General features: G+C 30.8%; 1 long non-coding RNA gene across 1 annotated transcript; it reads left to right on the forward strand.

The window, feature by feature from the left end:
• The first annotated feature begins 25,624 nt into the window (after window positions 1–25,624).
• Window positions 25,625–60,627, forward strand: LOC142327070 (uncharacterized). Its single transcript, XR_012756901.1, has 2 exons — window positions 25,625–25,752; window positions 55,222–60,627. It is a non-coding gene; the product is annotated as an uncharacterized LOC142327070 (long non-coding RNA).
• The last annotated feature ends 321 nt before the right edge of the window (window positions 60,628–60,948 follow it).

The raw sequence follows: 60,948 nt of genomic DNA on the forward strand, positions 1-60,948 counted from the left end.
TTTCTGTTAATAAACATAATCGATAATATCTGAATAGTAAAAAGCTTTTTAAGGTTATAATTCGAGGAAAAATAAGTCAATCCAACTGAATAAGAAAACCAGAGACTTTAAAATAAGTCCATATTAAAAGAAAAAACAGTTTATATTTAATTATATGAGTATGTAAAGTATAAAGTAACTAGCCGTTTAGCCAGAACCTGGAACCTTGAGGCTCAGGTCAGCCCAGACAAATCCCGGAGCCAATTCAGGGGCTCCTCAGGCTTCCTGGGGCTATGAGGCCTACCCTATAGCCACAAAGCTTGCTTTGGTCACCATTCCCATCTACCTAGAGAGCTCCACCCCCTGAACCGTGCGGTGTATGTTATCTTCATGGTTGTGAGAATAATACCGATAAATAATAATTATAGTATTCAGACAGTATAGAAACCTGAAAAAGAAACTAAATTACAAAAGATAGAATAATAGTAACTATGGTAACTAATGTGGTACAAATACCCAGTTACAATTTTGGAAATCATAAAATTGTGTGGAGAGATATTATAATAGCATCCCATTGCGCCTCCCAAAACAGTGCCCCAGGGGCATTCCATTTGTTACCAGTTGATGGTGAAGATTGGTCTAGTCTCTCACGAGGTGTTTGCATACCTCATCACTCTAGCCTCACATGCAGTTCCCACAGGAAGCCCATTATTGTTAAACAGAAATTATTTAAATTTATTTAATATTATTTTATTTTATTTAACGTAAATTTAATTCTATTATTTTTATAAAAATATAATTAGATTGATTTGAATCATTCAGTTCAAACCCAGCTTACACAGTGATAGTAACACACAGTTCACAGTTCATTAATTCAATTCATTAAAGTTGTGCTTCAACCGGCAAATCTCCACTGCTACATATATTTTATTTTTGAGATCTTTCGAGATGAAATATATCTAAAAACCTTCTCATTTATGCCAAGAAACATGGCTAAAAATTTGGTTGCGATTGATCAAGTAGTTTTTTTGTTTCTCCCAAACAAACAAAAATCCTCTTTCTTTTATATAATAGTATAGATTTATAGATACCCATTAACTTGGATTTTACATTTTAGATCACTTCACACAAGCAATAGTAGAGTTGAAGAACAGGGTGTTTGCAGTCATTCGCATACTATTTCTTATTAACTATACAAATATAATACTCATAATATAAATATTCGTGTTGAAAGAAATTAATCAATTGAGAATAAATAAACAAAATCTAATTATTTACCAAGAAAAATCCTATTTTGCTATATTTCAACTCGTCACTGTTAGAAAACCTTGTGAAATATAAACTGTAATTTAGTCTAGGACATTTGTGATCACTATCTTTGGATCATTTCTGGAAATGTCTTTCATTTCAATTTTTCTGATGTATTTTGGCTATCATATCGGTAGATATATGAGGTCTGTATTTAAAGTAATGAGACTGGTTCAGAAAAACGTTTTATTTACAATCCAATTATACATGGACTCTATCACGTTTGAAATAGTTCTCTTGGGAAGCCATGCAACACTTCAAATGGTTTTCCCACTCTTCATAGCGGTGTTGAAACTCAGAAACCAGAATATCCTTCAGATGGTAGGTTACATTTTTTAAAAATGTTTTCTACTGTTCCAAAATGCTGTCCTTTGAGATGCTTTTTAAAGTCTGGGATAGGAAAACGTTGCAGGGAACAAGTTAGGTGAATAAGGTGGTTGAGGAACTACAGGAATGTTTTTTTTTTTTGCCAAAAACTCATTAATTTAGTGTGACAAGGTGTATTGTCATGATGCAGCATCCAGTTGTTTTTGATAGCTGGTTTCAATAATTATTCCATTAACGGATTAATGGTTACTTCCCTCCGTCATGATATATATATATCGTGATATACTCTGCGTGAGTATGTACACATACACACACACACACACACACACACACACACACACACACACACACACACACACATACACAGAGGGAGAGAGAGAGAGTGTGTGTGAGTACATCTCGAAATTCATGCGAGACTTTCATAACCTATTCTACTAGTAAAAATAATGGAAAAAGTTCATATAAACATATGTTCTAAAATACCTCGTTTGCAAGTTACGTCTAGTGTAAAATTTCGCTTGGATTTCAGCTACATCTGCAAAATGAGGTCCTACTGAAGTTTTTTTAAGAAAGCAGAAGTAAGAATTTTTTATGGTTATTGATTTGAAAAATCGATTAAAATAGATCCCAGAACCGTACCTCCAGTAGTTTTTGAGAAGTCTGGGAAACCAATAAATTATGGTAATAAACCCTGTTTTTTTTTATGTTTGATGTTCAGTAACTTTATTAAACGGATAATAAACAAGTAAAAATTTTAAACAAAACTACAGAATTTAATTTTGAACAAAATTCTGTAAGATAAATTGAATACAACAAAGTAAAATTAGAAAAATTTGAATTTTATTTAGAAACTGTACATTACTACATTTGTCAGAAAATTACTTATTTAATGTAAACAAAAACAAAATTCTTTTTTTGTGATGTTAAAAATTTGTTAAAGCAAAATTGAATGTTAATAATTGCTGTTATGAAACCTGATTGTTTACAAAACATCAATATACTCTTTCTTCCCTGAATTTTTTTTTTTTTTTAAATCTATAAATTTTCTGTACAAAATGGCATTGTATTTTTAATTCTGTGTAATTATAATTAAAAAAAAAGTATTGCGCAGTTCTGCGTAAGAAGGCCGACTTTTCGTTTCTGATGCCCAAATTATTTCATAGCCAAAAATGCACTGATTTTCAGAGTAGAATGCATTTTATATGTTCAACTAATGAGTAGACCACATATACAAGTATAAAGTTCCAACTAGCTCACACTGTGACTTGTTGTTGCATAAGTCTGTTTGAAAAATACAGTACTACACAATATTTAAATTATATTGTCTGTTTCAACCTTAAATTCAGTGTAACTCAAGAGTGACTCAACCAGTCCATCAAACTTTCATATACACAACTTCATGATAATACACGATAATACATGATAATACATTTAGATATTACATAATATCTAAATTTCAATGAAATTGATCTTGTAGTTTTGGAGATTTTTGTGTCTCACAATTATCAATTTTTGGAACAATTGAATGTAGCTCAAGAACGACAACCAGTCTTCACTAAATTCTCACATAAATTTCACAGCTTACATAAATTTTAATAAACTTGATTTAGTAGTTTAGTAGTGTTGTGACTTTCAAGCCACAAATTTTATACATAGGTCTATACATACATAAATATATATTTAAGGAAATTACATTTTAAGTAAATGGTATTTTGTACTCATATTTCAAAACATAAAGGACAATTTCACCCCACAATGCCACTGTACAACCAAAAGTAGTACCAAAAAGTAATTTTTCTTTGAGAAGTCTGTAAATGGGCGAGCCATAAATTTGGTCCTTACATGATATCAGTGAGTGAGTGACAAACTGGTGCCATAAAAAAAGATCAATCTAACAAATATATCAATCAAAGGAGTTCTGATTAAGCATCAGCGAAACGATTTTTCAATTCTTTAATTACTGATTTATCTAATTATGATTTTAACTATCTACTCAAGGTTTATTTTATATATATATATATATTTTTTTTTTTTTAATTGGCTCTAAAAAAGGAAAGCTAACAATTTTTGGTCTTACTAGTTAGTTGTAGTGGATATTTATAAGATAACAGTTTCAGAAATAATTAAGATTGTTAAATACACGAGAAGATGTACTGTGTACCGTGTACCCTTTACAGTACCCTTGACTACACAGTACAGTACTGTGAGGCGGCTATACAGTACCCTTTTTGAATCCACTTTAACAATTTGAGGCTCTCAGCTTTTTATCAACCAGTTCATAATAAAAGACTCAATATTTTATCTAACAAAAACACTATTTCATAAAAGTAATAATCATTCAAAGATTTTAATGTCTACAATTTTGAAATTTTAAGAACTAAAATTTTCAAATATTTATCTTGTACAAGATATTGTGGTACACATTATATTTCATTTAAATATCGCCCTCTATTCTAAATAAATTAATTTATTGAAAAAACACATAATGCTGGACAGAGGGAAAATGAGGTGAGATAAGGGATTTGCCCACATGAACCTTTTTGTTTATTTTGATGTCCTAAATCAGTCCATTAAATTTGGCCAACACTTCCCCAAACACCTGTACTGTTTTATATATTAAAACTAAAGATGAGTGGAAAAACAAATTTGCTGATGAAATTAAAATTGAAGCTGGATGTATTATATTAATTTCCAGTAAGCAAGTATAACCAACAAATAGTTATTGTTCATAGCAAAACACCATGAAGATGTTTTATTGCCATCAAGCTGGTATAATTGCATAATAAATGCATCTAATTGCATAAGTCTATTTTCTATTATCTTTCCTTGACTTTACTTTAAAATTTTCATTCTTATTCGTGTCCTTAAGAAATGATTTTCAGTATGGTTTAAGGAAAAGTTTGTTTACTGATACAGATATTTCCATTTTTACATCCTTGTACAAAGCTAAGGAAGTATTGTGAACGCGAAAAATTTCAGTTTTCAGATTTCAATGGAAATATCCATTTTGACCACCCCTGAATCGATTTTGACTAGTTTTGGCATGACTTCTGTTTGTATATACGTATGCATCTCGCATAATTCAAAAACGTATTAGTCGTAGTACGTTGAAATTTTTGAATTCAGACTGTTGTAACATCTAGTTGTGCACCTGCGCTTTTGATTTCAATCAACTGGACCAAAAGTGTCCAAAAAAAACAAAAATAAAAAAAAATTGATTTTTGACTATTTCTTAACTGCAATAATAAGCCATCATTGAAAGCTATTCAATACTATGTCATAAGTGGTACTTATTTTCATTTGTTCCAGAGTTATAGTAAAAAATATTTTAATTGATGAAAAATATTTGGATCTTACAAGGAGAAGGCACATCGGTTCGAATCAGACTTCATCTCCTTTGTTTAAACTTTTTTTTTTTTTTTTATTTAAATTTATTGATTTAATAATTAATTAATAATTATTAACCTTTGATTGCAAAAAAAAAAAAAATTACGTTAAATAATGATTTGTAAAATAAAAAAAATAAAAAAATTTCAGAAGTTATTAATAAAATAAAATTTTATTATGTACTTTTCATTTAAAAAAAAATGTGTACATGTAATTTAATAGGCATAAAGGAAGTCATGTAGTGTCCACATCAGATTATTTAATAATGTAAACAGCAAAAAGATCTTATTTTCATTTTTTTTGTGATTTCTGTAAAACATTCAATTTAGTTTCATATTTTTTTTTTGCTGTTTAAAAATTTGGTGTCTGTGCTCTTAGAGAAGCATCTTGAACCTTCTGACCACACACAGGCTGTTGAAATTTATAAGCCTACAGATCTGTCTTTTAAACTGATATACACTTTCTTACACTGTGTTAGATAGATATTAATGCTTTAAAGACATCTAAATCTTTTATTCATGTGTTCTCATGCCTATGGTCATAGGAAACATTGGTATATCACCATGGTGATGATTTTCACACCTATCAACAGGTGGAAGGTATCATTCCAATTCCACTACAATCACCTTTTTAGAATAAACAGAATTTAAGAGAGCAGACATTTATAAACACAGCAACCAAAACTTTATAAATAGAAAAACAGTAAAAACTACATCACAATTTTTTTTCTGAAACACAGATTAATATACTAAACTTTTGCAAATCAATTCATAAAAATAGACCATGTATAAATACTTCATAATATAAAAGTAAAAGTTTACACAAATCACTATGAATCAAGTTCAGAATACGTTTGAACAATTGTGAAATTTATAACCTTACTATACATAACAAAAACAAGATATTTAATTAACAAAGATAATATAGATAAAATGTATTGTTTAACTACGTATTTATGATAGCTGATGTCAATGTAATACCACCACTAACTGGGCTGAAGGAAAAACTGATAAGTATTACAGGAAGTGTTTGGAAGAATAATTACCTTAAAGTTTGAAAGTGAATTGTCAACTATTTTTCTTATCTTTAAGCTACAAATCGTTAGAAGGTATTTGATGATATAAGTTTATATTTATTTATATTAATAATTTTTAGAAAAAATGTGTTAAAACATTAGGGGACAGGAATAATTTACAATAAGAAAATGTTGTTCTAGATTCAGGTCTCTAGAATAAAATAGTTATCTGGTTACATGGATTGAAATAAAATGTTGGCAGATTAATTTGTTGTTTATTAATTAATTAATAAACGGATGGAAAATTAATTTGTTAATGGCCGATTTCAAAAAACTACAAAAAGTAAAAATTCCTTTTTTAATTTTCCTTAAATTCTAACTTTTTAAAATTACACCAAATTAAAAACATCTTACCATTAATTTGGGACAACCAATAAAAATTAAAAATTTAAGAATATTTTATATATATATATATTATATGATTGACGATGAAAAGTTAATAATTATTAAAAAATCAATATATTTAAATTAAAAAAAAAAAAGATTTAGTCTAATTAGAACCGATGTGCCTTCTTCTCCTTGTAAGATCCAAATATTTCATTATTTAAAATTTTATTTGGCTAAAACAATATGTGTATTAAAAAAAGATTATGAATTCGTTTGAATTAATAATATATTATAAATATAGATAGTATTTTTTTAAATTTTTTATTAGGTTTTTTTTTTACAATTTCCAAAATAATATTGGTTTTAATGGATTTAGTTAAAGTTACATTCATAAGATTTACAATTGGCTTGTTTCCCGCGTAGACTTTAAAAATCAAAATTTCGGCAGTAAAGGATTTTACTGTTTAATGTTGATGTGATTGTTGCAAAATATAGCGTCCTACAAACGCTATGTTAGTAGCTGTTATTCAATTAATTTAATGGCTTGGGTTTGTGTGTTGATTTAGTTCTCCACTGCTTACTACGAAAAATTATTTTATAGATCTACTGATTGGTGAAATGGGAGAAACAATACTGAGATCTGAATTTAAGAGAGCATTAAAAGATTTAAATGGCAGAAAGGCTCCTGGAATAGACGGAATACCTGTAGAATTACTGCGCAGTGCAGGTGAGGAAGCGATTGATAGATTATACAAACTGGTGTGTAATATTTATGAAAATGGGGAATTTCCATCAGACTTCAAAAAAAGTGTTATAGTTATGATACCAAAGAAAGCAGGGGCAGATAAATGTGAAGAATACAGAACAATTAGTTTAACTAGTCATGCATCAAAAATCTTAACTAGAATTTTATACAGAAGAATTGAGAGGAGAGTGGAAGAAGTGTTAGGAGAAGACCAATTTGGTTTCAGGAAAAGTATAGGGACAAGGGAAGCAATTTTAGGCCTCAGATTAATAGTAGAAGGAAGATTAAAGAAAAACAAACCAACATACTTGGCGTTTATAGACCTAGAAAAGGCTTTCGATAACGTAGACTGGAATAAAATGTTCAGCATTTTAAAAAAATTAGGGTTCAAATACAGAGATAGAAGAACAATTGCTAACATGTACAGGAACCAAACGGCAACAATAACAATTGAAGAACATAAGAAAGAAGCCCTAATAAGAAAGGGAGTCCGACAAGGATGTTCCCTATCGCCGTTACTTTTTAATCTTTACATGGAACTAGCAGTTAATGATGTTAAAGAACAATTTAGATTCGGAGTAACAGTACAAGGTGAAAAGATAAAGATGCTACGATTTGCTGATGATATAGTAATTCTAGCCGAGAGTAAAAAGGATTTAGAAGAAACAATGAACGGCATAGATGAAGTCCTACGCAAAAACTATCGCATGAAAATAAACAAGAACAAAACAAAAGTAATGAAATGTAGTAGAAATAACAAAGATGGACCACTGAATGTGAAAATAGGAGGAGAAAAGATTTTGGAGGTAGAAGAATTTTGTTATTTGGGAAGTAAAATTACTAAAGATGGACGAAGCAGGAGCGATATAAAGTGCCGAATAGCACAAGCTAAACGAGCCTTCAGTAAGAAATATAATTTGTTTACATCAAAAATGAATTTAAATGTCAGGAAAAGATTTTTGAAAGTGTATGTTTGGAGTGTCGCTTTATATGGAAGTGAAACTTGGACAATCGGAGTATCTGAGAAGAAAAGATTAGAAGCTTTTGAAATGTGGTGCTATAGGAGAATGTTAAAAATCAGATGGGTGGATAAAGTGACAAATGAAGAGGTATTGCGGCAAATAGATGAAGAAAGTAGCATTTGGAAAAATATAGTTAAAAGAAGAAACAGACTTATAGGCCACATACTAAGGCATCCTGGAATAGTCGCTTTAATATTGGAAGGACAGGTAGAAGGGAAAAATTGTGTAGGCAGGCCACGTTTGGAGTATGTAAAACAAATTGTTGGGGATGTAGGATGTAGAGGGTATACTGAAATGAAACGACTAGCACTAGATAGGGAATCTTGGAGAGCTGCATCAAACCAGTCAAATGACTGAAGACAAAAAAAAAAAAGATTGGTTTCCGTGAATAGCGAAATAACATTTTTTGCCCATGCTCCTCTTAGTGATATATAAATAATGATATATATAATGTGATATATATAATGATATATAAATATTTAATCTGCTCCAAATAAGTGGATGAAAAAAGTAAGTAATGGCAATTAGTTAATTTTGTGGAATTGCCGTACATAATATTAAAGTGAGTTTTTGAAGGCGGCTTTACACATTAAATATTTATAGAGGTATACTTGATAAATTGTGATAAATAAACAGGTGTACTAGGTAAATTAAAAATATAAGTTATTAAGACGTTAACATTTGTAGTTTGAACCAAACGGTAATTTAGATCTAAATTTTTGGAAACTTTTTTTACTGTTTTAATATTATTTTTTTGTGTTCATCGACTAAGTTACTTTGCATTATTTTCTTATCAGTTTTAATCACCATGTTAAAGATTTTTTTCAAAATTAGTTCCATATTTGTTATTCCTACTGAATATTAATTAGCACTAATGATTTCCCCATTCTAGCTGTCTATTTTAATGGGTTGCTTAGAGTGTTTAACATTTGTACATAAAGAAACGCCTAAACCTTTACGACCTGAGACAAATGATTTAAATAAAAGCTTCAAAAGTTTTTATTCATAAACTCAAATTTGTTATACGAATGTGAAAAGCATAGTACAGTATATTTATTAATTTAACAGCATAACAAAATAAAAAATAAATAATACTTATGTTATTAAATTATTTTCAAATTGATAGAATTTTTCTTGCAAAACTCTTTTGAAGCTCCTTTTTAAATCAGCTTCTTGGAGTAAATAGGAATGAGGTAAAATGTGAATTTGTATTTTTTTGAATTGTGTATGCTGTTAATAAATTAATTAGCTGCATAAAACATTTGGAAGAATAAGTTTTATTAATCTGAAACAGACTAGTTTAAAAACTTTAAATATAATTATTTAGGTTTTCCTTTTATAAAAAAAAATTGTTAATTGTTTATTATTGTTAATTATTAAAATTGTTATCATCCATTCAAGTGACTATAAAATTTGAGTTTCTAAATTATAACATTTCAAAATTTTGGTAAATTTCTTCTAATTTGTTTAATTTTTAAGAATTATCCTGGAGTTTTGACTGTAGAGTTTTCTTAAAATTATTTTTTTAACAGTTACTAGATATTTCCTTAGAAATTCTGTAGACCTTACATATTATACAACACTTCTGTAAAACTATGCTTTCCTAGTGTCTTTATTATGGGTTTTTGAATAAGAATTTTTTATTTTGTTGAAAGCCACTTTCATTTTTTGTGTTCTGGCTTTCACTTCTTTTTAAAAACATTCATAGTAATTATTTCACCTAAATGTTTAAACTTTTCGACTTGTTTGATTGATTCTTATTCTGAAATTTTCATGGTTTGGATTCTACTTTTATTATTGGAATCCATTATATGAAATTTGCAGCTTGATTTTGTCGGCACATTTTTTAATTCTTGAATTCTCTAATGTCTATTCCTAAAGTTATCAAATCCTCAGCAAATGCTAAAACATTTTCATTTAAACATTTAGCTGTTGTGCCCCATTTTTATTTTTATTAAGTATTTGTATTAGCCTAGTCTATTTCTCAGTAAATTTGTGCAATTGAACAATATTGGTGAGAGACCATCACCTTGTCTCATTATAGTTTTTGTTTCTAAGGGTTTGGAAATTCTTCCCAAAAATTAAACTTTTGAGTATGTTATTTTATTATGTTTAGTGTCTTATTATTGACATTTAGGAAGTTTTATTGCCTTTAGGAAAGTTAACAAAAATAAACTATAAATTCCAGATTTTTAATTTTTTTGTACTTTTACAATTATTATGCAGTTGTTTTTTTTACCAATACCCATTGTTTGTGATTTTTATGTTATCATTATTTTCAAACCATCTGTGGAAATATGTGAATCTTTTCTAAGCTCAGCTCTCTCAAACAAGCTGATATTTTAAAATTAATTGAACTTGTATAACAAGTGCTTTTACTTCTTTTTTTTAAAAAAAGGTAAGGAAAAAATTAAGTTTTTGTAATTTTTACAATTTGATATAATCAATCATTTTTGTAAATGATGTAATTTTCAAGAATTTTTTTAGACCTTTTTTAAAGCAAATACATTCTGGTTAAGTATATTGCAATTAGTATTTCAATTATAATAAAAAAAATATAATAAAATTCAATATTTTTTAAAATTTTTGTAACCATTATGATCAGGGGCAATGTAAACATCAATTTTAGCTTTGTATCATATTGGGTGCCTATAAATAAATAGTGGATGGAGAACACACCAATAGGGCAGATTATTATTGTTTATAAAACATATACTTTAGTCATAAATTCTAATTTTATTGAAAATTGTTTAGATTAAAATATAATTAACATGTCAGGCTTTAACATTTTTCTATTGTGTTTTAATTATAGTAAATTTTTATTTGTATATTTTCCAGACAGAAGTGATGCACCAACAGAGATTAAAATAACATGCCCAGGTACATAAAGAATTTAAGTAATTAGTAAATGATCATAAAAAAGAGTCAACATTTGGAAAAAACGTTAAAGGTAAGAACTCTTATTATCTATTTAATAGCATTTCATTAAAACAGATTTGAAAAATCAATTCCATATTTATGATAGAAGGTCGATTTTAGTGTCAAATTTCATAATTTTGTGTTCTATTAGAAATGGTGAAAACCAGAAAAATGATTTTTCCTACTTAAGGCATGGTTTCATAGACTGCATCACATATATATATATATATAGTTGGCTAAAAAAATTTTTAAGTTAGCAGTGGAATGAATCCACCACTGATACACTTTAAACACATATTAGTCATTTGTTATAATTGTTTGGTTTTTCTTTTCAATTTTACTTATCCTTGAGATTTTGTTAAATTAATTTTGCTTTTGTAATTGCTAATTTTTTACTTGATTTAATGATGACATACTGATAAGGTTTTAAGATTTATACTAATAGAGTATATGCATAAATATTGTTGGAAATGCATTCATTTGATTTTAGAAATAATCATCAGGATAAATCATTGCCAATATTTCCTGTTTCATTATAATTGTCACCATCATTATATTAGTTTTAGGAAGAATAAAATTACGAGTTGTGTGAGACTATGAATTTGTGGGGGGTCCATTTGTATGTAAATTTAATTTTGGGTTGTAGTGATCACAACAAAGCCCTCCTGAGAATAATTCAAGGTACTTTCTCTCCCTTGGGAAAGTCAGCTTTTTTTTTATTTATAGATAGACCAGTCATTATTACTGATGTGGAATGATTTTTTATTGGTGTATAAATAAACATACTATATTTTATATTATTAATAAATATATCTATGCAATAAATTAATATTTAATTTATTGCATCAAAATTGTCTTAACTTGAGCTGCTTTACTCTACTACTGTGACTGAAGATTCCCGAGGAAAGTTTTGATTGTGAATATTTTAGGTGCAATACTTCATTGAGACTCTTCTCCCACTTTTATTTCTACCTGGTGAGTGTGGGTATTACCCACTGAAATATAGAAATACTGAATGAACACTAGCGTTAGAAATCCGTGCCAAACAAATATCGCTGATTTAGAGGTATACCTCTCTTTGTCTACAGTCCGTTCAAAAAGTTTGTGACGATCTCTCTCATCACAAATCACAAGTTATCTTTCATAATTCAAGTTAGTGTAGAAAGTTTTTATAAAAACATTTATATGATACAATGATTAACTCAACATTTATTTAATATTCATAAGCATTGAAATTTTTCTATTAATTAAATAGAATTATGAGATTTTATCACTTAATATTAACTACAATTAAGTATTATGGAATCACTTTCTGAAGGGACGGTACGTTAGGTACAATGCGCATGCGCTGCACTGTGCGACAATGAAAACTGTACCTCTAAATCTATCTGTCTCACGTTCATTTTCTACTCACATTGGACATAGGCAGTGCCCATTCCAGATTTCTATATTTCACTGATATAACCTTGACATTTAAAGGTTATTATAGTTTCACTAGTCATAAGAAAAATTTTCAACCAGTGTAATTTATATGAACGTGTTTTTTTTAAACATTTTCATAATGTTATAATACAATCATATTATTATAATACAATTATTATTATAATAAATAACCATAAATTAATTTTGAATAATTCTGACTAATTTGTAAGAGTTTTGGAAAAACTTATACTGCTGTTTTCCTATTGAAAAAACTTGTTATTTTTGTAACCATTATGGCCAGGGGCAATGTAAACATCAATTTTAGCTTTGTATCATATTGGGTGCCTATTAATAGTGGATGGAGAACACACCAATCGGCAGATTATTATTGTTTATAAAATATATGTTTTAGTGATAAATTCTAATTTTATTGAAATTGTTAAGATTAAAATATAATTAACATCATAATTTTCTGTCAGGCTTTAACATCGTTGTATTGCTTTTTAATTATAGTAAGTTTTTATTTGTATTTTTTCCAGACAGAAGTGATGCACCAACAAGGATTAAAAATAACATGTCCAGGTAAATAAAGAATTTAATTAATTAGTAAATGTTCATAAAAATGAACATCTGGAAAAAGGGTTAAAGGTAAGAACAGTTATTATTTATTAATTGCATAGGTGAAATTCCCTAAGGTTTTTTAAAATTTCCCAGATAATTCATAGTTTTTCTCAATAAAATTCTTTGATTATTTTTGGTTTTCTGAGAGTCAAGGTGGGAAAGTTGGGCACAAAATCATATTGTATAGTAGATGTTTGAAAGTCCTCCCTTAAAGTTTAAAGAAATTCTATAAAAACAGAATATTATTTTTACTACTACTACAGTGTTAGTCATACATCTCGCACACTCTTAGCATCTCCACTCCCAATTGTATGTGTATTAGAACAGTTAGTTGTTTGAAGTAAATTTATTCTTGGAATTGATTTACATTATCAAATAAAATATAATGGTACTTAAGTTACGTATTAACGCCACCGCAGCTACTGCTTTATTTAAAAACAAAGTAGTCAATCAGATTTCGGTGGAAAATGGGTCGAATAGAGCTTAACATAGATTCAAAACAGTCTCTTTATTAATTTTAATAAATGGTTGTAATATAAATTTATTTTATAAATATAATTTAACCAAACTTAACCTTGGCTCGCTTCGCTCGCTAACCTTGACTAATTAACAGGAGTGTTAAAAATAATAAATAATTGCAATAATTACTGAATATATTAAATACTCAAAAAATTACGGTGTTAATTAGTCAAGGTTAGCGAGTGTAGGTTAAGTTTAGTTAAATTATATTTATAAAATAAATAAATATAAAAACCATTTATTAAAATTAATAAAGAGACTGTTCATTTTCCACCGAAATCCGATTGACTACTTTGTTTTTAAATAAAGCTGTAGCTGCGATGGCGTTAATACGTAAGTACTAATATAATATACTGCTTGCTTAATTAAACATTTTTACAAATTAAATTGGCAATGTCTAGCGACGATTTAACCATTACTATAATTTCAAATTCACAACAAATATTAGGGTAGATTATTTAATACATTAACATAACACTGACAATAAATAATCACCACCATCACTAATCAGCTGTCATAGAACAATGATCAGATCACGATCACCATTATTCATTGAGCACCGATCAGGTCATAAATCACCGTTCATTGAATGCTTGATCCGGATTCAATGGGCACCGATTAGATCACAGGTCAAGTTTCAATGAGTACAGATTGGGTCAGGTCAGAGTTCATTGTTCAGCGATCACGCTCATCATCATCAATAATGTAACGGTTATCAAAATGGGTAACAAATCTTTTTAAAATAATTACGGACACCTTATCAAAATGGGTAATAAATCTTATTTAAATAATTAGGTACACCTTATCAAAAAGGGTAACAAATCTTGTTAAAATAATTAGGTACACCTCATGTAATATAACAATACGACCAATGTTGTAGTCAATTTGTCAATTATTATATCAAATGGGTTTTAGGAAAGACTTGCCATAAGATTAAATTTAATATTTGATGACAAAATTTGATATGCGGATCTAAAAAGCGGCGAGAGCACATAAAATAATTTTACATTATCAAATAATATATAATACAATGCTTGCTAAGTCAAAAATTTTTACAAATATTATTACCAATGTCTAGCGACGATTTAACCATTACTATAATTTCAAATTCACAACAAATATTAGGGTAGATTATTTAATACATTAACATAACACTGACAATAAATAATCACCACCATCACTAATCAGCTGTCATAGAACAATGATCAGATCACGATCACCATTATTCATTGAGCACCGATCAGGTCATAAATCACCGTTCATTGAATGCTTGATCCCCATTCAATGGGCACCGATTAGATCACAGGTCACGTTTCAATGAGTACCGATTGGGTCAGGTCAGAGTTCATTGCTCAGCGATCATGCTCATCATCATCAATAATATATCTGTTATCAAAATGGGTAACAAATCTTGTTAAAATAATTAGGGACACCTTATCAAAAAGGGTAACGAATCTTGTTTAAATAATTAGGTACACCTTAACAAAAAGGGTAACAAATCTTGTTAAAATAATTAGGTACACCTCATGTAATATAACAATACGACCAATGTTGTAGTCAATTTGTCAATTATTATATCAAATGGGTTTTAGGAAAGACTTGCCATAAGATTAAATTTAATATTTGATGACAAAATTTGATATGCGGATCTAAAAAGCGGCGAGAGCACATAAAATAATTTTACATTATCAAATAATATATAATACAATGCTTGCTAAGTCAAAAATTTTTACAAATATTATTACCAATGTCTAGCGACGATTTAACCATTACTATAATTTCAAATTCACAACAAATATTAGGGTAGATTATTTAATACATTAACATAACACTGACAATAAATAATCACCACCATCACTAATCAGCTGTCATAGAACAATGATCAGATCACGATCACCATTATTCATTGAGCACCGATCAGGTCATAAATCACCGTTCATTGAATGCTTGATCCCCATTCAATGGGCACCGATTAGATCACAGGTCACGTTTCAATGAGTACCGATTGGGTCAGGTCAGAGTTCATTGCTCAGCGATCATGCTCATCATCATCAATAATATAACTGTTATCAAAATGGGTAACAAATCTTGTTAAAATAATTAGGGACACCTTATCAAAAAGGGTAACGAATCTTGTTTAAATAATTAGGGACACCTTATCAAAAAGGGTAACAAATCTTGTTAAAATAATTAGGTACACCTCATGTAATATAACAATACGACCAATGTTGTAGTCAATTTGTCAATTATTATATCAAATGGGTTTTAGGAAAGACTTGCCATAAGATTAAATTTAATATTTGATGACAAAATTTGATATGCGGATCTAAAAAGCGGCGAGAGCACATAAAATAATTTTACATTATCAAATAATATATAATACAATGCTTGCTAAGTCAAAAATTTTTACAAATATTATTACCAATGTCTAGCGACGATTTAACCATTACTATAATTTCAAATTCACAACAAATATTAGGGTAGATTATTTAATACATTAACATAACACTGACAATAAATAATCACCACCATCACTAATCAGCTGTCATAGAACAATGATCAGATCACGATCACCATTATTCATTGAGCACCGATCAGGTCATAAATCACCGTTCATTGAATGCTTGATCCCCATTCAATGGGCACCGATTAGATCACAGGTCACGTTTCAATGAGTACCGATTGGGTCAGGTCAGAGTTCATTGCTCAGCGATCATGCTCATCATCATCAATAATATATCTGTTATCAAAATGGGTAACAAATCTTGTTAAAATAATTAGGGACACCTTATCAAAAAGGGTAACGAATCTTGTTTAAATAATTAGGTACACCTTATCAAAAAGGGTAACAAATCTTGTTAAAATAATTAGGTACACCTCATGTAATATAACAATACGACCAATGTTGTAGTCAATTTGTCAATTATTATATCAAATGGGTTTTAGGAAAGACTTGCCATAAGATTAAATTTAATATTTGATGACAAAATTTGATATGCGGATCTAAAAAGCGGCGAGAGCACATAAAATAATTTTACATTATCAAATAATATATAATACAATGCTTGCTAAGTCAAAAATTTTTACAAATATTATTACCAATGTCTAGCGACGATTTAACCATTACTATAATTTCAAATTCACAACAAATATTAGGGTAGATTATTTAATACATTAACATAACACTGACAATAAATAATCACCACCATCACTAATCAGCTGTCATAGAACAATGATCAGATCACGATCACCATTATTCATTGAGCACCGATCAGGTCATAAATCACCGTTCATTGAATGCTTGATCCCCATTCAATGGGCACCGATTAGATCACAGGTCACGTTTCAATGAGTACCGATTGGGTCAGGTCAGAGTTCATTGCTCAGCGATCATGCTCATCATCATCAATAATATAACTGTTATCAAAATGGGTAACAAATCTTGTTAAAATAATTAGGGACACCTTATCAAAAAGGGTAACGAATCTTGTTTAAATAATTAGGGACACCTTATCAAAAAGGGTAACAAATTTTGTTTAAATAATTAGGTTCACCGCATGTAATATAACATTATGACCAATGTAGTTCACACATAAATAAATTTATGGTCAATTTGTCCATTATTATATCAAATGGGTTTTAGGAAAGACTTGCCATAAGATTGCATTTAATATTTGTTGACAGAATTTGATATGCGGATGAAAAAAGCAGCGAGAGCACATAAAAATAATTTTACATTATCAAATAATATTGTAATACACTGCTTGCTAAGTCAAAAATTTTTACAAATTTTATTGCCAATGTTTATAGACGATTTAACCATTATACACAACAAATATTAGGGTAGATTATTTTAATACATTAACATAACACTGACAGTAAATAATCACCACCATCACTAATCAGCTGTCATAGAACAACGATCAGATCACAATCACCATTATTCATTGAGCACCGATCAGGTCATAAATCACTGTTCATTGAATGCTTGATCCTCATTCAATGGGCACCGATTAGATCTCAGGTCACGTTTCAATGAGTACCGATTGGGTCAGGTCAGAGTTCATTGTTCAGCGATCATGCTCATCATCATCATCAATAATATAACTGTTATCAAAATGGGTAACAAAACTTGTTAAAATAATTAGGTACACCTCATGTAATATAACAGTATGACCAATGTAGTCCACACAAATAAATTCATGGTCAATTTGTCCATTATTATTAATGGGTTTTAGGAAAGACTTACTATAAGATTACATTTAATATTTTTTGACAAAATTTGAATTCGACCCCTGGCGATCTTGTTTTTTTCGCCAGTTCTTTTTATTTTCAAAATAATTTTTTCCTATGCAATAAACCCTTGACTCTCAGTATTTTCAGGTGTCACCTAACTGGAATGCTAACTCGTCATTATGGACCTAACATCTTATAAGGTAAGAACAGAACATATAAAAATTAAACAAAAAAATAATAGAACCTACAGCTAGAACATATTTACGTAATAAAGATCCCTGAGCAACAAATGCTCACATATGAAAGAATCGACTTACGTCATTGACATACTAAATGAAAAACAGACAGAAAGGCCAAGTCCCTTATAAACAGTTTATATACTAAATCGTTTATATTTAATTTGTAGGTATTAAAAACACGGCCCGTGTACAGTCCCTCAATATACATTTCTAACTTAACATATGGAACAAAATAAAATACACATACAAAAATAATTTACATCATGTATAAGAAAATCAAAAACCTATCCCTACTTAATTGCAAACCCAAAAAGGACTCTTAGGTAATCTATTGTTCATAGAAAGACCGACCTCGAGTGGAGGACACGATAACGAAAAATATATAGAAAGACAACACTAACTGTGTTTGCATCTACAAGATCCAGGTAGAAAACATTACATTATACACCTTACCGAAATACATAGGTACAAAGAAAAATTGATTGATAAGGAAACGCCTGAAAAAATTAAAGACACAATTACAGCATTGTAATTCGTAATGAAACATAATAAAAAAAAACTATCGGCGGTGTTTTGCCCAGCACCAAGTTTAGACGTGGGCTTAGTTAACTGTACAAAACAACAGTCATAACCACAACTTTACAAATCTTAAAACCACACGTAGTAAATATAACTATTATATGAAACTAACATAAACATTAAACAACAAGAAATGGTAGTAACTGTAACAATGGCTGCGACAGTCCTGATTGCGTCACCAAAGCCAGTGAGCCTCGCCGCTAATATTGTCCGCTTGTTCTTTCAGTCAGGACCCCATTCCATCATCTCCCAGCTTGGTCTGTAGGATGCACGTGACCAGTCTAGACACCTCTTCCCATGGTTTTTCCCAAAGCCAAAAATTGGTCGACCGTGTTCTGTGGCATCAGCCAATCCAGTCCTTATAGTCGGCGACTAATCGCCCACTTTTCATAACGGTAAATCTGTGCTCTGGGGTGTCCAGCTGTCCAAAGTAAACGCAATATGGACAGTTTCGCCGCTTGAACTTGAAAAGATAGGTCCCATACTTCCCTTGCCACGAAAGAAACTGAATCAGTAAGTTGGAAACCTCCCCCATGCTTCCTCTGAATCCAGGGGGCTATATGAGAGATCGAGTCCAAGCGCCTTTTTGCTACGCATGCCATTGTGCAGTAGTAGCTGCCGTGCCGCCGTCTTCCACCTTGCTGCGTTCTTAGCTCCCTGGCTCGGCTCGAGATCGGAGGGATGCCCGCAATCACTTACACCGCATCCCCCGATATGTAGTCGTCACCTTAATCGCAGCGAGGCCAGCCTGTCCACATTTTGTTTCCAATCTAGTGCGTCCACTCAGACCGGAGCCGCATACATAAGTGATAACAGCACAGCTCTCATAATCAGTCTTGTTTGGCTGGCTTTCGGGCCTGCCATCAGTTGACCTAATATGGCAATAACTGCTTCACATTTAGTTGTATTTCTCGGAGATGGGTGGTGAAGAGCTCCGATCTATCTATCCAGAAACCTAGGTACCTTGCATTACGCTGCTCCATCAACCTAGATTGCTATAGTTCACTTGTTCCAACACAGCTACCATCTTTCTTGCGGCAAGTTGCATTCCTTTCCTTCGTAGCCAGTCACTGATTCGTGTTACTGCAATATTGGCGGTTTTTTCCACCTGCCCTTTGCGCGGCTAGCAACTAGTAGTGCCAGGTCGTTGGCATACGTGACCACCTCTGCCCTGTCTTGAAGCTCCATGTTCAGGAGGTCGTCGTATACCATTTACAAGAGTGGACGCAGCACCACCGACCCTTGTGTTACCCCCACACGTAATGTCGAAACGCATCACCTCCTCTTCTGTATAGGCGATGATACTACGATCGTGGAGGTAGTTTTTAACTATTGCCACAAGATATTCATTCAGGGCCCTGTTCCTGATCTCCTCAAGGGGACACTATTAAATGCGTTTCGCCAGGTACCTGCCGCAGAAGTCTTGACCCAGTCCACAACGTAACGAATAGCGTCAACGGTCGACTGTCCTTTGACGAACCCAAATTGAGTCAGAGAGTCCTCCCCTTCGCCAATTTCTTCCCATATTCGGTTCACAGTTAGCCTCTCTTAAAGCTTCGCCAGCTCGTTTAGAAGACAAGACTGGTCTATACTTCTTTTCCTGCTGATCTTCAGTAGCCGGTTTCGGGAGCAGAACCAGTCTAGCCTCCTTCCAATTCTGAGGGAAAGTTCGATTTGTCAACACCTTGTTCATGGGCTACTGAACGCTATTTGTCAACGCCCGGGGCCGGACGAAGTTCGGCCCCGGGCTCTTTTGTCCTGTAATTCTTAGGGCCGCAGTCCGAAGCTCCTCTTCCGTGAAAGGCCTGGGAATCGCGCTCTCGACCTCCACCTAGTCCATTTCCATGACTGGGAAGAGGGTTGATACCGCTCTCGTCGTTTGATCCTTGTTGGAGGGGGAGTCGGGAGTCTCTTACCAAATCTTTTCATTACGATTTGATAAGCCCTCCCCCACGGATTGTCATTCAGATCTTCTATCAAGCGATCCCAAGCCTTCCGTATTTCCTCCCTGAGGCTTCTCTTGGTCCGGCGATATTTTTTCCCTGCCTCAGCCAAACCACCCCGTATATGATCACTACTGTAGACCACACGCACTGACCTCTATATAACTGGATAGGGGATCCCGTGTATTGGAATTTGTAAAATATGAAGAATGATCTAGCGTCACTAAATGAGTGGTAGAACTAACTAAAATGAATCGTTGCTTGCGCAGATGTAAGAATAAGGATAAAACCACGTTTTAAACCGATGGAGTAGAAGTGTTCTGATTTTGTATTTTGAACACTGATCTCTATATAAATTTTTTATAACTGTCCATAAATTTCGGCTTGTGTTGCGAAAACGACCGTTCTTTTGGTTATCTGACGTAAGTAAAATAAGCATCCCTCCCATCACTATTATAGTCGCGCATGCGTACAATGATTTTATTTATTTCCCAGCTGCTCATTCCGCGGCGCTGGAGTATGCTTCAATATTAAACACTTTTTTCCTGTTTATAAACCGGCAATCACCGTCAGGTATTACTTCAGAGGTTGATATGTATAAGTTTTAAGTGAAGTAGTCTTGTACAGTCTCAGGTCGACCATTTCTGAGATGTGTGATTGGACAGTGAGACAAAAAGAATTAGCCACGGACCACCACGCAATCATCTTTACCGTTGGGCACGTCCGGCCTGGACTAATTAGTTTCACGTTGGAAACCTACAGACAGTGACAAGAGATGTCGTAGACGAAGTATTGGGTATGTTCTGATCACGCCAAAAAGATTGTCGGAATACGTAGAAAATGTATGCAGACGTGATTGGTTAAGGGAAGGTCCGAGTAAGCGTAGAGTCTATTGGTAGTCCACTGTCATAGCCGAAAACAGCTGTCTGTTAAACACGATCAGTAAATTATTTGTCTTATCTGAACAGGAGTAATGAGGAAATCACTAAAGTCTTGACGTTACACACCAATGTAGCTTCAACACAGGTTAGACCAGGACAGCCGCGCATTATGAAGGCTACCCCACCTGTGGAGAATAGTAGAACCATAGTGGTAAAATCAGAGGGTAAGACCTATGCTGAACTTTTGGGGGCAATGAAAACGGCAGTAAATAGAGATGACGCTAAAGATGTTATATCAGTAAAAAAAGAGAGAAATGAAAAAGTCTTAGTAAGGATACAAGGACCAGAATGGGCAAGAGAATTCACAAATATCCTTAAAGATAAGGTAGAGGATTTAAAAGTCGATCTCAGAACAAGAGATGGAAGAAAAACGATAGTACATATAAGAGATGTAGAAAGGGATACTACGGAAGAAGAGATCCTAGCTGCATTAAAGATGAGGATTGGCAAAGCGGAGGATGTGAAAATCTCCTCAATTAGACCAGGATTTGCTGAAACTAAAAATGTGACTATTGTCACATCATACAGGGCGGCGAGCAAAATAGTAGAGCAGCAAATAAGAATAGGCTGGGTTAACTATAGAGCATTCATAAGGGAAGACACTGAGAAATAGTTCATAGGTAATTTTTAAGTTTTTATGTCAGTAACACCTGTATTTAAATAGTTTACTTTTTAATATTCGCATGAAAAGTTGTGAAAAACAATTGTAAAATTAATATTAGGTTTGTAACGTTTAATTTTTCCTCACCTGTTATTCATCAACTCAATTTCCTTTATAATACGTTTTTTATGTTTGGATCTACCAATTTTATCAAATTACATTCAAACAGAATTTGCAGCTCTGCGGAAATTTTTCAAGTTAAAAAACTTACAATAGGCTTTAACTAAAGTAGCCTTGAAAAACAATATTAATTTGCATTCTCTCAAGAATCTGTTGTGCTGTTAGGGAAGACGCCGAAGGAAACAGTTGACTATATGCTTGATAGTGAGGTAAAATGGAAAAAGATTACTGATTACATAAGAACAGTTTTAAAGCAAAAGAACATAGATGAAAGAAATATGGGGTACTAGTTTGTTAGGTGGGGTGGACAGCCTCAGCAGTGAGAGCCAGCATGCTGAGGTGTGCTGGTTTCAATGATCTGCTGAGGACTCGTTGGGTGTGTTTGGTAGGAATAAAAAATATCGAAAGATCCATGGGCCACACCACGGCATTGAGGTATGGTGTGGTGCCATAAAGGACAAAAATGAAAGAAACCTCAAAAGAGCCACCGGTTAGCCCGACCTGCCATGCCGGTAGGTGGGGAGGGCTAATTAGAGTAACGGACACTCCCCCTTGGGTGGCGTAATACCATCAAGTCGGTCCGGCCCAGGGGAATAGAGGGAAAAAAAAGGCTATATACGGAAACCCACCGAGTTGGTCTAGTGGTTAACGCGTCTCCCCAAATCAGCTGATTTGGAAGTCGAGAGTTACAGCGTTCAATTCCTAGTAAAGCCAGTTATTTTTACACTAATTTGAATACTAGATCGTGGATACCAGTTTTCTTTGGTGGATGGGTTTCAATTAACCACACATCTCAGGAATGGTCAACCTGAGACTGTACAAGAACAGACTTCATTTACACTCATACATATCATCCTCTGAATAATTATCAAAACGGTAGTTACCGGAGGCTAAACAGGAAAAAGAAAGGCTATATACGAAGCACTTGAACAAGGTAACGCAGCGTCCCGAGGCTGTGATTGGTAAGCTAAATAGGCTCATGATCAGATACTGGGGTCCATGTTCATCGAAAAGAAGACTGATTTTGTCAGTTGGAATGACAATTATTTATGCGTGGGCCGAGGTCTTTGATAAGAAGAAGATCTTAAATAAGATATGTGCTCTGCATAGGAGAGCTGCAATACGATTGTGTCTGCATATATGACTGTATCGATATATACAGATGTAATAGATGAGACGAGATTAGGCTCTCATTTGGAATAAGTCAATTGCATCTGGAAAACACGCTGAAGGACATGCTAAAAGGAAAACATGAATGGGATAACGTAGCCTCTATGGTAACCAGAATAATACAAATCAAGCGGAGAGACGCTAGGGAGTGGGATGGAGACAGATACTGGAGGTAGGGAAATACAAGGCAGCCCTGCTTATGAAACCCACCCAGTTGGTCTAGTGGTGAACGCGTCTCCCCAAATCAGCTGATTTGGAAGCCGAGAGTTCCAGCGTTCAAGTCCTAGTAAATCCAGTTATTTTTGCATGGATTTGAATGCTAGATCGTGGATACCGGTGTTCTTTGGTGGTTGGGTTTCAATTAACCACACATCTCAGGATTGGTCGAACTGAGAATGTACAAGACCACACTTCATTTACACTCATACATATCATCCTCATTCATCCTCTGAAGTATTATCTAAAAACGGTAGTTACCGGAGGCTAAACAGGAAAAAGAAAAGAAATGCCCTGCTTATGAGAGGGCGGTTCGCTGAGGTGGGCCCCTCTCGATCATTGACCGTTGACCGTTGAGTTCGGAGAAAATTGAAAAGATCGGAGACCCGGCTAGATCCCCTTCTTGCTTCTTGAAGGGGAACTGGTTTGAAACATCGCACAAAGGAAAGATCGAGTCCCGGTTTACTGAGTGTGCGACCCCCCACAGAGCCCGGCATCGCCAGATCCTGTGGGTTCCCGGGAGGTTAGAGACCAGGCAAACACTGCACAAGATGTGCAATTCGTAACTGCTGGACCATCATCAGTGGTCTTGGGAGGGGGGCACCAAAGAACACTGTTATCCGCGATCTAGTATTCAAATCCGTATAAAAGTTCACATCCTTTACTAGGATTTGAACGTTGGAACTCTCGACCTCGAAATCAGCTGATTTTCGAAGAAGCGTTCACCATAGACCAACTTAACTTGTGGGGTCAATATTGAACATTTTATTGTATTTTACGCCATAAAGATCCCCTATCCAGTTATATAGAGAAATCAGTGACCACACGCAAATCTTGGTCAAATTTTGTTTAAGAAATAACTTTTTACATTTTATGTCTATTTAATGAACAAATTTGACTTACAACAGCTTTTTCATGTCCAGGGTAAAACACATTTAACAAAGGTGAATGTCAATTTGTAAGACGTTTTATTAATTAAAAGCAGCTAGTGCACATGTATTCTTCAGGTTTATGGTGTTAAGCGTAAGTATCAAATTAGAAGGGATCGCAGGATGTAAAATATTAATTACAAGTGATTTTCAGGTTTGTATCTTTTACTACATATCTCAGAAATTCTGTCTGACACCCTTACTTTATCTTCGTTAAAGGAAGTTGATATCATTCTCTTTAGAGGATAATATCCACTAAGGTTAACATATGAACTTCCCACTACATAATTTTTTGTTTTTTTAAGGCAGATAATATTTTGGAAAAACCAAGTTTTATCAATGCAATAATTTGATTTTTGTAAATTAAGGAAGCAGGAGGGGAGAGACTTGTTGGAGTAAGACAGGCTTTGAATCTCCCTCGCCGATGTGGTATTTGTATTGTTCTGGAAGTAAAACGCATCTCAAAAAAACTGAGAGTAAGTTTATCCTTTGAATAGGTTTACATTAAAAAAAATGAAATGTGTAATACTGCTCAGTAAGAAATATAGCATTTTTGCAGGTTGTATTACCAATATCTATCGGTTCAAATTTATCTTTAACTTTAAGAGGAAGTGGTACTCGGGAAAATAAATCTTCAGGTAAAACCTAAAAGATGTAATAACTTGGATACTACATTTGTTGAATTTTTGTTCCCGAAATATTACTTGCCTATGTATTTTAGTAAAAATTAATTTTGAATAATGAAGTATACTAAAATAACATTTCATACTCTTATTCATGGATAAAAAAGGCAATTATTTTCTGTCTTTATTGCTAGAATTATTACGGCAGTATCAAGTAAACACTGGTTGTGATTGTCAATTAATTTTGAGTTGATAATGTGTTTATTTTGTTTTTATGGTTAACTACAAATAAAGGCCCCGAAAATCCAAATATATATATATATATTTATATAAAAATACCTGCAGGTGATCGAGGAATAGATGAAAAAAAATAGTGTTAAAATGGGACTGTGTGCTACTTTAAATATAAATTGGCATTTCTAGGTTATATGAAACTTAAAGAATGTAAGTAAAAAATTTCGTAACTGATTTCATTAGATCCTCGCGAATAAAAATATAAATAAATTTATAATAAATAAATTTATTATTACTATTGTCTTGTATTTCAAATGCTCCAGGTTTTACAAGACAATAGTAATAATAAATTTATTTATTTTTCATGAAAGACAAGAAAATGTGTACACAATGCACGTAAGTGTAACCAATCGGGTAGGTCTAGTGGTTAAACTTGTAGTTAAATATGAAACTATACAACCCATAAAGCTAAAGCTTGACTATAGGTAGGAGTACCAGATTAGCAATTATAATTAGTAAAACATTAAATAAAAAAAAACCTTAATTCACTTCACATCACACATGCACTGTTTTCTTTAGTTATCTTTCTCTCCCTTAAGACAACGCAATATATTTACATTTGTACTAGGTCGGTGTCAATAAATATACCATTTAAATTGAATATGATTGCAGTCAACATTTTGGTTTATTAATGAATCTAATAAGCTTTACCATAAAGTATATGCAAAAACAAATCATTAATAAAGATTATGAATAAAATATTCTTATAACTGATTCCTGCGGAGAGTCCACAGTTCACCTGCAGGATTATTGCTAACAATCGCGCACAACTATGCACTTACTTCAGTCCTCCAGATGATATGCAAAACATTTTAAAGCTAAACCTTTAATGTCAGCACTACACATTTTATCTTAAAACTGTATCTGTTGATTTATGAATATAAAGAAATAAGTCAGAAACCATAAAAATATTAGCAATTTCACTTTAATCAGAAACAACTTTACCATATGGATAGTTTATTTTTGATATCAGACATAACCGTTTACTGATATATAATTCTCCACTGATTCTTGTCAGGTAATTACTTAATATTTTTAAAATATTGTTTTTTAGCTGCTGCAATCCCATCAGTCTTTTTCTTCGGTTGATCCCCAGCAATGCTTTCCATAATTCAATTTTGAATAAAGTAGTAAAAGTAGATTTGTTGAAGGATATTATTGGAAAAATATTTTTTATATGATAACATTTTTTAATGCATATAAACTAATATCTTTTCACCTCATATATGCAAATTCCATGAAAATCTGTCCTCTGCCATCAAACTTAAGTATTTAATAACATTCACCTGAGATCTGTTGCATTGTAATTGAATATGAGCACAATTACCTTTATGGTATATTAATGGAGCTAATAAGCTGGAAGCAAACAATAAAGTAAAAATTAGATGTTGGTGTTTTAAAGCATTAAGAGCTAATTTATTGACAAAACCATAACCCTGAATTTTCCAGATAAGTCTGAACTCTAAAAAGATTTTTAGATGAATATACTATAGCAGTATCATCTGCAAAAGATTTAGCATCACCATAAAATTTATGTAAAAATAGGTCATTAATAAATAATATAAATAGAATAGTCCAAGAACCGTATTCATTAAAAATATTCTCAATTTCATACTCATGAGAAACAGCATTACCATTTACACATTTTTAGGCATACCAGTATAGGGATTTATAATTTTTCACTGATTCTTAGTAGGTAATTGATATTTTTTAAAAATTGAATTTTAGCTACCATAATCCACACATCTATCTTTTTATTAAATTTAATGTATTCAGTATAATTTTGTGACTGTGAGGATTTTTACGCCATTGTTTTATACAATCCATCTCTGAGAAATGGTAATGCATTGCCCAAATATTGTCCATGGCATAAATTAAAATAACAGATTTTGATTAATTATACCCTAATAAAATATCTAAATAGTTATTAAACTGAAAATCAACATCATTATCAAGAATTTTACTCCAGTCATGTTAATATAAATATGACCTTAATTTATCATAATTCAGAACTTCTTTAAAATCCTTAACAAAATTATTTTGAGTTCTGTTCTTAGAAATAGCAATGGAAACAGCCCTATGACCACTAAAATGTGTCAGAATAACAACACTAGGAATATTGTGTTTATATAAACTTGACTTATAAAAAATGTGATAAATACAGGTTAGCTTATCATTATCAGTAACTCTGGTATCCGAGCGATGATAACGTGAAACATTTTTTGCACCCCCCAAAAAAAAAAATATGTTTTAACTAAGGAGCTGTACCCACTCATAGTGAGTATTTCTAGATATTGTCCATTATTATTATCCATTCTTTCATTAATATCTATGTTAATATTAACCATTAATAAGTTATCACGTGTAGGAATTGTAGGTAGAAGGAGAAGGTGAAGGTCTTAAATCTAATTTTGCTTAGTCCAGCCACAAACTCTGAGTGTAAAAACTCTCAGAATAACTGTTTCCTCCCCTTTTTGTCCCCGATGTAGATGATGTGGCTGTGGTCTCCGTGGTTGTATATTGAGAATTGGGGTTCATTTCTATAAAGCCGCTTGCTTGATTCTTTCCAGGTTCCGTTCTGGTTGTCGTGAGAAACACATGTTATTCTGGATACAGAATAACATCTGTATCCAGTGACTCACAATCTATTGTCATACAAGTAAAACCTTCCATAACAGATGCTAACACAATAAGCCCCAGTAGCTTTAGAAAAATTACTATACACTGATTCATGCATGTCTTGGATAGAAAGATCTTCCAGCTGCTTCTTACCAATGACAACAAATATCAAAATTCTTAATATTTTGGTGAATTATCATTAGGTTATTCTGATTCATTAAGAAGCTATTGTTTACATCATCTTTTCCAATATCTTTTCATCACTCTTCCATAGCATTTTGTGATAAATACTTCCCATTATCATAGCAGAAATAAAAAATTCACATCTAACCGGTAACCAGTAAAAATGAATTTGCATATCATGTACAAACACCATTTTTTCACATACACCCATAGATATCACTAATATCCCCCCTTATCAGTCAAGTGCAGATAAAACAACAGACGCACACAAAGAAAAAATCATCAATCTGTCTATCCAGAGAAAGACACTACTTGTATGAAGCTCCTAAACAAATCGTAGGTTAACTCTTCATTAATTAATGGTGGTATACAATAGAATACAAAGTGAAAATGTTTAACTTAAAATATTGTAGAAAAAACTTTGCGAATTCAGTAAGTAATGTAAATTTATGTAATTAATTGATGTTTCTTTATAATACACAAGCAGAAATGGAAATGGAAAAACAAGTAATTAATTGTAGTAACTCAGCAGTCCCTTTTAAGAGTCTTAATTCACTACATATATCTCTTATTCTAATTATCACAAACAATATGTATTTAATTTTTTCATATGTATTTCAGTATATGACTTAAGTATTTAAGTCTGAGGATGATTATAAGGATGACTATAACTTTAGCTGCAGACATATTATTTATTTAACAGTACATAAATTTTCCCGTTGTGGAAACACCACTTTTCTCTATAGATTTGGCTGGCCACCTTGAAGCCAATTTTCAGTAGACATAAATTCATTCATGTAAACAAGGTTACTTTTACTTTTTTTTCTTTTACATTTCAGGAACCCAACTTTAGTTAAAAAGCAATTAAATTTGACTATTTAATAGAGGTAGACTGCAACTTTCAGAATTTCTTTACAAAATTTTATGATAATTGTCAATCATTGCTTCATTTAACTGAAACCCAATTACAGGTTATATCCTATTCAAAATATCAAAAATATGGTCAAGTTTCCTCAACGGGATCCCAATTATAATTTTCTCAAGTACTGGTTTATATTATTTTTTTTAGTATTTAAAATTTTTGTCCAATTTTTAAACTTTTTATCAAAATTTTCATCATTTATTTTCAATAGTTTATTAGAAAAAGATTATAATCATATTATTCCATTTTTGAATTTATGGAAGTATCATTTCATAAATATTATCAATTGATTTAAATATCCTTTTTTTCTTGTTTTAGTTAAAATTTCCTTTTCAATTTTATCAGATTTGCTTAAAATCAAATCCAATTTATCTTCAACTGATAAACTCTCTTAATTTGCCTTTCCCCTTTCTTTTTCTCTTTTGTACCAGAACTCATTCCTTATGTCATTTAAAATTTCTGAATTATTCTGTTAAAATTTTACTACATAAAAATTTAATTTTCAATAAATACTACGAGTGTTGACACAGATAGATGTTGAAATACGTAGAAAATACTGCCAATGAATGAAAATTTAAAAAAAATGGTTAAGAAAAACTGGAAAAACATAAAGTACTGCTTTGGGATGAACTATTCTGGAGTTAATGGTAGAAAGGAAGTTGCAGGTGCAGCAACTTCATATTTGATGATCTGTGAGTAATAATAATAATAATAATAATAATAGGTATTCAAAGTACCTGGGTGATAGTGATTGCAAAGCCTTCGCTTAGGTAATCAAAAGAAAGCTGTTTTGTTGTTCCCATTGAAAAGCTGTAATGTATTGGGCACATACAAAAGTGAATAGGGTCTCATTTGAGATGGTTGCTTGAAGATTACAAAGGAAAAAACTTGATGGAAATTCTTATCTGGTGCTGGAAGATTGGCCGATAAGGAAATAAACAGCTTGCAGAATTATTTTGGTCTTTCTATTTGATGAAACCCAAATAATTTAGAAAAAATGAGAAGAAATGTTTTACATAAAATATACATTTATCAAAGATAACACAAAAATTCCTGTTGGGGAAAAATTTCCTGCAAATTCAATAGATCCAAAATCACAGGTGAACAGTGTACTCATAAACATTCTTTACTACCAGCTGCAGCTCAAGTTATCAAATCAGTCTTTGAAAGCCTATCGGATAGAAACCTGTTATGGAAATATATGGCATTACCCAAAATCCCAAGGAATCTTTTTATAGTGTCATCTGGAACAGACTTCCCAAAATGTTTTCAGTGGACTTGATACATTCAGAGTTGAAGTATGTGATGCTGTCTTGTCTTTCCATGAAGTTGCTTAGGAAATTATGTTTATTTAAACACTTAGCATTTTAACCCGGTCATACTGCACTAAATATCTTCAAAGAAATTGACAGAGCAAGAATTAGTAAGGGACTATTTCAAGCAGTTCTATTTCTTATTTAAGAATAAGAATAAGAAAATTCTTATTCTTTAATAGTATAATTTTCTCAAAAACTTGAGCTAGGATGATGAAATTTATGCTAGAATCTTATTAGTGTTTTTTTAAATGTGCTCGTTGTAGTTATTAACCACCCAACAGAAAATTTTGTTCAGTATTTTTTACAGCGGAAATGGAAAAATTGGGTAAATTAAAAAAAAAAAAAAATTAAAAAAAATTTGTTTAAAGTTATTTAACTATATACAAATCAGTAAATAGTGAAAGTTATGAGGTAAATAACTTTGTTTTTAAATCAAAAAGGTGTATCATAAATACTTCTAAAAGTGTATCTAAAGTTTGACAATTTACATTAATGATATAACCTATATTACCTAGCCTTAAAAAAAATTAAAACGTTTCAATTCTAGTGATGGGTTGGTCTCATAGAAACAAATATCCAATTTAATGGTATATTTTTTTAGTCAGGTTTTATTTTTTTGTATGTATGAATTAGTAATGAACGATATTAGAATGAAGGGATACTAAGGGTGAAATCGGGTAGAGAAAAGGGTTATGCATCATATTATATAATACTGTAGGTTTTAATTTTATAAGTATATTATGTTTTGTTATTTTCAAATTATATTTGCCATTGATCTCATTAATTGGTCCTGGGTAAGACTTTTAACCATGAAAATTGTATCACTCACACAAACATATATGTGGGCAATATAATTAACAACAAGATCTCCATCTATTGTGCCATGGTGGTATCCTTATATAGCCAGCAGGCCAGCTGCTTCTTTATTGGTACAAAGTGGGATGTAACCTCTATCTGTGTTAGTATATGGAAATAGTTTCATAATAAGCCAGAAATTGGCTTAGGTGCATACTGTAATATAATAATAATATAATTTAAAATTATTTAGATATAATTTTATCATTACATTTTTGTATGCTGGCCCACCTGACTGGTCTTGTGGTTAACTTGTTGCAAATCAGTTGCTTAACAGCTGATTTTAGAAAGTTGAAGGTTCTGAGATTAGAATCTTAGTAAAAGCCTAGTTGCTTTTATATGAATTTAAATATTAGACAGTGGATACCGGTGTACTTTGGTGATTGGTTTCAATTAATCACACATCTTAGGATTGGTAAGTTTGAGTATGGTACGAGACTACACTTCATTTGCATGTCACTTATATCATCCTCATCTAATTGGGCCATATGGGGGTTGCTTATTGTTCACAAGTTGAACATGTTGCAACATACACTTTAGGAATATAAAAAAAGTTTTGTATAGCACTATATTTTTCTATATTATTACTTTTCTTTATCAATGATTTTATTAAAATCTTATTTAAAAAGTAAGAGCTATGCATGAAATTTAATATTGTTATATTTAACCCATTTAGAAAGTATATGCAGAAATTATCTCATTAAAATGAATTTAGCAAATTACAAACTAACCTCCACTTCAGCTACCATGTAACCAAGATATCACATCTCTTTTAATTCTGATTAAAAGTTAGTAAATCATATTCATGGTCAGAGGAAAACCATTATTGATAGAAACAGAAATATTACAAAATTTATTACATCTAGAGGTCTACCACAGATAAAATAGTTTTTGTATGCATATATGTTTGCTGGTACAGAGAAGATAATTTATCCCTCTCTTTTACTTAAGGAACTTTCAAAGCAGAAGGAAAGTGATAAAAATTCATTTATGAACTTTGATTTAACAAGAGTTACTTGATCCCTTGACCTCATAGTCATGAGGTAATTTAGTTAAATATAGCAAAAAACAAAAATTGTTTTCTGCTGTTCACATCCTAGGCAAAATTGACCCAATTTTGTATCAACACTTATTCTGTCTGATTCTTTGGACATCCAGAAGTATATATTTTAATTTTACCAGGATTCGGATTAATTTCACATATTATTACAAATGAAAGAGGAAAAATAATAACATTCGGCCATCTAGGAATAATTTATGCAATATTAGCAATTGGTATTTTAGGATTTAATAAAATTGATTCTTTATTCCTAAATTAAACTAAATAAAACCTGGCGGTTTTTAAATCTTTTTAGAGGAACCTGTAATTTAAATGATATTCCACGATTTTTTGTACCTTTTTTTTCTTGTATATCTCTGTCGTTGAGTGTAATGAAAGTTTATTTTCTTTTTCTTTTTAAAGATTTATGTTAGGTCAAGATGCAGTTATACGAAGGTTATTATGGGTTACATTAATTTTTGTTTTTTGATTTTTTAATTTGATTAAATCTGAATTTGGATTTAATAGTAATTTTTTTTAATAAATTTTTTGAATTTTGCTCTTAATTATGTACATATCGCCCGTCACTCTCATAAATTGAGATAAGTCGTAACAAAGTAGATGTACTGGAAAGTGTATCTAGAATCGGACTTCGGTTTATTCTTATTTACAATAAGATTTGTTACTGTTCAATTCAGTTGAGTCTGATAGGTTTTTTTTTTTTTTTTTTTTTTAAATTTTTTTTGTGTCTTTTTTTTTTTTTTTTATTTGATTTTCTTTAATTTAGTTAATTGTAACTAAATAAATAAATTTAAATTCAGCTCATTAAATCAATGAGTTGTGGGTGGAATGAGCATGTGCTGCCTGGAAGTAACTTTTATTGCCCCTCTTACTGCTTTCTTTATTGGTAGATTGTCTGTACTTACTATTTATCTCTCTTCCATTCACTTGATGATGATTAGTTATGCGAATTCCGGTCAGATGCTCTACCTCTACCTGTGGTCACTGAGACCTTGACAGCAAGTGCATAATAAGTGTGATGTGCGTATAGATCATTTGTGGTATTTGTTTCTGATTTGGTGGCTGAAAATTGAACTTAATATCTTTTGTTCTGTCAGCTGAAGCTTCTTACACTCTACTAAAGTGCAAATACAAATAGCCTTTCTTTTAATGTTAAATATTTTATTAGCTTCATTATTAGTCCATTAACTATTGTTGTTATTATTTTTATGAATTTTTACATGAGTCTTACGAATAATTATGAAAAAGTTTAGTACTTCAGTACTTTTTTCAGAGGTGTAATATTTATAAAAATCAAATGTCATCTATTTATGAAACACATTTACAGACTTGACTATCGTGTAAATTTTAATCATTATTGTATGAATGCTCTGCCAGAGGAATCACTGAACTTAAAATTTTTCATACTAGCTCATGCTCATGATCACAAGTTCAGTTCATTTTGAACATAATGAACTGAACTGAATTTTTTTGGGTTGCATATGTAGTGTGATGGACTATTTACTATACTTATTAGTAATAAGTACTTATTAGTTACTATAGTATTAGTAATTATTTTTAATGGTAAGTGTTGTATTATGTAAATCTAAAAAATTCATATACTGTATAATAATCAAGATGGAAAAAACAGAAAAAACTATACAGTATTTGAAATTTCAAAAGGAAAAAGAGTTTGTGATCATCTAGCTGAAAGTGTTGCTTTGACATCACAGGGCAGTAAGTGACTAAATGTATAAGTAGTAACGATTCACTCTCTGATATCAATTCACTCTCGGATACCAATTTACCTAGTTAGCTAAAGAACAAAAGTTTAATAATGCCTAGTTTGAGGACCCCTATTAAAATCTTGGATTCTGCCTAGTGATGATAAAAAACAAATGCAGTACTATAAATATTGTAATATTGAAATTAACAGCAGCAAAAGCCTTATGCTTAGACATGCAAATACCCCTTAGCATAAAGCAAAAGTAGAATATACAATCACCATCTCTAGTGTATCCACCAGTCTGTTAACAGCATCTGTTCCTCATTACATAATAAAGTTACTGAAGCAGAATGGCAGAGCATAATCTTCCTTTACAATTAATGGGTACACAACCATCATTAATAAAAGCAATTGCTCCTGAAAAAGTGCAATAATTAAAATGTTAAATGTGGTTGCACTGATCAGAAAAACTCTTTCTCTTCGATTGTTGATAAATCAATAAACATTTCTTTTACGAAATCATTAGCTGTTGCTATGCTCTTAAGCATCACTGACAAAAGTCAGTAGTTCACCTTTGTTTAAAACAATTATTTTGCTGCTTGAAGAATTTGAAGTACCATTTACAAACTTGTTAGGATTTACCACTCCACAGAGAATAATGCCTCTGTAATGATGGGACAGCACACAGGAATTCAAGCTAGGCTTAAAGAGTTGAATGAGCATTTATATATATCTAGATGCATTTGTCACAGTGTTAGTTTGTAGACTTCAGAAGCTTTTATTGTTGAAGCTTTTATTGTTCATATCCAATTTCATTCAAAAGAAACGAGAAAGATTAGAAGAATTTAAGGTGATTCAACATTTATTGGATCGTAAAGCTCATAACTTAAATTAGGTAAAATATGATGGTTTTTTATAAATGATGTAATTCAAATGATTGTAGAACAGTAGAATGCATTACTGTCTTATTTTAATTTGTGTTGTAGAAGATGGAATAGAGCAAGCCCAGTCAATTTTAAATTTTCTCCAAGACCCTGTCATAAAGGTGTATTTTTCTATTTGTGGCCATTTTCCTACCACTTGTGACACACCTAAATTAAAGTGTATCAGGGGACTTCATATAGGCTTCACCAGTTTCTCTTAAATCTTGCAGACAACAGATACTTCTTTCTTAGCTATTGAGAATGTATATTTAGGAAGTAAAGTATAGGTTCTTATATTGCAGCTGAAGAACATGGAATAAATTGAAAAAACATAAGGAATTTTAAGTCAAGCGTCTATCCTTCTATGTTGGATTCTGCAAACAGGTTTTGAAGTGGATTTTAAGAAATATCTGTCTATGCTAAGCCCAGAAAATTGCAAAAGAAGTGTTTGTATCATGCTATTAGCTGTACATTTTCCTAATATAATTGTGGAAAGTGTTTATGAAGATTTAGGCAGGGAATGGCAGTTAGCCAAGTCCACAAAGTTATTGAAAGAGAATCAAGAATTGATGAAATTTTGGAACACTGCTTTTGAAATGAAAAATCCTGTAGGTTTTGCATCATCCCAAATTTTACAAAATTCTTTAAGGCTTACTCCTTCCTCTGCTTACCACATTTCTTCTGCTGCAGCAGCAGATGTCTTTTCTGCTGTTGCTATTAACAAGACCAAATTATGAGACAAAATCCAATCCTCTACAATACGGGGCAATACAATATGGTCTCCTAACAAAGGAGAAATTGAAACATTCATCAGCCCAAAATTCACACATTTTAAAACTGATTATTGCCCTTGTAAAGTCGGGAAAAATAAAATGTGTGTGTTTTACACGAACGCATATTAGAATAAAATAATCTAGTCTAAATAAAATAATCATTATTATCTTTGCAATAATAATTGTCAATGTATATTTTTCTACTGAACTGAATTAATTTTATAATATGAACTTTTTTGTATAGTTTTGGTTGTACTATATTATTCCATGTAAATTATTGATAAATACTACTGTAGGGATAATTATAATGTAGGATTGTAAAAGATACAAAAGTAATTTTTTTCATAGTGTACCGATAAACCAACGTCCCGGAAAGCAGTTACAATAAAAAAACATAAATCAACTTTTATTTCTTATAGCCCTATTCTAAAAAAATTCAAATAAAATAAGAAATCTAAATAACTGTTATAAATTTAGTAAATTACTGACTTAGCTAGTTTTTAAATGTTGAAAATAACAAACATTATACACGATGTACTTACTCTATGTAAATCAGGTGAAACTACAGACATTTTTACAACAGACTATACTCAAAAAAACATTTGTCTTTTTAACTATGATTTTAGTAATCATAATTAAAAAGACACGTACACTGCACAGCAAAAGCACAGCACTGTTTACACGGCAACTTGTACTTAGTCACGCGCAGTAGGTGAGTTGGGTCAACCCACCGGGGTTGGTCTCGTGGTGAAGTCGACAGTTCTATCGTTCAAATTCTAGTAAAGGCCTTTATACCTTTATACGGATTTGAACACAGAAATGGTCGACCTGAGACTGTGCAAGACTACACTAAAGTTACTCATAGTTGTCATAGTGGGTGTGACCAAAGGCAAATAGATGCTACCGACAGACAATGGGGAAAACCGCCAATATAAATGGAAATGAATATAATAGTATACAGCCAGTATATAACTATAAGACAGATTATGTTGCATATTATTACTCGTTTCAAAGTAATTTATATAACGATATTAATATTTAAAAAAATGAAAATTAAGGAATTAGTAGTCAATTTGAATTTTTATTTGAAAATCCTTACCTACCGATTGATGTTTTTTCCATATGTTAGGAGTGATGAGGGAAGCTTAACTCCAGATTTTTAACATCCCCCTCCCATAAATTTTTGAAAAACTCAAAAAGTTTTTGAAATGCGTTTTTCTCTGAATCTATGCATTTTAGAGAAAAGTTTTTCAAACAAAAAATGTAGAGGACATTCTACATAGACAAATGTCATGTAGACATTCTACAAAGACATTAATGTCTTTGAAGTTATGCCGTATAATTTGAAATTGAAATACTAGGTGGCGTTGAAGTTTTAAAAAACGTGTTTTGTTCGGTTTTTTCACCGGAAAAATTGTTTTTTGTCTGTATTGCATTTGAAAAAGTTGTTAATATAAAAAAACAGACAACTTTTATTTAAACAATTTTCTTGTACGACTTAACCGTTTTGCAGCTGTAGCTTGTGAAAATGTTGTGAATTGGGCACGTCTTGAAACCGGTCTAGTCGTTTACAACGTTTTTTACAACTTCAGCGCCACCTAGTTTTTCAAAAATCTATGGGAGTGGGATGTTAAAAAAAATCTGGAGTTAAGCTTCCCTCATCACCCTTAACGCATGGACAAAAAAACAATCGGTAGGTAAGGATTTTCAAATACAGCCTATTTTGATGACAAATTGCCTGTACTAAATGTTATGAAAATTGATACAAAATTACACTAAGATAAGCTGGAGGTGTGTACTGATTAGAATATAAATTAGATTATCGTCGTAAATGCTATCAGCAATATTAATAGGCCGTTGCATGAATAACTAATGTTATTATGTTTTCATGATTTAAAACCAGTTTTAATATACGAGTAGACAATTCAAATAATTAATATTTAAAAGTTTTAAACAGCCAACCGAATGAAAGTGTAACAATGATAGATATTTCTAGGATCACTACACTGTGTATTTTATCGTAATCTTTCTTTCTCTTCTATAACTCGTACAAATTTGAAAACTTATTCACTCTGTAGATAACAAAAAACAAAAAAAAACTAACCGCTCAAAGTTGTCTAAATTTTACAATTTGACCAAATACACTCTAAACTTATTCACTCCTAACCTTCAACAAAAATAGAATTACAAGTAGTAAGTAATTGTAAGTAATTTTGAACTTAACTGGTTTATTTATAAATTTCTCTTGCGATTTCAAATATTTTTAGTGTCCGAATTCGTGCATATAAAACTGTGCTTAGGAGCTTGTGCAAAATTGTATTTCTCGTACAAACTAATTTCCAGGTGTCTTAAATATTCGTACGTGAACTCAGCAGAATGATTAATAATAATTGTTAATTTTTTTTAATCTCTAAATGAAAGAAATGACTTAGGTTTAATACAATCTATCAGATGAAATTATTGAAACTTCTCTCAGAAAAGAGAGAAAAATCCCAAAAATGATCTTTAATCGTTGTAAACATAAAAAAATACGAAATTGATAAATCCTTTATTCTGATTGGTATATATTAATGCATTGCATAGATCTTTGCCAGGAATGTGTACAATTAATTAATTAAGGGATAAAAAGATCAGTGTGGTTTTAAAGTCCGTATTAATAATTATTTAATGCAATGCAATAATGTTAAGATAAACTATTAAATACATGAAGGCGTTATTGAAAATTATTTGAGCACATATTTAGTATATTTTTAACGGGATGCAGAAAATTCAAGATATTTATAATAATAACGTTGTTTTATGTAATTGGTTGTTATATTCAAAATCGTCGTGATAACATAACCAACCGTACATTTGGAAAGTCATAATCTGTTAAATTTGTGATGAAAATTTTGAACCGTTTCACGTATATTGTATAATTTTACTTACGAAGCGCAAGAGTAATTTAACGGGTAATCGTGAAAATAAATGCATAAAATTTTAATAATATTTATACAGAATCTTATTTTGGAAGAGGCTAATGTAAGAGAATTAAACGATTAATATACCAGTATTCTCGAGTATTCGATAATAGTGCAATTTTATAAAATTTTTTGCTAATTCATCACGTAACATTCATTAGTAAAAAGAATGAGGTAAGACCCAAAACTCGATTCTATTCCTCCTACAGTTAAGCCGATAAAAAATAAACCAATGCCAAATCACATTCATCCTCGCATACATCAGATGAACACTTGCCTTTCTCCGCTCCTACAGATTATTTAAGTAACTACCCAATCAGTTTACGGCATTTTCCTAAAAAATCACTAATAAAATATAATTGAATATCAAAAAGATATTTCTTTCAACGGTCAAATCACTGCTGTAAAAAGAACCGACCAATGAATAGGGAGTGAATTTTAACCAATCATAATCCCTTTTTTTAAACAATTATAAGATGTGAATCGGTTAAAATACAACAGATTTTGCACAATAAAATACGGACCGCCCTTGAATGATGTTAACACTATTTTTTTTTTTTGTTTTTAGTCATTTGACTGGTTTGTTGCAGCTCTCCAAGATTCCCTATCTAGCGTCGTTTCATTTCGATATATTCCCTTCATCCTACATCCCACATCCCTAACAATATGCATTACATTTTCGAAACGTTGCCTGCCTGCCCAATTTTTTCCTTCTACCTGTCCCTGTATTATTAAAGCGACTATTCCAGGATGCCTTAATATGTGGCCTTTAATTTTCCAAATGCTTCTTTCTTCATCAATTTGCCGCAACACCTCTTCATTTGTCACATTATTCACCCATCTGATATTCAACATTCTCCTGTAGCTCTGCATTTCAAAAGCTTCTAATCTTTTCTTCTCATGTACTCCGATCGTCAAAGTTTCACTTACATATAAAGCTACGCTCCAAACATATACTTTCAAAAATGTTTTCCTGACGTTTAAATTATTTTTTGATGTAAGCAAATTATATTTCTGACTGAAGGCTCGTTTTGCCTGTGTTATCCGGAATTTTATATCGCTCCTGCTTTGCCCATCTTCAGTAATTCTACTTCCTAAACAACAAAATTCTTCTACTTCCGTAACCGTTTCTCCTCCTATTTTTACATTTAGTGGTCCATCTTCATTATTTCTACTACATTTCATTACTTTCGTTTTGTTCTTGTTTATTTTTATGCGGTAGTTCTTGGGTAGGACTTCATCCATGCCGTTCATTGTTTCAACTAAATCTTTTTTACTTTCAGCTAGAATTACTATATCTCCAGCAATTCGTAGCACCTTTATATTTTCACCTTGTACTTTTAGAAGGAAGATAAATGAAAAAAAAACCAACATACTTGGCATTTATAGACCCAGAAAAGGCATTCGATAACGTAGACTGGAATAAAATGTTCAGCATTTAAAAAAAATTATGATTCAAATACATAGATAGAAGAACAGTTGAAAAATACATACAACATTTACAGCAACCAAACAGCAACAATAACAATTGAAGAACATAAGAAAGAAGCCCTAATAAGAACGGGAGTCCGACAAGGATGTTCCCTATCTCCGTTACTTTTTAATCTTTACATGGAACTAGCAGTTAATGATGTTAAAGAACAATTTAGATTCGGAGTAACAGTACAAGGTGAAAAGATAAAGATGCTACGATTTGCTGATGATATAGTAATTCTAGCCGAGAGTAAAAAGGATTTAGAAGAAACAATGAACGGCATAGATGAAGTCCTACGCAAGAACTATCGCATGAAAATAAACAAGAACAAAACAAAAGTAATGAAATGTAGTAGAAATAACAAAGATGGACCGCTGAATGTGAAAATAGGAGGAGAAAAGATTATGGAGGTAGAAGAATTTTGTTATTTGGGAAGTAAAATTACTAAAGATGGACGAAGCAGGAGCGATATAAAATGCCGAATAGCACAAGCTAAACGAGCCTTCAGTAAGAAATATAATTTGTTTACATCAAAAATTAATTTAAATGTCAGGAAAAGATTTTTGAAAGTGTATGTTTGGAGTGTCGCTTTATATGGAAGTGAAACTTGGACAATCAGAGTATCTGAGAAGAAAAGATTAGAAGCTTTTTAAATGTGGTGCTATAGGAGAATGTTAAAAATCAGATGGGTGGATAAAGTGACAAATGAAGAGGTATTGCGGCAAATAGATGAAGAAAGAAGCATTTGGAAAAATATAGTTAAAAGAAGAGACAGACTTATAGGTCACATACTAAGGCATCCTGGAATAGTCGCTTTAATATTGGAAGGACAGGTAGAAGGGAAAAATTGTGTAGGCAGGCCACGTTTGGAGTATGTAAAACAATTTGTTGGGAATGTAGGATGTAGAGGGTATACTGAAATGAAACGACTAGCACTAGATAGGGAATCTTGGAGAGCTGCATCAAACCAGTCAAATGACTGAAGACAAAAAAAAAAAACAACTTAAAATGAAAGAAATATGTTTTTTGTTCTTTTTGTCTATTTTCCTTTAGTGTAAATATCTTTGAAAAATTTCACGAACGTTTATACTAAGAAAGCTGTCAAGAAATTTATACAATTTTTTTTTTTAAATTATACATTCTGGATCTAAAATGCAGAAATTTTTGTTTTCCTATTATAACTTTTATTGAAGGGGCTGCTAGACTAAGATATAACTACTTAAGCAAATTTATTAAGGTTAACCTACATATAAATATTCTAGAAAAGTTTTTCGTAGAAAATTTATTTTCCACCTCTAAAATATATTCTGTTTTTTTTTTTTTTTTAATATTTATTAACATTTTTTTTAATATTTTTATTTATCACTTAGCAGCTTTACCACCTACATAATATTCCAGACCCAAAATGAGAAGCAATTTTTTTCATTACTTTTAAAAGTTAAACTTTATTTTTATATTATTTTTAATCAATTCTGTTTTAAATTTATTTTAATATGGTGAGCCCAGCAGGTTCATCGAGTAATTAACTCGCCGCAGTATCAGTTGTTTAACAGCAGATTTTCGAAGTTTAAGGTTCCGAGGTTCAAATCATAGTAACAGTTAGTTACTTTTATATTTGAATACAAACTAGTGGATACTAGTGAACTTTGGTGGTTAGTTGGTTACTTTGGTTGAACCTATTAGGGTTCAATTAATCACACATCTCTGTACAAGACTGTACTTCATTTCGTGTCATGCATATTGTCTTCATTTCATTTGGCCATGGTGAGGTTGCTATTGTTCACTAGTTTCAGATTGCAACATACATATTAGGAAATAAAATTATTTATTTTATGTTAAGGATCATTGGATCATTTCTTGATAAAAAAATACTTCCTAAATTTTCCCCCGCAGAATAAGTAAGACCCTAAAATCAAAAAAAGTTTTATTCAGAATTTGGGAATTTTGATGTTTAAATCTTATTTTGGTAATTATAGCTTGATTGGTATAACTGGCAAAGTTATGCTATGCTTTGCCAGCTTTTATATAATACTCATGTATTCACTGTAAATTTTCCCCATAAAAAACACACACACATATATATATATATATATATATATATATATATATGTATATAATTTTTATAGTGGGGTCCCAGCACCCAAAAATATATCAAATTAGTCACAAATATTATGTAAGCAAGAGGTTTTTACAAATTAAATATGATTGTTTTTTTTTATTTGTTAATGACAAATAAATTGCAATAAATGGTAGTAGTATATGTAATGTAATGATAGAACTAATTCATTTTTTTAATAATACAGTGGATTCTGGGTAATCGAACCTATTTGGGACTGAGACGTTATGGCCCTATTAAACAGCTGACCCTATTAAGCAATATTTATGAAAAATGAGATATAAACAAATACAGTACAGTACCCTCTAATTATTAAACGTGATATTATTATTATTCAGAATTTTATTTCTAATGCAATATTAAAGTTACATTAACATTATAATATTGTTTTTGTAGTCTTACATCATTAATTGAAAAACAAAATAGAAGTACAAATCAAAATTAACAACTACCTTTTATGATCAGTAAAATACAAAACTATGTACTTTAATGTCTTTTCCTGGTTAAACTTAGGTAAAAAATTCTTCTACTTTGCTCTGTCCTCTGTCTTTCATTACTTGGCGTTCTACAAGTCTGATACAGATTCGCTACCTCATTGCAACAAATATTGCTGATGTCCATTAATTTTTTTTGCATCTTGTGTAAATATGTGTTTACTGCAGAATCATCTTCAATGTTTTCATCAATTTCAACTTCATCCGGTTTTTTTAGTATTTTTTTTTATTATTTCGTCCTCACCCATACACAGCCTGAAAGAATTATGCACTATAATATAAATGTAGTCGTTGATGAAACAATAAACCCCTCCCATCATTTAATTTAGTAAGTATAGATTGATACATACAAAATTAATCTCCAATTGGTTAAGGAGAAATTATCTCCCTCCCTACGGTGTTTAAACAACGGTTAAATAACTTATATAACTAATAAAATTGTGTTAATTTACAAGTAAAATAAAGAAATTTACGATCTAGTGGGCCTTATTAGCAACATTTTGGGCAATTAAACTGGCATAATTTTACATAAATTACACCTATATGTTTCTGTTTTTAGGAAAACTGCTTAAATTAAAATAACCCCCAAATAACTAGTGGTCCTATCAACTGGAATTCACTGTAACTGTTTGGAGTTTGCCTGTTAGGAATAGTGTACCAAATTCTGCAACTTCTCTTGTACCAAATGACATTATATCTGAGCTAGCACCAGCCTTAGTGAATATGGTTGAAAGGATTATTAATGAAAAACTTAGAATTTGACCAATCAAGAAAGTAGCTCTACACCCCCATAAAAAGTTCAGGAAGTAATCGAGGAAAGGAGTTTCCAACTTAGGCATGAACCATCAGCTAGTAAAATGAAAAGAGAGAATAAAGGAAAAATTAAAAAGCCTTAATCTAATTTGAAACAAGTCGAGTTTTGAAGTATTGTAATGTGTGTAAAATCTTAAGTGGCAAGGACCATTTACACTCTTGTCATTTTGTGTTTCTTTGGGATTTAAAAAATCTTTGACAAGTTATTTATTAGATGATCTTCTGACTATGTTGCTAGTGTTCTTATCAGGGGTGGGGGGGAATTTTTTTTTTCTCTTTTTGACATGGGAAGGAAGGACCCTGAAGTTGATTCTTCAAAACCTCAAAAAATAATCGTCATAATAATCCTTATATTTTAAATATACCATCTATATTCCACGTCCAGGGTGGGAACAGCTGTTAAGAACTGTACATACAGCTGGCTATCGGAACTAACAGAAATTTACAAACTCCAAAATTGTCATATATTTTATGTTAATACAAAAGCTTACTAGAATTTTAGTACCCATATGACATCTGCTGCTGAAGGAAAATAACTAGAATTGCATTTTATGACTCAATTTGGTGATAAAATAGTACCTTACTAATAAATTACAAGCAAGTTACAGCTAAATTTGCTAAACTCTCTACTGACAGAGTCAGTACGTATGATATAGTGAAGAGGGTTGTTTACTGTTTTAAGCTTTCAACTATCTATAGAAAAAAAAAGTATGTGACAAGCAACATGGAAAAGAATGTTTAACCATTGAAAGAGGCTTTGGACACATGAAACGTTTCCACATATTTATGCTGTTGAAATTAGACAAAGTTTCTACAATTGTAGTTTTAAATAAATTAAATTAAAATATATATTTAAACACAAGTCTATAAAAATATTTACTAAGAAAAAATTAATATTTTATTTTATACAAATAATGAAAAAAAACTTCAGTACTGCCAGATCTATTTTCTTATGATACTTACAATTTAATTACTCAAAATAAAGTTAATACTTTCACTTTAAAATGTACAATACATTTTCAAAGATAACATGCATTAAAGCTAATCTTGCAAGAATTTATAAGTTTATGGTTCTTTCTAAATATATATGAAATATGTAAAATAGCCATTTTGCCTTTATAAGTTATCATTCTTTTAAGATTATAATAATGGATAATTGTACTACATTATATTACACCATAAATAAAATCAATTTAAATAAAAGAAGTCTAATCATCATAAATAAATAATTATAATAAACTCGTTATAAAATAATTAATGAATATAAACATAACTAATAGCACCAAAAAACTATATAACCTTGATTTTTACACAGTGTAATTTTATTCGCAACGAATTATCTTCCAACCAGTTTTTCTACAGGCAATTATTCGTAAAACAACTTAAAATTATAATTTTAGTGCGGTTGTATTAGTATTTTTACATTTAAAATAAAATTACAGTTATTATTGGTTTATAAAATAATTTGTAATTGCTGGTAATACGTCAATCATAAGAATAAAAAAAAAAACTGAAACATGTAGCAGTTATTTTTTAAATAATTATAATAACCAGAAAAGAAAATACTGACTACATTGTCAATTTTAAAATTAGATCAAGCCAAGAACGAACTATTGGGTCATATAAATGACCAGCAGAAAGGTTAGAAAGATTATTAAGGCATTTGAAAGATTATTTTAATTCAAGAAAGTAACTTATATTACATTAAAAATAAATTTCTTACATATGCCTCTGTGCATTTCCAAATCAAACTATATGACTATTCGGTTTTGCAAAAGATATTATTATTTTAATATATTAAATGAGCCAGTCAGTTAACTAAAAGATCCTCTCACGATTTTTGTACATACATGTGTGGGTGTATGCGCGTACGCGCGCGTGCGTGTGCGCGCACACCCCTATATAGAAAAAAAATAATACTGAGAAATATTTACTTTATGACTAGAAAACCATAAAATAAATTATTAATTCATCTTCTTCTTGCTTGTAATTATCAAAAAAGTACCAGATTCATAGATTACATAAAACTTTAACTTTATAAAAAACTTTAATGTGATAAGGTCAAGATAATATCGATTTTTGGTTAGTCAAACCTTGATGTTCTTAAAGTGGTTATATGTTTACATTCTTACGATTGATAAAAACATTTTGGATTTGGTTTATATATGATGTTAACAACATTGATTACTGTGATTGCCTAAATTGGGTTCATCACAATATGACAAAATAATCACACTTATAAGTGGGTTACAAATGAGGAATTTTATATGTTCAAAATACAATGAATCCAAAAAAAAAAACATTAAAAGTTAAATTTCAAAACTACATACATAAAAAATAAGCAGTCATGAATTTATCTGCAAAGATTACATGTCGGTTAAGAATTCTTCAAAAATATAACTTTATAATGATATGCAAATATATTTTCATTAATAAGAATAACAGCTTCAGTAACAGTATTAGTAAAGGTTCATTAAATCCCAGAATTTTAAACAGTACATAAATGAAATATTAAAATTTAGATAAAAATATCAAGTACATAAAGATATTAAGTACAACAATTAAAATCCCATTTTAAAGTGTTTAACAAAACATTTTTATTTAATAAATTTAGATTTCTTATTACAATGAGATTGTAATTGTTCATTAGAAAAGATTTTAATAATTTCAGTAAGGAAAAAGTGAGGATCATGTTTGCCTTTGACAGAATAAATGACATACAAGCAATTTACTTACTATAAAAAATTTGGTGTAAATCCATCATAAAAATTACAAAACAATGTTCCACCCTCAATACTTGATTCCTTACCATTTTTAGCAAAATTAATCGCCTACCTGATTTTACAGTTAATTCAAAGCTAGTCAGGTGAATAAAATAATTTTTGCTGTTATACAAAGCAGATAGCCTTCAATAATGTTGTTAATTATGTGTGATCTTTCCATTGTGAAAAATCTTTTAGTTGATCTTCTTTCAGATTCTTTTATTATAAGCTACTCATGGAAGTTGTTCAAGATATAAAGAATAAAAAATATACTTCAGAAACAAAAAAGTTATGTTCTCTGGTTTCAATACTATTTAAAATTCTGGTGTTTAATGAATATTTACAGATATTATTATTAAATCTGTTATTCTTATTAATGAATATATATTTTATTGTTATTAAATCTGTTATTTTTATTAATGGATATATATTTTTTATCATTATAAAAGTATATTGAAGAATTCTTAGTTGACATGTAATCCTTGCAGATTAAAAACACAACTTTCTTTCAAAAACAAAAATTGTACTTAATTGTAATAATCAGATGAGGGAAATATACTAAAATGAACCACCAACTCTAATCCTAAAAGATGAAGATGGTAAACTCTCACATAAACAAAACTCTGAAATATTAGTTAAATCATTAAAAAAGCTATTAAATTATGAAGAACCCAAAGAACTCTTCCAAAATGACACAAACACACTTATCAAATCAAACCAAAAACCAAATAAACCCACCTACACTAAAAGAACTAACCCAAGCATTAAAAGAAATGAAAAATCACAAAGCAAGTAGGGAAGACCAGGCAGTGGTAGAGGTTTAAAAATACTCCTCCAAGGAAACTAAACAATCACTTCTAGAACATCTCAAAAAATCTAGAAAGAAGAAAAAATACCTAAACACTGGACTATTGCATTCATACACTCACTACACAAGAAAGGAGACAAAATAAACAACGAAAACTACAGAGGAATTTTACTATTAGATAGTACATATAAAATATTCTCAAGAATAATCCTCAATAAAATAAAAGGTCAACTCGAAAATGAACTGGGAGAATATAAGCGGGATTAGACTGTGGAGAAGCTGTCCTGAACCAGTAGCCACTAATAATGCATGTACACAAAATGAAACAAAGACAACTAATAATATCATCCATAAATTTCCAAAAAGCCTAAAACAGTATTCATAGACCATCAATGCTGAAAATACTAAGAAACCTAGGATTACTCCTGATACTAGTAAAAATGATAGAACTCAAGTTAACTGACACATACTCCAAAACAAAATTCAGAAGAGAAACATCAGAACCATTCCTCATCAAAACAGGTTTAAGACAAGGAGATGGACTACCCCCAACTGCTCTTCAAATGCACCCTAGAATATGTAATGAGAAAATAGTACAAAAAAGACCCACTACACTTAACAATTGAAGCAAGGAAACATGTAAACCGTATCAAAGTAAACTGTCCAGGATTTGCAGATGACCTAGCATTTTTAGCCAATAACGTCGCAGAAGCTAGAATCCAAGTAACTTCGTTGGAAGAACTAGCAGGAAAAATAAGCCTAAGAATACCATATGAAAAGACTAGAATAATGGCCATAAATCCCCTGGTGTTGAACCACATAATCATAAGTCGAGCCAGTTGAATGGTTTAAATATTTAGGAGAAAATATCACACATGACCTCAAAGAAAAACTAAACTCGAAAGAAAGAACACAAAAGCTCAGTTATGCACAAAATACCACCAAAACAACATATAACAAAAGATGCAACTCAATAGATACCAAACTCAAACAATAGAAAGGAGAATTCTAAAAACTTGCATAAATAAAAGACGACTTACTGATGGGGGAGAAAAGAGACTCATACCAAACCAAGAAGTACATAAAGACATAGAACCAGCTCTAGACTATCTTAGAAAGAAAAGAATCTCTTTCTTTGGACACATAATAAGAACAGAACCGAACAGGCTCATCAGGAAACTGGTCGAGAAATACTGGAAAATATCTCAAAACACCTACCTTCCTTTTTCCTGTTTAGCCTCCGGTAACTACCGTTTAGATAATTCTTCAGAGGATGAATGAGGATGATATGTATGAGTATAAATGAAGTGTAGTCTTGTACATTCTCAGTTCGACCATTCCTGAGATGTGTGGTTAATTGAAACCCAACCACCAAAGAACACCGGTATCCACGATCTAGTATTCAAATCCATGTAAAAATAACTGGCTTTACTAGGACTTGAACGATGTAACTTTCGACTTCCAAATCAGCTGATTTGGGAAGATGCATTAACCACTAGACCAACCCGGTGGGTCTCAAAACACCTACCTGGATCACTGAAACTAAACAAGATGTACAAGAACTAGAAATCACAATAGAAGATTCACGAAAAAAAACTGACAATATAAAAAAAATTAAAAGAAGCAAACTCCAGATTCAAAATTAAAGAAAAGAAAACAGCAATGAGGGTTTATTCAGAAGAACTCAAAAAGCAAGATCTAACAGAATGAAGAAGTATTGGGAAGCAATCAAGAAGAAAAATAAGAAGAAAAATTTAAAGAAAAGACAAACCACAGTTGACTAAAGTGGTCCACTGTGACCTCAAAATAAAAAAAAAAACAAGTAATATTTAAATTTAAAACCTGACTAGCTGGCTTAAAGTCTGACTACTTGCTGTAAGTTCTTCACTCGTAATTTATTTTTCCACAGCCTCAGCTATGACTACATTCCATTCTCTCTTAGATTTGTTCTTTTTCAGTATGGTAGTGAAAATTTCTAAATCTGTCTGGTTCCCCTGGTTTTCTCTTGAATCCAATCTAACAAAACTGTCTTCCTCTAGAAGGGCAATTAAAATGTAAAACACTATTTTTTTTTTCAAATTATTTCATTTATTTTTATTTTAGATCTATATTTAGATATTTAGATCTACATCCATATACATGTCTACTTGTATTCTAAAAAAATTAAGTATATATGTAACATAATTTACAATTTTTTCATTTTATTTGTAATGTTTATTTCATCTTTATTTAAAAAAAATAGAGATGGAAAGGTGAAATTGAATTTTTTATAATGTTAATATTTTTTTATTAATATTTTTATACTTAAAATTTATTATTTTTTTGATAATCTCCAATCACAAAAATCAGACTGCCCTCTTGTAATTAGCAAAGAAGGGGAATGTGGCTAGTTATAACATAGTAACACAACAAAATCCCTCCTACTTTTATTTTAATTTAAAAAAAAAAATTAATTATTGAAATCTTTGTATACAAAATTAAGTTTTTTGTTCATATCCTTTATAACACAGTCTTTTGATGTCTTATTTAAAAAAAATTATACAAACAAGTTCCCTTTCAAATAAAATAATACTTAGAGTTCTCCTGAACTGTACCTTCCACTCTACTACCAAACACATTAGATCCCTTGACTTAACAAAAAAATATTAAAATATTTTGATATTTAAAATGTGTCCTGTTATGAAAAGATAGGAACCTTTATTAATTGTATCTTTTTTTCTGTTTAGCCTCCAAAACAACTGTAAGGTATTATTTCAGAAGATGAATGAGGATGATATGTATAAATGTAAAAGAAGTTTAGTCTTGTACAGCCTCAGGTCAACCATTCCTGAGATGAGATGTGTGGTTAAGTGAAATCCAACCACCAAAGAATACCAGTATCCATAATCAAGCATTTGGATCTGAACGCTAGATCGTTACTATTACCTGTAAAAGTAACTGCTTTTACTAGGATTTGAACCTTAGAACTCTCAACTTTGAAATGAGCTGATTTGCGATGATGAGTTCTCCATTAGACCAACACAATGGGTTATTAATTGTATCTAAGAGGTACAAGCCTCCTTTCATTCAGCCACTGTATCCACTTTAGAATCTTCATTTAACAGAAATTACAATGTTCCAATACTTAAGCCATACATTTTAAAAAAATATTCTAATTCTGGCAGTCAAAAAAAATAGAATTTGAAGATATTTTAACTCTATATATTTTAAATTATCAAATTTAATTCTGTGGTATTTGATGTTCAAATGTATTTAAAAAAAGAACAAAATACATTTTACCTCAGACATGTGTGAACAAAAGAAATTGTGCCAAAGTGGTCAGGTTTACATGATTTCCTTTTAGCTTGCTTCAATTGACAAATAGTTAAGTATTGCATTGTTTGTTCAAGCCTTTATGTATTTAAAAGATATGTTTTGCTTATGGAATCCAGTAAAAATAATAGCTTAATAAATGTCATAAATAAAAATATGATAATTGTTAGACTTCCTAAAGGTACTCAAGATTATTTAATTGCTTCTTAATTGCAGAAAAATTTTAACTATTCATAATCTATTTTAATATTCCATTCATTGTTTATTCTGAAAGTCAAATCATTATTAAAAATATTTTTTATCCAATTCAAAAAAAAATTCAGAATTTTTCTCCTTATAAGTATTTGTATATGAAAAAATTTCAACTGTAAAGTAAATAATCTTTTGTGATTTTTTAAAGATTGTACAAATTTTAATTAAAATTGGATGCAAAATTAATTTAAAATGTATTCTGTCATTAAATATAAAGTATTTAATGGGGAGAATTTGATTTATTAGTTTCTTTAGTTTAATGTAATGAGTCAAGATGCATAAGAATAAAATAATTAAAACTGAAGGAACAAAGTGCATAAAGTTTGCAGTTGCACTAATTGGAGGCAATGGTTTTTAATTTCAAACTGGGGCTTTGCCATTCTAATAATTATAACACTAATAATTATACATTGTTGTGACAATGCATCTATTAGTGGCATATAGTATCAATATTCCAACAGGAACTATGAAATATGTTAAGTCACACTATACCTCATACAGAGGCCAAAGTTTTTTTTTTGCTTATGTGGGCATTGACTTCTAAGTCATTAGCCTTTGTCACATTCTTTAAAATAGAATTTAAATCACAACCAGGTTTGTCAGACAAGTTAAGGGTGTAAAGGACCCTTATATTTTATATAAAAACACAAAAATAACAGAAATTAGGGTGTAAAGGGTGCAAACACTTATATAAAACTCAAAAAATCAAATTAGAAACATTAAAAAACTCATTAAAAATAAATTAAAAAGTAGAGGTCTTTATTACCGTGATGACTAAATGAAATTCATGTTCGTACAAAAAAAACTACTTTATACAGAAAATTCTTAAGCAAACATAAGTTGTACTGACGTAGAAACTTGTTAATTGTCTGCTGGTATATAGATAAGTCAAATCAAATGGTAAATCTTCTTTACCATTTTCTAAATCAGCAGCAATATTATTTGTTAGATCATACCTCTTTCTGAGGTCCTCATATATAATACACTCTTTGAGTTGATGCTTGACTTAAGCTGTTCATTACACATACTGCACATTGGTCTTCCTTCGTCAGTTAAGAAATTTGAATTTGTTATTCATGTATAACTGATTCTGAGTGTGGTCACCGCCCCTTGTTTTGGGCAAGTCAGTTTCATGGTACACTGCCATTTACATGGAGAAGTTTTAATTTCATTTAATTTCCTATTTAACCTTCTTCACTCATTATTCCACATGTTTCTGATAAGGTTGGTTAAATGATTTTTAATATTTGCCACACATACTGAAATTATATCCATATTATCACAAACTGTTGGTATTCTGGCAGCTTCGTCTGCACTTTTGTTTTCTGGGATACCAGTATGCCCTGGAGTCTTTACAAATACACATTGCTATCCTCATTGATTTGAAACATACAGAATGGACAGAGTGATTGCAATAAGGACATTCTTAATGTTCTTGTTCCGAATAGCAGTTAGTGTGGTTAACAAGTCAAAAGATATGAGCATCATAGTGTAGGGAAGAACTTTTATAGCAATGAGTTCTGCTGCTTAAACTCTTGTCATATCTTGTAGTTTCCATGAAAGGGCTTCTGTATTTATATGTATGGAGCATCCAACACTGTGTTTGGTTTTAGAACCATCAGTATAAATTTTTATGTATCCTTCATGGCTATCGATGGTTTATGTAAATTCCTGTTGGATGATTACTTCTGGTTTCTCTTTTATTTTTCCATAAAAGTCATTTTTATTTTTCTGCTCATAAAAGCTATGGTGGTATTTATCTTGTAGAAATTACTAATGTGTTCGATGAAGCAATTCCATAATTCCCTGTTAATTCATGATATCATATTCCGATTGGTCTGGAATAGGAAGCACAAGATTCATATAATGTAGCCAAAGAATGATTGTTAAATATTTTTTTGTTTATTTATATGGATAGGATAGGTCCCCATATGTTGGCTGCTTATCTCTCTCTTCTATAATGTAATGAAATTATGCCAGCTTCCGACAGTAAATTAGTCACAGGGGTTGTACAGAAAGCTCCTGTGGCATATCTGATTCTGCTCTTATGTATTACATCTGGTGAATTTCTTGCTTATGAATATACAGTGCATTCATAATTGAGCTTCGACTGAACCAATGCTTTGTACAATTGCAGTAATATTTATTTATCTGAGCCCCGACTGATGTCTTATAAGCATTTAATAATGTTTAGGGCTTTCTTGCATGTTATGCTCAAGTCCTGTATATGTGGTACTGTCAGAAACCTGCTTGATGTGACAATAAAAGATTTTCTCATTACAAAATCCAAATGATTATTACTCATTTTTTCAAGTAACACGTGTCTAGGAAATAGGGCGGTAACTATTGAGATCTGTCAGATCTTTTATCTTTTTTTTGGAATTGGAACAATATGTGCTTTCTTCCACTGCCGCAAATACATTTCATCCAGCCATATCTGATTATATACTTATAAAAAAATTTATCATAGTTGGCTATTTTACTGACTTTTTCAAAATGATTGGCTAGTAACTCAGAAATTTTGTTTGGAGTATCTGTAAGTTCATCTTCATATTGAGGCAAGTTATGGGAGTAAAGTTTGTACGTCAACAAAGTGAGCCTATTCTTTTTTTTAATGTTTGATGCAGTTGTGTTTCTATTAATGAATGACACGTATTGTTACTAGGATCGTTTTTTAGAATCTGTTATAAATACATTGGCATAAACCACCTTTTTTTTTAAAAAACCACCTCAGATTTGTTGTTATAATGCCCACAAAACGCCATGATGGCCTGATGGGTACACCCACAAAGGGCTGATGATCTCATCTCTTGATGAGATAATCTCAGATGTACAACTTCAAACAATAACTTTTTTCTAGCGATAAAGAAAGTACTTAACCTCGAAAAATTACCATCTCCTCTCTTTAATACCAGATACTTTGATTTAGGTAATTGTTCCAGAAAACAGCTCTCTTCACCTAACCGTATTCTTCCTAACTCCTGACTTTCTCAGTTTCGCATCAGGCTACACGGCTGAGTCAAGGCAAGGTAAGGGTGTTAATGTGAACCCCCTTGTCATATTTTGTTGTTGCTCAATTTACAAGAAAATTTGATCCCTTCTGCAGCCAGCTAGCTGCCGGGGTATACCCTCACTGCTGGGCTACCAGTTCAGTATTCCGGTGGAACGGGGAAAGAGCGGTAAATGGTGGATATGCAATCTCTGCGCTGACTCCAGGCCCCTACACACCGAAGCTTTCAGGGCTCCCATTGTATCGACATACATGGGCCATCATAGCTACACGTGGACAGAGGAACACCCGTTACATCTGCAATCACTTCGACCCTGGCCGCTACATCGCTAGTTCTAAAGACGGTGTAAGTCAGTTTCCTAATCGTTTTAAAATTTTCATGTGTTAAAACCACAACTAGCACCAGTTTGTATTTTGTTTGTAATTAAAGCTAAAATTTTAATAGATGTCACTCACATCAGTTCTCAAAATTAAATTCTCTACAAAGTTACTAAAATTATTAATCTCTACAAAATAACTATAAATGTTTGTTAATAAACTAATAAAACAAAGTTATCTTATTCCAAACCTAAAAAAGTGTATTTTCCGACAAAACCTTTTCGTGTTTTACTCGGTTTTTCTTAAAACCTACTTGATATATAGGGAGCTGGGTTAGTTTTATTCAGTTTCTTAGATCAAAAACCGTAAGGAAGCACCAAATTTACCCTACGATTTTTACCCCAAGAATTTTGGTACGGTTTAATTTGAAAGTGGGAAAAGAAAGCAGGACAAAATGTTTCGCTAGCCGAAAATCACTAACTATCCGTTTTCTGAACTACGTTTATATGAACCGTTTTCTTATTTTTGGCTATAGAATCATCTACCGAGAGATGCGGTGCAATTTGGAATCGAGCATTTATTTTGTTGAATACTCTTTCCGTAGTTTACACTCTAGTATGTATTGTATAATTTTGTTATTCAATTTTTATTTCAGTTTACCTTAAGCTCTGTTGTTTTCATTTTTTATTATTGTTGATGTCTGAACATTTGAGGGTGTTATTTTGTCAACTTCTCAGACAGCGATTTGGACCGTGAAAATTGTTTGCACGATCATATTTTTTTTTGGTTATGTTCCAGCTACTTAAAAATATTTTATTATAATTATTAAAAGTATTTTTAGATTTTGTATATTAGATTTGTTATTGTTATTTTTATTAATAATGTTATTATTTTCTTTGTGCAACGTTTTAAGTTTTAAATTCTTCTGTTGCATGTTTTCCCAGTTTAGGGCAGTCCAGCTTCCAAGAATTTAATCTTCAGCAAAAGAATGTGGATAGCTAAAAGGGGAGATGTCGAGGTCATCAGAATTATTACTTAGTTAATATTAATCTACAGTTGCTTTGATATGCATTTGTTTTGTGCACATGGTTAAGGTTATTCTCTATGAACATGGATTTGTGATTGAATGTATAATAGATTGGCTCCTATCCATTAGTTAAATATCCATTACTAAATATCCATTTAATAATGGATTGGTTCCTATGAATAGCTTTCCAGTGTTCATTGTATGTTTGAACATCATTTTTACAGACATAAAACATTATGTGGTTAAAGAAGTTCAGTAAGTTAAGTTTATATTCCAGAGGTTTGTGTGTTTGTTTGGCAATTATATTTTATATATATAACCTAATTTAAATAACCTAATTATGATATTTAAAAAAAATAGGGGTTAATAAAATAGAATGTGCGGCGTAAAATTGTAAAAAAAACCTATAAAAATTTCTAAAAGATGTTAAAAAGGTTTCACAAATATTTAAAAGTATAATCAATAATACTGATCATATTAGAGGTAATAAACACATAATTTCAAATATAAATAACACAAAAGAAAGTAATGATAGATTTAATTCTCTTACTCTAAAGAAAATAATATAATATGGCCAAAAATACAATCAGTGAATAAAGTTTGAATTCACTATGATTTTGTTATTGAAATAGTACATAATGAAAACTTTTCAAATTCGGATTTAAAAATTTATTCAAATTAAAATACCAATAACAATAGTTCCATTCTCTGTATCAGATTATAATACCAGCAGTATGAACTCATTTATATCAGGTACTGAGAGGATGAACATAACTGTCTATATTTTAATTATTTAAGATATGTTTTTTAATCATAAAGTAATAGTATGAGTTTTGCACCTTATTTGGTATCCCACCAAATATTGTTAATATGATTAACAATATACGGATAAAAAAATTAAACTGATAGTAAGAAAACAATCCATCACAGATCAAGGTATAGAATAGGATTTTGTCAGACTGTTACAAACACACCATTACTGGGTTGAAATGAATTAAAACTGTATTGTTTAAGCCTTTTTCCCTGTAAAGAGCCTGGAAATGGTTCTGGTATTACAAGGGATGATCAGGAAGTGAGTTACACCCCCTCTATGAAACAAACACATATTTATAAGACAATTTAAACCTACATATTTTTTGATATAATCACCAAGTTTTTCTAAACACTTTTTATACTTTTGTGACAAGTTTTTCAATTCTACTTTAATAAAAATTTCATCCAATTTCCTTCAACCATTTAAGTACTGCTTCTTTCAGTTCATCATCATTAGGGAATCGCTTCCCTCCCAGATCTCACTTGAAAGGACCAAACCGGTGGTAGTTGCAAGTTGCTAGGTCAGGACTGTAAGACGGATTAGACTGCACTTCCCACTTGAATTTTTGCAGTAACTCTTGTGTCACATAAGCTGAAAGAGGAGTAGCATTGTTGTGAGGAAAACCGATCTTCTCACAACTCAATTTTCCAAGTCTTTAATGGCTTTACGCAATCTTTTTAAAGGCTCACAGTAAGATTTGACATTGATTGTTGTTCCTTGGGGCATAAATTTACTTTAAATAACTCCCTCAGCATAACCTTTCTAACATGTGGGAATGTTTTCACTTTTTTTGGCTGAGGTGAATTTTTGTGTCTTCATTCATGTGATGCTTGTTTAATCTCAGGAGTGTAATGAAGCATCCAGCTCCATCATCCCCTGTGATGATTTGTTTAAAAAATTGTGGACCAGTCCTGAAATAACGTTGAAGAAAAGAAAAAGCAGACGTAAAACTTTGACGTTTGTGGTTGCCGATCAACAGATGTGGCACCATCGTGCACACATCTTATGGTAATCAAGCTGATTGTGAATAATTGCAAACACACTACCATAACTGATATTAAGTTCACTTACAATTTTAATGTGCCTATTACTCAAGATAGTTCATTCATGCGTTCAGTGTTTCCTGTCGTGTTTGCAGTTGTTTACCCAGCATGCAGTTCGTCAATCACATTTGTTCTTCCGTTTCTGAAAAGTGGCACCATTTTGTGATCATGGGACGTGACATTACATTCTCACTGTATATCTCAGTAATTTTTTGCTCACAATTCTCTTTGATCGTTATTTTTTTTGGTAGCACTGTTAAGTATGTCTTATGAAAATTTGGACATGATCTCATAAGCTTTTCTATTAGAACTTTGCCCAAAAATCCTTTACAATACAACACAGTATCACATTTTTAAATATAATAATGTGAGTAATTGCATTTCCAAACTGTACATTTTGGAAACTAGTTTTTAATTTGAAAGATTATATTGAGTAACCAATATAAAACAAGAATTTAAAAAGTAATAGAAATACCAGTTACAAAAAGTGATAACTAAATAGCATAATTTTTCAGAACTTACTGCCTTTACATTAAATCTGATTAATTTTTTTATGTTGTTTTATATCAGTGCTAAATGACTCATCTATAAATTTGGAATACTTTCCTGATTGATTTATTGCTTATTTTACTGATCACACGTACTGGAAGTCAAGTAAAACGTTTGAAGGTGATTCTCTCTTAGCTATGAGTTTGTCTGATGTTTCACGGTCCTGATTCTGAGTGTTTTGCTGACTGTGACCGTTCAGAAATCCGCTTGAAGGATAATATCAGTATGCCGTTCAAGTCCTCAAACAAATCCTGATTGTATTTAACATTATATCACACTCTATATAATCACATATATATATATATATATATATCACTATATAACACATTATATCACTGTAGTCTATTTAATACTTCTCAGTCTATGTGATTCATATTTATAAATTTATAAATTCATATTTATAAATTTAAAACCGGAATATATGTAGTCACAATAAATATTTTACAATCACATAAATTTAATATTTTATTGAGACATTTTGAAGCAAAAATAGTAGCAAAAAATAATAGGTACACTAGAATTCATCTTCCAACAAAATAGGAAGCTCCTCAGTACAGGCAACAGAATTGTTTTTGTTAATGGGTATACTATCTGTGTGATAAGGAACATTAAATCTACCCCTCAAACATAATTTATATTAAAACTTTTACCCACATTTAGCTGGTCGTAGGTAAAATTTGAATTGAATATAATTAATTATCTCTGGTATATACGTAAATGTCTCTGATTAGGTCAGTTGGAATCTTTATCAATTTTAGTTGTTCAAGTTACCAATTTTATGTTCATGGAGATTGTTCTTTTGTATTATTTATGTACATCAGGTACATCTATGTTATTATAAAAAATCATACTCTTTATTTGTCCAGAGCAGCAGGTGAGGTAGTGGGATGTAAGTGATTCTGAAATCCTTAATATTTCAATTAAAATAAAACTGAAAAAATATATTTATTTTTCTCATATTATGAAACAACTGATATTACATAAAACAATTTAATAATCAGTTGAAAATATTATCACATAAGAAAAACATACTGTTGTTTGATATAAGGAATAAATATCAACAGAACCAAAAATTACCCCAAAAATATATATCTCACAACAACCACTATACATATTCTAATCAAATTGAATGGACTGGTGATATGTATTCAGTTATTGAATTGAGTTGAGTTGGGTTTATAATGATAAACTGCACTACAATTCCTGCACACAAACTAGCTGGACATATAGGGGGAAATGTATTAAATATAAACTCAACAGCTTTAAGAACACAGAGCAACTAATAACAGAATCAAGGTGATGTACAAGCCATATAACTCTATTATGTGGTTAACACATAATCTCTACTGATGAATCCCTAGCGTTACATGATGCAAAATATATATGTACTAAATTATTTTTTTTATGGTTTATTATTTTATGTTTATGGTATAATTATTTTTATGTGCTCTGAAGTGAAATATAAAAATCTCACCAACATAACAATAGAATTTATAGGCCTTATGCAAGCTCTTGCAGATCAAAACAATTTACAAATAAAAAATAAATACAACCAATCAGTCCTACAAATGAATAGTTTTATTAATTTCTAACTTCAACTAATTACTTACCACCCAACTTAAATTACACGATTTAAAACACAATGAATCATTAAACGTTTTAGAACTCATATAAACAACAAAAATCTTTCATAATGGGTAGACGATCTATCCACATACAACTTAGAATCACAACATACCTGTTCCTCCTTTTCCTGTTTAGCCTCCAGAACCACCGTAAGGTATTACACTTCAGAGGATGAATGAGGATAATATGTATGAATGTAAATGAAGTCTGTTCTTGTACAGTCTCAGGTTGACCATTCCTGAGATGTGTGGTTAATTGAAACCCATCCCATAGAAAACTGGTATCCACCATCTAGTATTTAAATCCATATAAAAATGAAATCATTTAAATCAGCTGATTTGCAATGATGAGTTCATCACTAGACCAACCTGGTGGGTTGTACCTCCTGTATCTCCTTAGGATAAACATATAAGTTTTTTAGCAACATGTATAATTTAATACAAAATCCTATGTCACCAGTTATTTGTATGATCAATTAATTATACAACTCCATCCTTGTAATCGCTTAGAAGTTATACACAAATAAAGAAAAATACAAAATTTATTACAGCCATGAATAGACTTTAAATATTCACTTTTGAAAGAAGGGTGCAATATTTTAATTTCTTTTTTGAAGATGTTTGATCATTACAATTGAATATTGACTTCCAGCAAGATCCATTCCTTATGTTTTGTTTTGACAAATAATGATCATGTTCTTCGATTGTCTTATGTCTCAAATTAGATTATATTTTTTAATATCTAGTTTTCATAATGTGAATATATAATTCTCTTTTTTTCTTGGTTGTAAACTTTATTTAACAAAAATACTTACTAAGAAATATTATTTAACTTAAAATTGTATCAAAAATTTGCATTGATTTTTATGATAAATATAATAAATGATATTTTTAGAGTTTACACATTACAGGTTGAACAGGTCTAGGCTTTTTAATTTTTTTTTTTTATTTCAGTCAATTACACTTAATTTTTATTGCTAATGTAATTTTCATTAAATACTGGAAAGCTGTAGTTACTGGCAACAGTATCCTGAATACTACCAACATATTTATAATGCTCACCAAAACATACTAAAAACACTTGGCATTATATTTTATAAATAGGAGGTATATTGCAAAATATGACTGATATATTTATGTCATTAATTTTTTTTTATTTCAATTGAAAGTTATCTGATGAAAAATATAATAATTTTGTCTTAGGTTGTTCAGCACTCTGTAAATAAAGTAATAAATTAACTATAAATTACCAATATTATGTAATAATAAATGTATTTATTTTTATATCACAAGGATATTGTTTTTTATTCCTTTTTAAATTACTCTTTTTAATTTTTATATTCATAAAGAGGAGAAAATGGGATGGTGTTTGTAAATTATGTGTACATGCTGTTATTATTTTCATTATAGTAAGTGAATATGGAAAATTCAATTATAATTAATATAATATGCTTTTCATGCATCAATATTTTTTTTTATCACTTAAATGTTACAATAAAATGTAATTTTTAGTCTGTCACTTTTGATAATCTTCTAGGACAGAAATACAAAGGTAATAGTTTAATCTGTTATTGTACAATATTAACTTATTATTCTTTTTAGTTACTATTTTA

The sequence above is a fragment of the Lycorma delicatula genome, chromosome 6 (assembly GCF_047948215.1).
Source record: "Lycorma delicatula isolate Av1 chromosome 6, ASM4794821v1, whole genome shotgun sequence".
Lineage (NCBI taxonomy): Eukaryota > Metazoa > Arthropoda > Insecta > Hemiptera > Fulgoridae > Lycorma > Lycorma delicatula.